Source organism: Silene latifolia, chromosome 1 (assembly GCF_048544455.1).
Source record: "Silene latifolia isolate original U9 population chromosome 1, ASM4854445v1, whole genome shotgun sequence".
NCBI lineage: Eukaryota > Viridiplantae > Streptophyta > Magnoliopsida > Caryophyllales > Caryophyllaceae > Silene > Silene latifolia.
The window spans coordinates 183,696,970-183,769,058 of NC_133526.1; the positions used below are offsets into that span (position 1 = coordinate 183,696,970).

The 72,089-nt window shown below is 38.0% G+C and overlaps 2 protein-coding genes and 2 long non-coding RNA genes across 4 annotated transcripts; all 4 read left to right on the forward strand.

The window, feature by feature from the left end:
• Positions 1–23,520: 23,520 nt before the first annotated feature.
• LOC141613206 (DNA-dependent metalloprotease WSS1-like) lies at positions 23,521–27,081 on the forward strand. Its single transcript, XM_074431947.1, has 5 exons — positions 23,521–23,708; positions 24,653–24,836; positions 24,922–25,117; positions 25,392–25,880; positions 26,561–27,081. Exons 2-5 carry the CDS (start codon positions 24,676–24,678, stop codon positions 26,750–26,752), a joined length of 1,038 nt encoding a protein of 345 aa, XP_074288048.1. The 5' UTR covers positions 23,521–23,708; positions 24,653–24,675; the 3' UTR covers positions 26,753–27,081.
• A 287-nt stretch (positions 27,082–27,368) lies between these two features.
• On the forward strand, positions 27,369–28,394 carry LOC141614112 (uncharacterized). Its single transcript, XR_012529313.1, has 2 exons — positions 27,369–27,714; positions 28,086–28,394. It is a non-coding gene; the product is annotated as an uncharacterized LOC141614112 (long non-coding RNA).
• Positions 28,395–35,124: 6,730 nt separating this feature from the next.
• Positions 35,125–38,055, forward strand: LOC141613212 (uncharacterized). The gene is made up of 2 exons (XR_012529231.1): positions 35,125–35,561; positions 37,852–38,055. It is a non-coding gene; the product is annotated as an uncharacterized LOC141613212 (long non-coding RNA).
• A 5,950-nt stretch (positions 38,056–44,005) lies between these two features.
• LOC141614144 (expansin-A23-like) lies at positions 44,006–45,714 on the forward strand. The gene is made up of 2 exons (XM_074432920.1): positions 44,006–44,306; positions 45,094–45,714. The coding sequence occupies exons 1-2, from the start codon at positions 44,162–44,164 to the stop codon at positions 45,711–45,713; spliced, it is 765 nt and encodes a 254-aa protein (XP_074289021.1). The 5' UTR covers positions 44,006–44,161; the 3' UTR covers position 45,714.
• Positions 45,715–72,089: the final 26,375 nt, after the last annotated feature.

Sequence of the window (72,089 nt, forward strand, 5' to 3'; positions counted from 1 at the left end):
TATTGCCTTGCAATATTGGGAGAACTTGTTGTGTGTTTTTCTCGAGATGTGAGATCTCGGTTTCAGAGAAAGCTTGATCTCCAAAACCCTAGAATTTTTACAAAATCTTTTGATTCGGTTAGAAGGGAGGAGAAACCCTCCCTTTTGTTCCCTCTCACTCGGCCGGCCATGGGCTACCTAGGGAAGTGGGCTTCCACTTCCTTTTAGTCTTGGCTCATGGTCTGGTTCGCAAAATCGCTAAAATGTATATGACGCGGTCTGATTATAAACTGTTATCGGTTATCGGAGATTAAGGCATCAGCTAATAATACGGGTTAGCTGAATTATTAATACGTGTCCGACAAAAACAGTATTGTATAATTTATTCAATATACATTAATTAAATATAAAACGCTTATATTTAATTTTATTTAATTAATCAAGTTAATTCGCCTTAGCTCATGATATTTAATCCGTATTAAATATAATATCTCAACATCACATATTTGACTAATTACTAATCAAATAACTCGGACTAATCGGTTAGTCAATTTTGGCATCTACATGACAAGTATTTCCATCTTGTCACGTCTCTCGAACGTATCCTATAGGTGTGACTTTTAGGGACCAGTTGATCACCGCCATCTGTATGACAATAACGTCAAACTTATCTAGCAAGCCAACCGTTATTGATAAACGTGGATCAACTGATAATAATACCAAAGTATGCCCTTTGATCCTTTTAGAGGTTTAAAAGTCCTTGCACTAACTGTTAAGGACACCAACCCCAACAAGCTCCCACTTGTCCGTACAAGTGCATGTGCAATGACGTTATCCGCACTAACTGGAGGACACAAGCTCCAACAATCTCCCACTTGTCCGAACAAGTGTATGTGCGATAACCGATTCTCATATTCATTTAAAATCTCTCCCACTCAATGTAAAACAATTTGCAGATCCGGATCCGCAAAGGTCGTATTTTACAATCGATCTGTATCATGAGTGGTTTCCCCTACTAGAAAGTAACTTAACTGATAAAACGAATCCGTATCCGAGCATGGCCATGCATTTCGATTCTGACTCCTCGAGTGGCCCCGAGAAATATCGAGTACGATAAAGGCTGAATATTTCCTTCAACTCGACTCCTTCCGATCTAAGCACAGCATGAAATGACCCAGAAAAAATCTACTTGGCCCCCTGTTACGGATGACCGTGAGAAAGAAACCAAAGTCACCCAAAATCTGCCGTAGTCTCAAGAGACAGTCGATAGTCAAGAGATTCGACTCTAAGGATCACCATGGAAGTCCTATCCACGACCGGGCAGCGAATGTTATGAAACATTTAGGACTCCACGTCGATGTCACAATAGTGTCCTACGAAATATCCGTATAAATCGCCTCTGTGATTGGTCAGTCAACCGGTTGACTTATGGCTCGTTGAACCCACCATCAACCAACGTCACAAAATAATTGCCAGAGTTATCAGCTCATGTGGGCAATTAAGGACTGAAAAAGATATGATGTTTGTTCAGTTCACTTTGTGGTGTTCAAAATTGTCGTACAATTCCACATGAAAAACAAAATATATATAAAAATTATCAAAACGATGATGTCATATAGAGTACAAAGGAGAATGAATCTGATCCATAAAAGAGTACTACAACTTAGGAACACGTTTAATTCCCATGGAATTAACATGCCCTTCATGCTTATCTTGTCGTAATGGTTTAGTGAGAGGATCTGCTATGTTATCATCAGTAGCAATCTTTTCTATCACTACTTCCTTTTGCTCCACGTAATCCCGGATTAGATGAGCTTTCCGTTGTACATGTCTAGATTTGTTGCTAGACTTTGGCTCCTTAGCCTGGAAGATGGCACCACTATTGTCGCAATAGATGGTGATCGGGTCATTCGAACTAGGCACTACAGAGAGCCCATGTAAGAATTGACGCATCCATATCGCTTCCTTTGTTGCTTCAGACGCGGCATAGTACTCGGACTCAGTCGTAGAATCTGCTGTAACAGTTTGTTTCGAACTCTTCCGGTGATCGCAGCGCCATTAAGAGTAAAAACGAATCCATCGAGATTTCGAGTCATCTCGATCCGTTTGGAAGCTAGCATCTCACAGAATCGGTTGCGCATAGCGTTTGAGAGCCTCCATAAGTCAATGCCCAATCTTTAGTCCTCCGTAGGTACTTAAGAATGTTCTTGACATGCCACCAATGTGGTTCACCTGGATCTTTGTTGGAATCGACTTGTCATACTCAATGCATATGCCACGTCCGGACGTGTGCATATCATGGCATACATGATTGATCCTATAGCCGAAGCATAAGGAATCCGTGTCATGCGCTCTTTCTCTTCCGGTGTCTCTGGTGCCCGAGACTCGGCTCAAATGCACCCCCGGAGCCATAGGAAGGAACCCCTTCTTGGAGTTAGTCATACTGAATCTCTCTAGGACTTTGTCTATGTAAGACTCGATCGAGAGATAACATCCGTCGTGATCTATCTCGATAGATGCGGATGCCTAGAATTCTTTGTGCCTCTCCCAGATCTTTCATCTGGAAGTGGTTTTTCAACCATACTTTCACCGAAGTTAAGAGAGGTATGTCATTCCCAATCAGGAGTATGTCGTCAACATACAATATTAGGAAGACAATCTTGCTCCCACTCGACTTGATATATAGACATGGTTCCTCGACCGATCGAGTGAATCCATTGTCTTTTATCACTTGGTCGAAGCGATGATTCCAACTCCTTGATGCTTGCTTAAGTCCATAAATGGAACGCTTAAGCTTGCACACTTTCTTAGGTTGTACTGGGTCGATGAAACCTTCGGGTTGTACCATGTACAACTCTTCCTCCAAAAAACCATTTAAGAAGGCGGTTTTCACGTCCATTTGCCAAATTTCATAGTCATGAAAAGCGGCGATCGCTAAGATAATCCGAATGGAACGCAGCATGACTACGGGTGCAAAAATCTCATCGTAGTGCAAACCTGGCACTTGGGTGAAACCTTTAGCAACTAGTCGTGCTTTGTAGATATCTTGCTGACCTTCCACAGAATGCTTTATCTTGTAAAGCCATTTGCATTGAAGGGGACGAACCTTAGCAGGTAAGTCAACAAGATCCCACACGTTGTTCTCATACATGGAGTCCATCTCGGATTGCATGGCCTCAAGCCATAGCTTTGAGTCAGAACTTGTCATGGCACCTTTATAGGTTGCGGGTTCACTACTCGTTAAGAGTAGAACGTCATCTATGTCATGTTCCTCGACCATACCAATGTATCTGTCCGGAGGAATAGAGACTCTTCCCGACCTCCTAGGTTCCTCAGGAATATTCACCGCAGCCGGGATTGAAGGAACAGGTTCCTCCAATGGTTGCTCGGTGTTTGGTTCTGGAATCTCCGACAGGTCGAAGGTTCTATCACTCTTTGCATTCTCGAGAAATTTCTTCTCTAAGAATGTCGCACTAGCCGCAACAAAAACACGTTGTTCGGTTGGCGAATAGAAGTAATGACCACGTGATCCTTTAGGATAACCTATAAAGTATGTCTTGACCGATCGCGGGCCGAGCTTATCTTCAGGTCTCCACTTGACATAAGCTTCGCAGCCCCAAACCCGTATAAAGGACAAGTTAGGGACCGTTCCCTTCCATAGTTCATATGGAGTCTTGTCAATAGCTTTAGACGGACTTCGGTTAAGTATTAGAGCAGCTGACAAAAGAGCATAACCCCATAACGAATCAGGTAAAACCGTGTGACTCATCATGGATCGAACCATATCAAGTAGTGTTCGATTTCTCCGTTCGGACACACCATTCAACTGAGGTGTTCCAGGTGGAGTTAACTGTAGGGCAATCCCACAGTCCTTTAGGTGTTGATCAAACTCGTGAGAAAGATACTCGCCACCACGATCCGAACGCAGTGTTTTTATCTTTCTACCCAATAGGTTCTGACCTATTCTCGGTATTCTTTGAATTTCTCAAAGGATTCACTTTTGTGTTTCATTAAGTAGACATAGCCATATCTACTTAAATCGTCCGTGAAAGTGATGAAATACCTATAGCCTTCTCGTGCGGTGATTGACATAGGACCACATACATCCGTGTGTATGAGCCCTAATAGGTCAGCAGCGCGCATTCCAACACCTTTGAAGGAAATCCGAGTCATCTTACCGATGAGACATGATTCACACGTGCCAAATGATTGAAAATCAAAGGCCGAGATAGCTCCATGTTTGATGAGCTGTTTTACGCGTTTCTCATTAATGTGTCCCATACGGCAGTGCCATAGATACGTTTGATCTTTGTTACCCACCTTTAACCTTTTATTCATTACGTGTAATATTTCCGTGGTCTGATCTAAAACATAAATTCCGTTCATGGAGACGCCTTGTCAGTAAATCATATCGTGTAATGAGAAAATGCAAGCATTGTTTTCTATTACAAATGAAAAACCAAGTTTATCAAGCGCAGAAACCGAAATAATGTTTTTCGAAAGACTAGGAACATAATAGCGATCAAATAAAGACAACTCAAATCCGCTAGGAAGCTGGATCACATATGTCCCCTTGGAGATGGCAGCTACTCTTGCTCCATTCCCAACACGCAGGTCCACCTCACCCTTTACGAGGGGTTCGATGTTTCGGAGCCCCTGCACATGATTACACAGATGAGAACCACAACCAGTATCAAGTACCCAAGTTCCGTAACTTGCGTGGTTAATCTCAATCATATGAATAAAAGTAGAAGAGAGAGAAGACATACCAACAGGTTTAACACGACCTGCCTTTAAGTCCTCATGATAAACAGGACATGTGCGTCTCCAATGCCCAGTCTTGTGGCAATGATGGCATTCCATGTTTTCACTCTTGCTCTTTGTCATGCCTCGATGAGTTGCTCGCCTCACCAGGACCACTCTTACCCGAACCCGACTTCTTGAACTTCGCCTTACCTCTTTGTTAGGTTTGCCGGAGCTTTGCCCTTACCTTTCCCTTTGTTTGACACAACGAGAACATCCTGTTTCGAGCTCCCACTGAACTTCATGTCCTTCTCGGTCTGTACGAGGAGGGAGTGCAATTCATGGGGAGTTTTCTTCAAATCATTCATATAGTAATTCGCTCTGAATTGCGAATAACCATCGTGGAGTGAATGAAGAATACGGTCGATAACAATATTCTCGCTGATGTTACAGTTAAAGGTCTCCAGTTTCTCGACATTCTCAATCATGCTGAGAATGTGTGGGCTAACCGGTTGGCCCTTCTGGAGTCTCGCATCAAAGAAGCGAGTGGTATGCTCATAGGTCACGATTCTCGGTGCTTTCGAGAATTCCTTGGTGAGCGTGGTGAAAATCTTGTTTGCACCATGGGCTATGAAGCGTTTCTGCAAATTGGGTTCCATTGCAAAAATGAGTACGTTTTTAATCGCACCCGCTTCCATACAGAAATCATTAAACTTGGTGACTTCAGCAGCTCTAGCCGTGGGACCTGGGTTTGCCGGGATGGGCTCCAAGAGATATTTGAGCTTCCCGTCAGCAGCGGCAGCATTCCGTAATGCCGCCTCCCAGTCCGCGAAGTTGGATCCATCATTCTTCAGTCGAGTAGACTGATTCATCTGATTCATGAAGATCCTAAGCCAGGACTCACGGTCCAATGTGGCACTTGGCATTGGGTTATCACTTGAACCAGCCATTTGATGTTTAGCAGTTTAAAATCGTGATCTACACTGAAAAAGAAAGAAAAACAAAACGAAATAAGCAACTCATCGAGGTGATTTAAGTCTATTTTAAAATTCATTTTAAACATGTAGACTCTCGCACTTGCATAATTGATCTCCCTCAAGAAAGATACAAGTGATCCCAAGACTCAATTTCTGTAAATTGATAAGCCAACTGTTTAGCTAATTCTTCCGGAAGAACTCTTGGTCGATAGATTTCCGTAAATCCTATCTATAGTCCACCATGATCACAGGATCGTACGAGTGACCATAGTGTTGAGATAAAATAGGTCAATCGGTTCCAACTTACCCGACGTAGAAGGGGTCATAGTATGCCTACCGACGAAGAAGGGACTCATTGGAGTTTGACCTATAAAGACCGTTCTCAATTTTAGTTTATACGAGGAAGATCCCATCAACAAAATTATAATTCATTTTAAGTGAACGAATAACTAGCGTTTGTCGTGAATGAATTTATTTGGATGATGGCTTAAAACGTGTGACATGAGAATGTCAATGAAAACTAACTCGTGACCTCTATATGTGTCAGTTTTCATGCAATAAATTATAGGTGGTTTGGTTTTTAGGCGGAAAATGATGCAAATAATCGTTGCGAAAAATAAATGAAGGAATGCAAAAACGTAAATAAAAATTCCCTAGTGTGGCCTATCCTAGTATAAGAACATAATACAACTTTGGAATCCACCGTTGGACCCGAAAAGCTTGTCTTGATGTTCCATCTTGATCCAAGTAGCGGGAGTGAGCATCTGGTCTCCATCTTTGGTCTTCTCAAAAATTACAATTAAAATTACAAAATATAAACCTATTTACATTCTAATTAAAACTGTAATTACAAGTGAAAAATCCAAAACGGAGATGCGAGATCTCAAAATACAACCAAGACCGTGTTCCATCATTACGGTAACACGTTCTACTAAGGCCACACTAAGTTACAATTAATTGTAAAAATTAAATACGTAATAAAAAGGCATTCACGGCATTCATAATTTACGATAAATAAAATGCATCAACTAAAAAACAAATTCATTCGTGACATAATTCCGTAATTATGTTAAAATTATCCAAACCACCTTTTAATGATTAAAATTCATGTGATAAAACCGCTTCTATCATTTAATTTTAATCCATTACAATCCGTCATTTTAAAGATGCTTTAAAACAACTATATGGTACGTGAGTGAACCGATTCACTATTAAGCGAGTGTACTATATCCGTATAAAGTACATATAGAAGCCAAAAGAAAATTTAAATCAAAAGAAACAAATTTTCAAAGTGTTAAAAAGACGAAATCCTTCGATCCAGGGACATAAGTGCTCGATCGAGGACAAAGGGCTCGATCGATCGAACCGCAAGTCGATCGAGAGGTATAACTAACCAGAGGTGCTCGATCGACAACACCGATGGTCGATCGAGTACCTATATCAACAAATCTGCTCGATCGAGTACGAGGACAACTCGATCGAGCAGAGAGGGTTTTGAAAGGTGTCGATCGAGTACAAAGCAAGGACTCGATCGAGCAAAAGGTTTTGAACAGGGTCGATCGAGTACAAAGCAGGACTCGATCGAGCAAAAATTATACAGAAAAGCCACTCGATCGATTGAAAACTTGGTCGATCGAGTGCAAAAGTCTCTGGAAAATTCAAAACCCTCGTGAAAACATATTTCGAGACAAAATCAATTGCAAATTCGATCAAAAAAGCATTAAAACAAATTTGACAATTGACAAAACATGACATATTGTTATAATCTCTGTATAAAACAACAATATGCATAAAACAAATCGAAAAAGATGAAATTACCGTGTAATACATGACACGGTTTCATAAAAAAATTTCTGCCGTGTATACTAGGCACGGTTTTCGATACAAAAGCAAAGTCGATTCAAGATCGTTTTATGAAAAACACATATAAAAATTTACGTGGCCTCGCTCTGATACCACTTGTGGGTTAATATCCGTATACTACCCCTTTAATTGTAGGACTATAACGTAAAATTTACATGTGAATATTGTCATAAAACATAAAACCGATAAGGAACAAGAAATCAACCTCGGGTCCTTGATGAACGGCGTAAAGAACAGAAATCAAACCAGATTCCCTCCTAATTGTTGCACCCAAGACCTTGTCCGAGATATGCCCTTGTGCTAGAACAGTGTTCTCCGATTGCCTTGCAATATTGGGAGAACTTGTTGTGTGTTTTTCTCGAGATGTGAGATCTCGGTTTCAGAGAAAGCTTGATCTCCAAAACCCTAGAATTTTTACAAAATCTTTTGATTCGGTTAGAAGGGAGGAGAAACCCTCCCTTTTGTTCCCTCTCACTCGGCCGGCCATGGGCTACCTAGGGAAGTGGGCTTCCACTTCCTTTTAGTCTTGGCTCATGGTCTGGTTCGCAAAATCGCTAAAATGTATATGACGCGGTCTGATTATAAACTGTTATCGGTTATCGGAGATTAAGGCATCAGCTAATAATACGGGTTAGCTGAATTATTAATACGTGTCCGACAAAAACAGTATTGTATAATTTATTCAATATACATTAATTAAATATAAAACGCTTATATTTAATTTTACGAATTAACTGGTTAATTCGCCTTAGCTCATGATATTTAATCCGTATTAAATATAATATCTCAACATCACATATTTGACTAATTACTAATCAAATAACTCGGACTAACTGGTTAGTCAATTTTGGCATCTACATGACAGTATTTCCATACTGTCACGTCTCTCGAACGTATCCTATAGGTGTGACTTTTAGGGACCAGTTGATCACCGCCATCTGTATGACAATAACGTCAAACTTATCTAGCAAGCCAACCGTTATTGATAAACGTGGATCAACTGATAATAATACCAAAGTATGCCCTTTGATCCTTTTAGAGGTTTAAAAGTCCTTGCACTAACTGTTAAGGACACCAACCCCAACATAAAATCACTTCTACATCTCCATAATCACCACCTAAAAACACTATTAAACCAGTCTATGAAACATTAAAACCCCTCTCCACCCCTCAAAACACCAAATCTGGTGGTTTTTGGTGGGTCGTTGGTATAAAACGCGACGCCGACAAGGAGCATGACTGGGACGCGTCACTAGAAAGGGGCGGTAGAGTAGTGTCGGTTGTTGTGGTGTGAGTGACAGGTGTCATCGGTTGTTCCGGTGGTAGTGGTGACAGATACAATGGTGGTTCTGGTGGCATTCAAGTTATGAGGAGGTAAGATAAGGAATGAAATCTCATACCCTAGGGGGGTAGGTGAATGGAATTAAAAAGATGTGGAGGTATAGGGAGGAATGGAGGGGGGAATGGAAATGGACAAAATGCTCAAACAAACAACTACAAAGGGAATGAGGGATTTTCATTCCCTTTCCCTTTCTTTTCTACACCTAACCAAACGCCCCCTAAATGTATTACTCAACTTTCCATACTCGAAAACCTTGTCCAATTACGTCAACATGCCAATTGTCTCCAGCATAACACACCTCTTTTATTTTTCTATCACGTAACTTGACCTGTTTAATCTATTTATATATAAACCGTTCATTTTCAACCCACTTTAACCCGTTTTGCCTATTAAACATCTTAATCTAACTAAGTTGTCGAAGTAATTAACCCAAAAATGGTCAATGATGTTTGAGTCTATGGAGCCGGTACTTCAGAGCGGGAAGGATGAATTAAGTACCCTTTAAAACTTTAAGCGAAAAACACGTTTATTAACGATTCTGAATCAGCACACAAACAATTTAAACACTTCTAACAACTGTTCAATCAACGATGATTATGCAGTACTGATATAAATGAACTCGTGAATAACAAACTTGATGAATAATGAAACGAAAATGCGAGAAATAAAAGCAAGAACACAATAATTTTTGAAGTGGTTCGACCTACTCTTTAATTGTCTACGTCCACTATCTCTCTTATAATTATTTCCTTTATAACCCTACCCGATTACAAAGAAAATCTCCACGATCAACCCGATCGTGCAACTCGTGTATAACCCTATACCCCAAAAGCACTCTCTCACAAAATTGAGAATTACAACTCTTTTGTCTCCTTATATGATTCACAACTTAGAACGATGGAGAACAATTATTACCTAAAGATGAAAATTTAAGTACTTGAACGATGGAGAACAATTATTACCTGGAGATGAAAACTTTAGTACTTAGAGATGAAAACTTAAGTACTTGAACGATGGAGAACAATTATTACTTAGAGATGAAAACTTAAGTACTTGAAATTGATTTAACTAGGCACGATTGGAACAACTTTTGCAAAGACTTAGGCCCTGTTCTTTTGGACTTAATTTTAGTTCTTATAAGTTCAGTTCAGCTCTATAAAGTTCAGTTCAGTTCAGCTCCATTCAGTTCAATTCAGTTTAGTTCAGTTCAGTTTGGTTCAGATCAGTTCAGTTCAGTTTATTTCAACATTAATAATACTATTCTTATTTTATATTCTTATTCTTATCATTATTATTATATAATTATATTAATATGTTTAATATTTTTATTATTATATTAATATATTAATATATATTTTATATATTTTATATATTACTATTGTTTTTATTATTATTTTATTTATATTTAATATACTTATTATTATATTATTATGATTAATGGCAATATTAGTAGTATAAAGTATTAATATTTATTATTATTATTATTATTATTATTTTTACTATTATTACTATTATTACTTTTATTATTATTATTATTATTATTATTATTATTATTATTTTTATTATTTATTAATATATTCATTTTGGTTAATATTATTAAAAACATATTTATTATTACTATATATTATTATATTATATTTATTATTATATTACTATTTTTTATATATATTATTAGATTATTATTATAATATATTAATAATAATAATAATAATAATGAATAATATTTTTATAATATTTATTATTATTATTGGTATTAATTTTATTATTATTATTATCTTTTATTTTTATTTCAGTTCTGTTCAGTTCAGTTCTGTTCAGTTCAGTTCAGCTCCATTAAGTTCAATTCAGACAATTTCAATCCAAAAGAACAGGGCCTTAGTGTGTGTTTGGCCTGCTTTTCAAGGTGTTTTTGAACTTACAAATACGTTTTGGCCAAATATATCATAAATTTAAAAGCTAATAGTAGATTCCCAAAAGCTCAAATACCATGTTTTTGCCCATAAAAATAGAAGCATTAATTTGATATTTCTGTTTCTTAAAAACTACTTTTGAAAAATTTTGTTTGAAAAATATAAACTCATTTTAAGCAAACTAGGCCAAACATGCTCTTAAAAATGAACTTTTTAAAACTGATTTGCTAAATCGTTGGAAATGTTTTGCAATGGGTGAATAATTCTGAAATCTGTTACTCCAATTTATTATAGGAGAAAATCTTGGTATATCAAATCTCTAAAAATCAAGTAAAGAAAATATATATTCCAAAAATAAGATTATAAGTATATGTAACATCCCGTTTGATGTCTATGAGTGTCTTAGTATTGGATTTGATAGTTGATGATATTATGGAGCTAGCAGCATTAGAGGATGGTGGTTGGTTATGTATGGAGTTGGTATCGTGAGAGATATATATGTGGTAGATACGGTATAGTAAGTCATGTTGTGGAAGTAAACATAGTTGGTGGAGTGGGTGTTAAGAGTTCATGTTCTATGTTCGGTCGAGTTCTTGAGTCCTTAGCTAAGTTGTTGTGTCTTGGTCGAGTCTGTATGGTTGTTTTTAGGTATGGGTTGAACTTCGGGGACGAAGTTCCTTTTAAGGAGGGAAGACTGTAATACTCCGTATTTATAAGTCTTGGGGTACTCTATCGAGTAGCCCTTACTCTACTGTAATACTCCGTATTTATAAGTCTTGGGGTACTCTATCGAGTAGCCCTTACTCTGTCGAGTAAGGGTAGGTTGCGAGATAAAATAGTTTCTGACCTGTTGGGTACTCGATCGAGTATCTGGGGTACTCGATCGAGTAGGGGGGTACTCGATCGAGTGCCTTGGGTACTCGATCGAGTGTCCGGTTTTGCGGGGGAGTTTTCTCGGGTTTTGTTAATTACGCGATTAAGGTATTTAAACATATTCGTAATTGTTTTAAATCACTTTTTACAAAACCTAAAACCTGTTTAAGAGAGAAAGCAACTAGTTCTTCTTCCTAATCGCGTTCTTGACAATTCCCGGAGTTCAGACGGTTAGTTCGTATCGTAGTTCGTGTCGTTGGATTCCTTGCGTCGAGGGTAAGCTTTTAATATAATTTCTATAATGTTTTGTTAAGATTGTTGAAACCCTAATTTAGGAATTGGGGGTTTTTATGAGTAGTATTTGAATGGTAGCGTCTATGTGTTGTATGGTAGGAGGAGAATTCGTAGAGGAGCCGTTTTGATACAAATTGTGAGATACCGTCTGCGTGTTGTGCTTTCCGGGTAGGATTTCTACTCGTATTAGTCCCATAATGGGATATTGGTGATGTCTTTGTAGTTAGTTATTTAATATGATGATTGTGATTGTGATTGTGATTGTGATTGTGATTGTGATTGGTTTCTATGGCTCTCGAGATGCGTTTCTCGTGAGTGGGGTCACTTGCGGGAGTGATCTCACGCCCTAGTTTCGCCCTTCGTGGAACCCGCCACGAAAGGGGATGTGCACATTAATGGGACGGGGTTATCGCTCGTACGATGAGCGGGGCTTAGGTGGGAACGGGCTGCGGTCCCCCATCGGGCGTGGGGTCCAGTGGACGGTCAGTATTGAGACGATGGGAGTTGGTGGTGTGTGTGTGTGTGTGTGTGTGATTCAGTTCATTGTCTGTTTATCTTATTGTTGATATATGTATTGAATTGTGTGATTAGTATTGACCCCGTTTAAATATTTTAAAATCGTGGTGATCCATTCGGGGTGGTGAGCGATTATTGAGCGGTGTGTGATATGACGCGTATGGGATAGCCGGGATGAGTCATTACGTGGCGGTTAGAAGTCTTCCATTGTGTCGATGAAGTCTAGTAGCTTTGATAGTTTTAGTTGTAGACCGTATGAGAACCTTGTAATTCCTTTTATTAGTTTTGGTTTGAACATGTAATCACCTAATCTATAATTACTTTAAAAGTACGTTTCTTTATTGTCTAATGATATTCGACTACCTGGCAACCGAGATGGTAGTATCCTTATACCCGAGTGGTCCTGGTAAGGCACTTGGAGTATGGGGGTGTTACAAATGGTATCAGAGCGACGATTTTGGAACCTGTAACAAATGAACATAATGAACATAGGGAGTCTAATAAAATGAACCTGGTGTATGTGTAATGGGAGCCCCGGCTCATGCTAGGTTTTGGGTGAGTAGGCGCCCTCACTTCAAAATCTTGGCCCCATGATACTTAAGCCAGTCACATGGTATGGGAACGTGGAGTCCGTGTGTATATGTGCGACGTGTATGTTAATTGTGCTGTATATGGTTTGTCAAAAGCATGTTGCATGATAGTTGGTTTACATGTTAGTTGGAATCGTTGGAAAGGTATATGAGAATGATGAATGATGTGGCAGGAAAAGAAAGTAGTTCGTATATGATGATGTGTGATGAAGTGGATTTGTAATGTTGTTGTATTAGCAACATGGAAATAGGATTTGTAGTGTATGGGTGTGGTTTGTGTTATGAAAAGTTATGAAAATTTAAAACATGCGGGTAATACATGATTGAAAGTTGAATGTTATATGAGCATGATAGATGGTAATGTTTGACTTTTGGTAAGTAGCAACATGAAGAATAGAGGTTCAATGATATGTGTTTTATATAACGAATTGGATGAAAAGCATGATGGTTGTTTATAACGTGGCACTTGATAACACGAAGTAGATTATTTTGTTAATTGTATGAGGAGTCACGCAGATTTGAGTGCGTAGTTGTAATCATAATGTTGAAATAATAATGAATGCATAGTACGTTAGGGTATGTGAGATAACATTCGGGTAGTATTCACGAGTCTGCATGACTCGATCGAGTGGGGTTGATTCGATCGAGTGGGTACTTGTCGTTATTTTGACCAGAATCGTGCTTTTGGGCACTCGATCGAGTACCTCGGGCACTCGATCGAGTATGGGGTCACTCGATCGAGTAGCCGGGCTACTCGGTCGAGTAAGTCAGAGATCAGAAGGTTTGTTTGGGTTCTGGAGTCGGGGCACTCGATCGAGCATGTTGGGCACTCGATCGAGTAGCCTCAACTCGGTCGAGTAGGTTCTGGTACTCGATCGAGTGGGGTCTGTGCAGATCATATGCGTGTTTCGGGTCATATGTTTGTCTTTTGACATTCGTTGCATATTATGTTTAATTCAAAGGTCTTGTATTACTTCTTTATGCATTGTTTTACGTATGTGTTGGTCCTGAAGCGTAAGTTACCCAATCTTATGATGTAAAGAATGGCACTATGATGAGTATGAGTTCGGTGGGGAGGACATGAGTTATATGTGATTATGATAGATGGTGGAAAAAAAAAAAAAGAAAAAAAAAAAGAAAAGGAAGATTGGTATAGTTTATTGAGGCATGGCGCACGTTTTGCGAGACGGGATGAGTGATATGATTGTGTGTTGAGTAATGTAAAAATAAGTGAATATAGACAAGGGATGATGTGAGTATAATGAACGTGAGAATGAAAAGATTGAAAGTAAGAATGTGGATAGTGGCAGCTTGAGATGTGTAAAGAGTTAAGGAGGGAAATGGTTAGGAGTCGTGTGGGTTATGGATTTATGTAGTGAAAGTTCGTTTAAAGGAGTTGAGAAGAGTAATATATAGTGAACTTTGTGGAGACATGTCGCGAGGTGTATTTGTAGACAGTGAGTGAGTTTGGGAGGTTTGGTTTATTAAAAGATGAAACTACTGTGTGATTTCCTTGGGTAATTAACGGTATTAAATGAATTCTGATTTCTAGAGATGTAAAAAGGGGGATGCAATTGTTTGAACATTAAATGTTGGTTCTATGGATAGATTAGTGGCAAGTATGAGTGATAGCACAATAAGAGAAGATCCATGGTAAGAAAGAGTGAGATGATGTCGGTAGAAAATAATGGAATTAAGTTTTGGAGCAACGAAGGGGTAACCAGATTGCTAAAGAGTTAGCTAGAAGGGATAAAGAGTTGAACTATTAATTGGTATTATTGAGTGTAAAGAGAAAAGAAGGATAAAAGTAAGCTGAGGAAAATGTTCACCGGAGCTATGTGATATAAAGATAAGGAATCATCGAAATGTGTGATGGTATCACGAGGATGTTAGCTAAAGGTTATATATAGGAGTTTCAGGGCAACATGATTGATAATGAGTTTCGAGGAATTAAGGGAGCAAGAAGTTGGTGGAGTATTGGCACGATACGAGGTATTTGGTGGAGAGTTGGATGACAACACAAATAAGATAATATTGGGAATAATGTTGAGGTAATTTTGTTGATGAGTTTGATGTTCGTTATTTGGAATGATAACCAAAGATAGGAGAAAAACCGTGTTATTTTGATATGAGTGTAAGAGATTTGATATACGAGCAGTGGTGGTATTGTGGTGTTGTCACTAGTGGTTAAGAGTGATGGTATATTAGAAAGGTAGCAATCCTAAAGAGGTTGATTTGGTAGGGACCTGATTGTTGTGTATGATTGTGAGAGGGTATAAGATGTGGTTAGATGAGGCGGACGCTATTAGTTGAATAGTGAAGGTATGGTTATATTTGGCAGGAAGTGATGGTTGTGCGAATGGGGGAATATGTTATGAGGGGCATATGAGTTAAACTCGGGCGACAGGTAACCTTTATCGAGTGGTAACTTACGTGGTCAGGATTGACTAGTTGGTTGTGATTACGGGTCTATGATATGTGTAAATGTTTGTGTGAGGTTCTGATCTCACAAGAAGTGGTATGGTGTGATAATTATAAAGTTGTTTTATGAATGTTCTGTAATATATATGTTGGACACGGTAATTTAATTTAATGATATCCAAAAAGGTAATAATTTGATTAATTTGACATAGCTAGTTATAATTTTATGTGTATTGATAACACATGTGTATTCCGGGAAATGGCAGAGAGGATGTTCATGAGATGCTTATCTGTTTATCCATATAATATGTTGCGTGGTGATTTAATAAAGTGGATTTGAGTAAGTTTTTCTTGTCTGAGAAGTTATGCTAAGTCAGGATTTATGGGAATTGTATGCAGTTGTGATGTCTATCGGTGTGGTTGTGGTGCCTCGGGTGGTGATCCGGGCACGGTACATAGTGCTGTGATGCGGGTATTTTCGCACTACGGTGTGGCTGTTGGTGGCGGTGTTGTGATGCCGTCACCGGTTGTGGTGGAGTAGGCGGGATGATTATGATTCGGGTTTCGAAAGTACATACCAGTTATACATAGATTGTTGTTTTGTTTGATGTTGCTCTCTGCGAGTGTCAGTTTGTGCTGATAGACATTTGTCTTGCTTATTCATGTTTTCTCTACCAGGTTAAGTTGGGAATGAGGTAGAGTATGATGTGAAATAGAGTTGTATATGTTTCGTTGTTGTCATGGGATAGTGATAATCTGTTGATGGGACACGGTTGCGAGAGGTTGTTACGGTAATTTTGATCTTGTTTTCAGATGAGACATCGGTAGACATGGTAATGGAAAATGATTCGTGGAACATGTGTTGTAATGATCTGAAAGCGGCAGGTAGTTCATAATCTTTTGTTGGGACAGTGAGTGTAGGGTGTTGGGGGAATTAGTGTCATTTTAAGTTATGTATAAGTTTTGCGGTAATGAAGGAAAGAACTTGAGGATCTGGAATGAGTGCACGTAACAAGTGTGGATCGTGAGTTATGCTTTTGATGATGGGAGTTTCATATAGTTTATATAGAAAGGTATGTCATGTTGCGGTAATGTGGAAAAGTTGAAGTTTTGGGTTAAGATAAAGATTTTGAGGTATAGGTTAGGTGGTATGACGAGTGAATTGAAGTATGAGAATTGTTTAAGTAAGAGAGCCTTGGATACATGCATGGCGAGTGTTTAGAGTATAGGTGGTTATCTATGACATGTGATGATGATGAGAATAATGAGAAGATATAACTAAGGATATAGTATTAGTAGGTTACGAGGACGTAACATTTATCTTAAGAGGAGTAGGGTGCGATAAAAGAGATTTTGATGGTTGTTCATATGGTAGTATATTTGGAAGTAGAGTGTTGGTGTAGCATAAGATATGGATTTGTATATGTTGTGGTTGATAGTGTTAAAGGTCACGGACGTGCTTGTAGTAGTTTGATGTTAGGAGTGTGAGAATATCCCGCTAGTGTTGACAGTTGGATGATGAGGTTACGAGTGTGAGTAAACTTCGAGGACGAAGTTCCTTTTAAGGGTGGTAGAATGTAACATCCCGTTTGATGTCTATGAGTGTCTTAGTATTGGATTTGATAGTTGATGATATTATGGAGCTAGCAGCATTAGAGGATGGTGGTTGGTTATGTATGGAGTTGGTATCGTGAGAGATATATATGTGGTAGATACGGTATAGTAAGTCATGTTGTGGAAGTAAACATAGTTGGTGGAGTGGGTGTTTAGAGTTCATGTTCTATGTTCGGTCGAGTTCTTGAGTCCTTAGCTAAGTTGTTGTGTCTTGGTCGAGTCTGTATGGTTGTTTTTAGGTATGGGTTGAACTTCGGGGACGAAGTTCCTTTTAAGGAGGGAAGACTGTAATACTCCGTATTTATAAGTCTTGGGGTACTCTATCGAGTAGCCCTTACTCTGTCGAGTAAGGGTAGGTTGCGAGATAAAATAGTTTCTGACCTGTTGGGTACTCGATCGAGTATCTGGGGTACTCGATCGAGTAGGGGGGTACTCGATCGAGTGCCTTGGGTACTCGATCGAGTGTCCGGTTTTATGGGGAGTTTTCTCGGGTTTTGTTAATTACGCGATTAAGGTATTTAAACATATTCGTAATTGTTTTAAATCACTTTTTACAAAACCTAAAACCTGTTTAAGAGAGAAAGCAACTAGTTCTTCTTCCTAATCGCGTTCTTGACAATTCCCGGAGTTCAGACGGTCAGTTCGTATCGTAGTTCGTGTCGTTGGATTCCTTGCGTCGAGGGTAAGCTTTTAATATAATTTCTATAATGTTTTGTTAAGATTGTTGAAACCCTAATTTAGGAATTGGGGGTTTTTATGAGTAGTATTTGAATGGTAGCGTCTATGTGTTGTATGGTAGGAGGAGAATTCGTAGAGGAGCCGTTTTGATACAGCTGTAGATACCGTCTGCGTGTCGTGCTTTCCGGTAGGATTTCTACTCAGTATTAGTCCCATAATGGGATATTGGTGATGTGCTGTAGTTAGTTATTTAATATGATGATTGTGATTGTGATTGTGATTGTGATTGTGATTGTGATTGGTTTCTATGGCTCTCGAGATGCGTTCTCGGCTGAGTGGGGTCACTTGCGGGAGTGATCTCACGCCCTAGTTTCGCCCTTCGTGGAACCCGCCACGAAAGGGGATGTGCACATTAATGGGACAGGGTTATCGCTCGTACGATGAGCGGGGCTTAGGTGGGAACGGCTGCGGTCCCCCACTGGCGTGGCTGGTCCGGTGGACGATCGAGATTGAGACGATGGGAGTTGGTGGTGTGTGTGTGTGTGTGTGTGTGTGATTCAATTTGTCTGTTTATCTTATTGTTGATATATGTATTGAATTGTGTGATTAGTACTGACCCCGTTTAAATGTTTTAAAAACTGTGGTGATCCATTCGGGGGTGGTGAGCAGTTATTGAGCAGGTGTGATATGACGCGTATGGGATAGCTGGGATGAGTCATCACGTGGCAGTTAGAAGTCTTCCGCTGTGTCAGATGAAGTCTAGTAGCTTTGATAGTTTTAGCTGTAGACCGTATGAGAACCTTGTAATTCCTTTTATTAGTTTTGGTTTGAACATGTAATCACCTAATCTATAATTACTTTAAAAGTACGTTTCTTTATTGTCTAATGATATTCAGTACCTCGGGCAACCGAGATGGTAGTATCCTTATACCTGAGTGGTCCTGGTAAGGCACTTGGAGTATGGGGGTGTTACAGTATATTTCTCAACAAATAAGAAGGACTATTCTACAAGAATATCTTGTTTAAAACTGTTATTGCTCGAAAAGATACTTTCAAAGATATTCAGAAATATAATTTTATCATGCCTTATAAATTGTTTTGAACTAAACAGTTTCAGATAGATCAAGTCATACTTAAGTTCCACAACTTTGTATTTGCTAGACTTGATCGAAGAAGGACTTGTCATCATCAGCTTTGGAGAGCTCCTGTTCTATCAAGGATTAAAGTGTTTTTCTGGCAACTTTGTAATGAGGCCATTACTACTAGAGGAAATATTACGACGCAAATGAGTTCAGTTGGGAATGAGTGTCTATGGTGTGGGGATTGTGTGGATACTTGTTTACATGTTATTCGGGAGTGCGGGTGGGTTGGTGGTGTCTAGGATGTGCTGGAGCTTGATTTACCGTCATGTTCTGGCTTTGCGAGGGTTCGGGATTGGGCGGAAGTAGCCCTGAGAGAGATGAGGATACAACTAGGGCTGAACAAAATTATACAATACGGTTTTATTATACATATCCGATACGCTATACGAATTTAATTATACGGATTTCCGGATATCTGATACGAATTTCCGGATATCCGATACGGTTCTTTAAAAACCGTATCGGATAAGGATCGGCAAAATATGAAACCGGATATACGGTATCCGATACGGTTGCCTTTTTTCTAGAATAAAATATTAAAATATATACTTAAATCACAAAATATCCAATATGTTGGTAATTAAACCTTATTAGTATTAAACTTTATAAATTACTTACACTTATAACTTTTTAAAACACTTTAAAGTTACTAAAAAAACTATCAATAACACATAAAAAAGATTTTTTTTATTAAATTACATAAGTTAGGCTGAAAACCGGATATCGGATATACGATTTCCGGATATACGGTTTCTGTATATACGGGAAAACCGTATCAGATAAGGATACTAGAAAATGAGATTTAAAAAACCGGATATCCGATACGGTTTCCAAAACCATATCGGATATCCAGTTTTGCTCACCCCTAAATACAAGAGCGAGTGAAGTTCATGACTGGTTGCTGGGCTATTTGGTAAAGGAAGAACAAGGCTATTTTTGAAGATGGAGAATGGAGGGCGAATTTAGTAGTAAAAAAGGTGAGGGATTTAGTATGCGAAATGGCAGAGAGTGGGAGTTTGACTGATGTTGGGATGGTCTGTGGGGTGGTGAATGAAGGCGGGGGCTGAAGGAGGTCGGAGAGAGAGGTGATGAAGGTGAATGTTGACGCTGCTGTAATAGCCGGAGTGGGAGTCGGGATGGGTGCGATGTGTCGAAATGATAGGGGACAGATTGAATGGTGTGCGGTGGAGCAGGGGTCGGTAGAGATGGAGCCAGCAGAAGCTGAAGCGGCTGCAATATTGCATGGACTAAAAGAGACACGACGGGTGAATAACTTAAGAGTTATCTTGGAAGGTAATTGTTTGAATGTTATCCATGATCTATAGCAGCAATGAAGGAGCGTAATAGTATTTATTTAATTTATAATGACATTTATGCTATTTGTAATTTTTTCGACAGTGTTACTTTTACTTGGGTTCGTAGAAACTCTAATAAGGTCGCTCATGAGCTTGCTTATTTGAGACCATGGTCGCTAGGTACTCGTAGATGGTTGGAGTCCGTTCCATTGGAAATCTCTGATGTAGTTCGTGCTGTTTCTGATAATATTATTTCTTAAACCCCTTTGGGTCGTTTAATTAAAAAAAAAAAAAATTCGTGCCCTATCCATATGAACCCAATTACATGAACGAATCACAAATCGAAATCATAACTCAACTTTGGCCCTGTTCTTTTTGACTTATTTTCAGCTTATTTAAGTTCAACTTAGCTCTATTCAGTTTAGTTTAGTTTAGTTTAGTTCAGCTCAATTCAGCTCAGCTCAGCTCAATTCAACTCAACTCAACTTCATTCAGTTCAGTTCAGCTCCATTAAGTTCAACCCATTTCAATTATATTCATCTTAAACATAATAGTTTTATTAATACAATTACTATTTATTAATATTATTATATTAATATTTTTAATATTGATTTATTATTAATTAATCATCCTTATTATTGTTATTATAATGAATATTATGATTGTTAAAATCAATAATATTGATATTAATATAATTACTAATATTATTATTAACATGAAAATTAATATTAATTAATAATAATATTATTAATAACATTGTTACTATTACTTTAATACTATTATTCTTAATAATATTACTATTGTTAATCTTATTATTTTACTATTAATACATAATTTTTTTTTCATATACGAACTTTACTTTTGCCCACACATTTTCATAAACGTTCCATTTTGTACCCTTTTCACCCAAAGTCAGACCAAATGAACTCTTAAATCAACATTTTTCCTAAAACTTAATCTAATTGCTCAAATTACTTAAAAGATGGATACCTATAAAGTAATATAATTGTTTATCAATTATTAATATTATTTGTTGAGTTTAATTAATCAATCAAATTTTATTTGTTTGTTAAAGATGAAATTTGGGTTTATTGATTTTTATTTATTTAATTAATTAAATTAGGATTGATGGTGGTTCGTGGTGGTTACCTAATCACTCAAATTAGAATGATACACAAGCTAGGCTTTGAACAACAATATAGCAAAATTGGTGCTCCATTCTTGCACCTAATTACGATTTATGGTTTGTGGTGGCTACCTAGCGAATAAGTCAAATTAGTATATTTAATAGTTTTGATCTCGCTCAATGAATGCGCGGTATTTATAGAGTTTTTATTTTTATATTATACTTAATCATGCTAAATTAACACTTTATTAATTTTTTTATTTCACATCATTATTGAACTGTAAGTTATTCAAGAAAAATGAGTAAAATTAAACTCCGAGTAAAATTGAACTGTAAAATAATAGTGTTATCTTATTAATTGTTCATTTTTCTCGTCATTGTATTTTGTTTTGAGAAAAAAACAATTAAAACTGAAAATTTAATCTAAGATTGTTGAGTAATGTGCTGAAATGTATTTTTTTAAAAGTATTTTTTATATCACAAAACTAATGATTCCAATTTTTTTTTTGTGATGAAAGTAATCAAAACGATTTATAGTTTTGTTTTATACATGGTATGAGTCAAGTCATTCTCAAATAATAGCATCAATAAAATATTTAAAAGTTTATAATTTTATATTATTTATATTTTAATTAAAATACTATAATTTAGAGTTTAATGAAAATTATAAATTTGATGAAAAGATAATTTTTAATGAAAAAAATTATATATTAAAATACATTATTATTATTATTATTATTAATAATTTTCTTATTTAATGAATACAATTAAATTATCAATAGCTTCCTTATTTTAAAAATACTTTTTGGAGGAAAAATTTGCGAGTTCACATATTCTCTTATTAGATAGGGTATAAAATAATTTAATTATAGCAATGATTGATGATTGTGTGGGTTAATTTTGGTAATGATTTTTTACATTATATTTTTTATGCTATATTTTTTGAGCTTGCAGATTTGGCCTGGTGTGTTTAGTAGAATGTAAAATTAAAGGCCCAATTAGAAGTTAATATAGTTAGGCGGAAAAAAACGTAGAATCACCTATTCATTTAGTAAATAGGGGATTATTAATAATATTATTATTACTAATGTTCTTCTTCTTCTTATACTAACAATATAGTAGTCATTCTTATTATTACTACCATTATTATAATTATTTATATTAATATTATTACTTTCAATATTATTATATTACAATTATAATTAATTATTTTTTATAATATTAATTATTATTATTAATTTTTTAAAATTATTATTATTATTATTATTATTATTATTATTATTATTATAGTTCAATTTAACTCCATTAAATTATGTAATTCAATTTAACTTTAATCAATTCAATTCAGTTCAGTTCATTTCCATTCTAAAAAGTTAGAAAGAATGGTGTCTTACTGTCTTTGTCTACATAGTACATATAGACGACAATTATAGTATTTCTAGGTCCAGTCAATTATTGTCATCAGGGGCGGCCGGTGAATTCGGGAGGCCTTGTTCCGATTCTTAGGGTGAGGCCCCAAAACAATTAATTGTCATTTACTTGAGATCCTAAACGAAAACTATTAAAAATAAAAATTTGAGAAAAAAAGGAAAGGTTAATATATATGAAAAAAAAATGCTATGATTTATTTTAGGTATATACTTAAAACACAAATTATATAAATAAGACCGTTTCATAATTCATATCATGAGACGATTCACTTTTATAAAATATACAATACTTTATATTTGTTTATTTGTAATAAATATCTTGTCTTTTATAGAATAAAAATGTCTCACACAATAATTAATAATTTAATATAAAGAGTAATATACATAAAAGAAATTAAAAGATGGAGATATAACAATAGAACCGAGAACTGAGAAAGGTAAAAAATTATACTTTTCTGTGACCCACTTAAATAAATAAATTTAAAAAAAAATATGCCTATTGATGGGAAATGGGGATGCACGTGTGTTTTGGGTAAACAAAGATGTGTTGAGTGTAGAGTAGTGACTTTACAGGAGTAGTCCACAAGAAGGATAAAGGCTAAAATCATTTTCATTTAATGTTATAAATTGGGCTTAGATTTTGGGGTCCTATTTTCCCTTGAAGTCTTGAACCCCTCTGCTGTGAACCTAATTACACAGCCTTTAGGTCGCCTGATTGTCATTTGTCACCTCAAGAATTCAAGAATTTGCTCCCCCTTTCGAGGTCCAATGTTGGAGTTGGTAGTTACTTGCTGTGCAAGGCTCGGTAAAAGAGTCCACATAATACACTCCAGAGTTCTCTTACTCTTTTTCCTTGTTTGAATTCTCTTACACTTGCTGTCTTCTCTCTAATTTTACCCTTTTTGCATAATTCAGGTATGTTTCCCCTCTTTCTATCTTCAAAATTGAATTGGGTTTTGATTAATTATTATTTTTCTGCAATTGACATACATGATTTCTCCTATTTGTTATTACTTCAACAAATTTGTTGGGTTATTTAATTTCATCTAAAAAGGATGAATTGATTATCTAATTTAACCAAGATTGATCAAATATACTTCCTCTGTTTCAGTGATATGTTTACACCTCTTTTATTTTGTGAGGGGTAAATAAAGGAAATGTAAACATATCACTGGAACGGAGGGAGTAATAATTATTTGGTATAAAGTACTGTATAAAGTTTGTTCCTTTTTTTTTAAAAAAAAGTGAATTTTTTTGATGAAATGGGCATATCAGTTGATTTTGATTTGGGAATTTAAGAATGTTATGACTTAATTTGTGCTGTGATTTTATCATAATTAGCTTCACTGCTGAATGTGTTAGCAGGGTTATTGGTTATGGAGTTTTGATATGAGTTTACTTTGTTGTAATGTCTTAGCAGGGTTATTGGTTAGGGCAAATCTAGTATGAGACGGTTTCACGTTTAAGACTTACTTCATTCCTCGTGTAATTTTATTGCGTTAATAGGTTGGTATCAGTATAACATGTAAAACCGTCTCATAAAAGTTTTTGTGACCGAGAAAGATGACATATTCTAGTAGAGGTTTTGTTGCTTTGTGTTGTCAACTTGTCATTGTCAATGTTATTGTCATGGTGTTGCTTCTAAAGAGGTTGCCTTACCAAGCAATGTAAGAGTGTAGAGACATGTCACATACGATCTTTAACCGCTAATGGGACGCTATTTAATACTTCTGAACAAGGTGTTGGGAAGCCATTTTGATTAAGGCTAATTTTTCTTTGTATTGTGATATGATTGAGAATACATAGATGTATTATATCGAATTGGTTATGCTTAACAAATCTAGTCACTTACATGCTAGACTCTTTTATCACCATCAAAGCCATGCATAAAGACTTGAGTGATCTTAACAAAGTATGGGCAATAAAGCCTCTCAAGATGGCCGGAGAAAAAGAGGCTCGGAAAATTTTGGAGGATGTGGCAAAGCAGGTGCAGCCAATCATGTACAAGCATAAATGGAAAGTCCAGCTCCTCTCTGAGTTTTGGTAGGATTATGGGCTTAATTTTTTTTCAATTTAGGTTTACTCTTGGAAAGTTCTCCTAATCAGGCTGTTAATGTGCCTATAACAGCCCTTCAAATCCAGCTCTCATGGGACTGAATATAGATGGAGGCGCCGAGATTAAGCTAAGATTGCGAAGGCAAGAAAGGCAATGGGATTTCTTTACCTATGAGCAAATTCTCGATACTATGCTTCATGAACTGTGTCACAATGAACATGGTCCACATAACACTGATTTCTACAAACTCTTAGATGAGCTTAGATTGGTTAGTGACCTGCTACTTATTGTTCTTTTCTACATTTTACTATATAATCTGCTGTCAAGATACCTACCGTCTGGACTGTTCCTGAACAGCTGAAATCCTATGAACTCCGTTCATTACAGTCGTTGAAAGTGCTGTCCTTTTTTATTTCTCATTTGCTCACATGTGTCGTTGAAAGCTTGACTTTTTGAGTTACTGGGACATTGTGACTACAAAGGATGCCTTTTTTATAATCCATAGAATGGCTAATACCGAATTTTTTCATGTACATTTGTAGGAATGTGAAGAACTAATGGCAAAGGGAATTACAGGTGCCGGTAGAGGGTTTGATATACCAGGAAGGCGGTTAGGTGGGTTCTCACAGCCACCACCTTTGCCACTTCTCCGCCAACATGCATTGGCAGCTGCTGAAAGAAGAGCACAACGTGGAACTTTGCTGCCGTCAGGGCCTAGGCGCCTTGGTGGTGACAGTAGTATTAAGGCTGCTCTAAGTCCAAATCAAGCTGCTGCCATGGCTGCAGAAAGAAGATTACATGATGACATGTGGTGTGGGTCTAAATCTGTGGGAGGTACCCAAAACCAATCAGATAATGCATCATCTTCAACCAATTCTTGGCAAACACAAGATTTTACTTGGCCTGGTAACGCATCTTCCCCTATTGGCAACCCATCTTCTCCTGTTTCGAGTTTGCCATCTTGGGAAAGCCATGAAAATACAGGAACTCAAGAGACTTGGCAATGTGATGCCTGTACTTTGATCAATAAGGTAAACTTCTCACGTTTGTATCTTTCTCAAATATTTTATGAATCAACAATTATTATGTATTTCTTTGCCCATTAGTAAGTTCAAACTTCAAAGATATATTATTCTTTGACTTTGAGATGTAATCGACTTAATGAAAATGGCTCGTACAACCCTCACACGCTTTTTTCCCGTGAAGTAGTAAATGTTAATCTTGTCTTCGTTTATAGGTCACTCGGAAACAAACTCTTTGTTATTGTAAAGAGAAGAGTGTATGTGCCTGACCCCTCATCCCGCTTTGAGCGGGAGCCTCTTTATAGGCATTGGGGCAATGATTTACATATTTGAGTAATTTGACCCATTGATCGGTTAGAAGCTCTTTCATCCTTCATTAGTAGAGCTTAATCTCTTCAGTATTATTGTGTAAAACCTCCTGCATTGATAGTAAAAAATGAGAGTGTAACCAATCAAAGGGCCGTAGACGGTCTTATTCAATAAAATTTGTAATGTCTTACTGACCTTGGCCAAAGTGGGATTTAGACTCTTAGGAAACTAATTTGACTTGGCCTTGAAATTTGTGTAGTTTCACGTTTCATATGAGTGTGTGATCTTTGCATTGTGATTGAAGCTTAAAGTTCATCAGTCATATTTCAGCTTTCAACTATACATGTACTCATCCAAGTATTCTTTTGAACCATTGACAGCCATTAGCTTTAACATGTGAAGCATGTGAAACACCAAGAATCGAGAAAGTCGAACTGCAGCTCAGAAACTGGTCATGTAGATTCTGCACCCTGATCAACAGCAATGGGTCAGAAAAATGTTCAGCTTGTGGGGAATGGAGATATTCATATGGTCCTCCTACTACTGGTTATACGCCACACGTCGGGACTTGATTCAAGGATCCCTTGTGTATGGATTCCTATTTTGTGCAAAGATACGTGTTGATAGGTTGGTTCTATAATATGTGTAATGCTGTGATCGATAGACAAAAGACCAAAGAAAGGCGACTTTTATTTTGAGGAGATATCTGTTACTGAGCGCTGTAGATTTTGTACCAGAAGTAATGTAAATACTGTATTTGTATTATTGTATATGACCAAAGCTGTATTTTTTTCAACATTTTGTTATCCAATTTGTAATGCAATCTGCATGACTTTTCTTATATGTGAAATTTGTGAAGGCAATGCATCTAACTGGAGGAAATAATTCAGTCAATTTCTAAGTTGCTACAGGTCCTTAGAATTTTAACCGTCTCCCTGTTCCCTTGTTTCACCAACCGAACTTATGTTCGACATAAGTAGAAGAAACCCACATCACCACCAACAGAAAAGCAAAGAAATATTAATTTCTCATGCTGTTGTTTTTTCCGTCTTTATTATTATTCCAGAGAAATACTGATGTAACTGTACTTGCAGAGACTGTTAGGTACAGAGCTACTACTCAAAACTACCAAGTACTTTATGTCATCATCTGACCAAGTATATAAGCTTCAAAATTTAGACAAGGGCAGGGAGGTGATAGCTGAGAGAGGGGAGTCAGTTATGAATGCCGAGGAAGCAGAAGGATCAGAATCACCGCCAACGCCACTGCGACGGCTGCCACGGCATCACCCATCGCCACTTCCTATCAGCAGAGGGCCTGATAATGAGAATTACTCTTTCTCTCAATCACCATCGCTATCACCCCCGGTCTCACCATCTGGTTCCTCCCACTCGTCAGCTGAGAGCCTCTCTCTGATGCATGCTTACAAGTTCTCTGACCGAAGAAGTCTATCCGCCCCATCAAGCTTCTCCCTGGATCGGATTCAGCCTGCATATGATTCGGATTTTGAACGCACTTCTTGTCTTAAAGAACTGTAAGTTCGTTACTTCTGATCTCTTCCTATAAGTCTAGATTTCAGTTTGCAGACAATAGATAAACCAAGTTTGACTGGTAGGTTATAAATGGAGTGGAGAACCATGATCCCTGGTAGTTTAAGAAACTCAGTTAGACAACTAACAGTCAAACTGCTTATCAAATGGCTTTATAGTGCTGCAATGATATTCACAACATGATATGTAGCTTAAACTAGACGTCAAATCATATATAGGAAGCGTAAGCAGTTTAAGGAGTCATTTTGTTTCGTCATCCATAAAAGCTGTATTGACTAACGTCTAACTCCTAATTAATATGTCGGCTTATAGATTACATCAACTGACAGTATACGTATCAATGTTGACATTGCAGGCTGGAGTGGTTTGTACTCAAATGCTGTATTTGCTACTCCTGGAACATCAACTCTACATCTAAACTCCATCAAAGCTAGAGCCTAGATCACTCATTGTTTTAACTCTTTGATTATGTTTACCATGCCAATGCTCGTGAAGTCGTGGGTCAAAAGTCATTAAAATTATCGAAAAAAGGTGGATAAATAATTGCGATTTTACCTGTTGAATAGGGTTGTTTTCAAATGGATGTTCCATTCCGGATGAATAGTTAGTTATGTAGTTACAAATTTTAGAGTGTAAATGATGAGACGTTAGAGGTGATTAATGTTGGAAATATTACTTAGTTCTGCTTCAAAAGAATCCCACATTGATAAAATATGTTGGAGTGTTATAGTTTATAAGTGATCTTTTGTATTGAACTACTAGATATGTAGTGGTAAAGGGCCCATACAGCCACACATGCGTGTGCGCGCCACGCCGCGCCGGGCACGGGCACGGCACCTGCGGTGCGAGCCGTAGGCCGTTTTTGGAAATACGATCACTTATTATACTCTATAATATTTTTGCACAATTTCCGAAACTGATTACTCAGTCTTTTAGAGAAATGTTGCGTTTTCCGTAGACTGAAAGTGCAGTCTTCTATACTGATTTTGTGTTTTACAAAACTGATTTTACAGTCTTCTAAAACCTATTTACGAGACAATTTATGATGGTTTCTGTTCTCTACCTTTCAGAACACACAACACAACACTACATTTCTCTCTTCTCTCTATCTGTCTCTCTCTACACTATAATTCCATAGCTGATTTTGGGCAACGTTCTGTTACTACTCCTCAATCCGAGTCTTTGTCGTACACCTTAGGCTCGGAAGTCGTGTAACCCTGGGGGTTGGTTGCCAAGAGGCCGTGTGTATCGAGCGGGGCAAATTCAACTTTAGGGCAGTGATTCTTATCACGCCACGACTTCTATCTCTGCTGGTTCTGTAAGTTTTACCGTTCATTGTTTTCGTAATAGTGATACCGCGCTACAGTCTAAAGTTGAATTTTAAAAAAAAAAAAATTTACTTGCTCGTTAAAAATTTTATCGTAGGCGATATGGCTATGCCAATTTCTGCAGCTTCTTTTAATCCGACTCTTATGCCTACAGTTTTTATCCCTGATATGTCAAAATTGGATTTACTTGATGGTAAAAACTATAGGATTTGGTCAGAAAAACTTGATTTTCTTTTAAGCCAGTTAAAGATAGATTATACTTTAACCAAAACTGAAGCACCAGAAAACAGTGAACGGGATTTTCCTGCAGATAGTAAAACTTGTCGTGGCATTTTACTGCACTATATGACGGAACCTTTATTTTTAATATATAGCAAGCTTGAAACCGCTAAAGATATCTGGGACGCTCATAAAACAAAATATGGAACAGATGATTTTGGCACTAAAAAATACGCTTGCAATAGATGGTTAAATTTCCGTATAACTGATGATAAACCTGTGTTAGATCAAATTCATGAGTATGAGACTTTATGTGCTGATATTATCGCGGAGGGTATGAAAATATGTGAAACTTTTCAAGCTAATTGTCTACTCGAGAAACTTCCTTTGTCTTGGCAGAATTATGTGCACTCTATGAAACACAAACAAAAGGATTTCACTCTTCTTGAGTTAGTGTCACACATCAAGATTGAAGAGCAAAATCGAATCCAGTTAAGAGGTAAACAAGTTGATCATTCCTCTTCCAATGCCAATCTTGTTGAGACAAAAAATCGCAACAAGGGTCCTAGACGTAATAACAACAACAACCACAACAACAAGGGACCAAACCAGATCCACGGAGTGAAAAAGCAAACAGATTTTAAACCCAAAAGGCCGTTCAAAGGAGAATGCTTCACTTGTGGTGAAACGGGTCATTCCGCAAAATTCATCGCAAGGATCCCAAGGAAAGTCAAAAAACAAGCATCAAGTTCATCTCACCGAAACAGGATGAAGTCATTTTTGCCGTTGTATCCGAGGTAAATCTGCGGTAAGCAACATCACGAGAATGGGTTTTGGACACGGAGCTACGAGTCACATATGTTGTGACAAAGAAGCGTTCAAAGAATATGTGCCAGAAACTAACGGACAATGCGTGTTCATGGGCAATTCTAGCACTACACGCGTTATTGGTAAGGGAAAGGTACAAATGAAGCTAACTTTAGGTAAAATTCTTGAACTTAATAATGTTCTTCACGTTCCGAAATTCGTAGGAACCTTATTTGTGGTCTTTACTTAACAAGGCCGGTATAAAACTCACTTTTGAATCCGACAAACTTGTACTCACTAGAAACAATAATTTTGTTGGAAAAGGTTTTTGTAATGGCGGGCTTTTTGTGCTCGATGTGGTGACTATTAATAAAAACTCCACCACTTGTTTATCTTTCACGAGTCTATTACTTTATGGCATGCTAGATTAGGTCATATAAATGTTGATTATGTTAAAAAATTGAAACATCTTGACCTTATACATGGCTTTAGTAATACGGCTTTTGACAAATGTGAGATATGTGTAGAGGCTAAACATTCCAGGACACCGTTTAATAAACAAGTCCATCGTGCCTCGACTCTTCTTGAATTAATCCATTCGGACTTGGGGATTTTAAACACAATGAGCCGAGGAGGTAAGCGTTACTATATCACCTTTGTAGATGATTTTTCTAGATATACAAAAGTGTATTTGTTAAGTACAAAAGATGAAGCAGAGCAAAAATTCATGATCTATAAAGCTGAAGTTGAGAATCAATTAGACCTTAAAATCAAACGTGTTAGGTCTGATAGGGGCGGTGAATATGAGGGTTATCCACTTAAAAAATATTGTGAAGAAAATGGCATTATCCATGAGATCACCGCCCCATTCACACCTCAACAAAACGGAATAGCCGAAAGAAAAAATCGATCTTTGAAAGACATGATGAATGCTATGCTTATTAGTTCTGGTATGCCTACTAACATGTGGGGCGAGGCCATTCTTTGTGCTTGTTTTGTACTTAACAGAGTTCCACACAAAAAATTGGAAACTACTCCTTATGAGCTCTGGAAAGGCCACAAGCTTAATCTTAACTACCTCAAAGTGTGGGGGTGCTTGGGAAAAATTGGAATACCTGCATGCCAAAGAAGCAAAATTGGACCAAAAACAATCGACGGTATATTCATTGGTTATGCTTTTAACAGCGCGGCCTACAGGTTTATTCTAAAGGATGGTTCAGGTTTTGGTTCTATTAAAGAATCTAGAGATGTTGTATTTTTTGAGAATATTTTTCCGATGAAAACTAACCTTGAACCTTGTTTACCACTTGTTTCCAATAATGTTGATAATGCTTCTACTAGTGCAAGTAACTAATGCGGATCGATGGTGAACCTAGAAGAAGCAAGAGGGCTAGAATAGCAAAAGATTTTGGCCCAGACTTCTGAGACAAGTTTGGCAGAAAAAGAATTTCTTGATGAGGAGGACATTCGTGCCTATGTTCTAGAAAATGATCCGAGAACTTACAAGGAGGCCATGAACTCCATCGATTCTACTTTGGCCGGAAGCTATCAACAAAGTGAGATAGATTCCATCAAAGGTAATAACACTTGGATTCTCACCGATCTGCCTAGAGGGTGTAAACCTCTAAGCAACAAATGGGTGTTCAAGAAGAAACTCAACCCCGATGGATCTATCGACAAATATAAAGCTAGATTGGTTGTATGTGGTAATCGACAAACCAAAGGTTTGGACTTCTTTGACACTTACTCTCTTGTTACTAAAGTTGCTACTATTAGGGCTTTAATTGCACTAGCTTCTATACATGATCTATTTGTGCATCAAATGGACGTTAAGACAACTTTTTTGAACGGAGACTTGAACGAAGAAATATACATGAAGCAACCAGAGGGTTGTGTAATTTCAGGACAAGAAGACAAGGTATGTAAACTGGTTAGATCATTATATGGTCTAAAGCAAGCTCCGAAGCAATGGTATGACAAATTTCATCAAACTATTACATCTTATGGTTTTCATGTAAATGATTCGGATGCCTGCGTATATGCTAAAAGTGACAAAGATGGTTGTGTCATTGTGTGTCTGTATGTTGATGACATGCTCATTTTTGGGACTAATATGAAAGTTATCAATGACACCAAAGCCTTCTTAAGCTCTCGTTTTGACATGAAAGACCTAGGTGAAGCCAATGTTATTCTTGGTATAAAAATTTCTAGGACCAAATGGGGTTTGAGTCTGGATCAGTCACATTATGTTGAGAAAATTCTTAAAAGATTTGACTGTTTTGATTGTGCACCAGTCAAAACCCCATATGATCCTAGTATACACCTAAAAAAGAATGAGGGTGTTAGTGTGAACCAAGAAGAATATGCTAAGATAATTGGCAGTGTCATGTTTTTAATGAATTATACAAGACCAGACATTGCTTATACGGTAAGTCGTCTTAGCAGGTATACACATAGTCCAAATCAGTCACACGAGAATGCTTTATATCGACTTCTAAAATATCTTAGGGGAACAATGGATTGGGGTTTGCACTATTCCAAATCACCATATGTTTTAGAAGGATATTGTGATACTAATTGGGTGTCTGATAATGATGAGATTCATTCTACTAGTGGATATGTGTTTACTTTGGCTAGTGGTGCTATCTCTTGGAAATCTTCTAAACAGAGTTGTATTGCAAAATCAACAATGGAATCTGAGTTTATTGCTTTAGAATTGGCAGGTCAGGAAGCCGAGTGGCTAAGGAACCTGTTAGCAGACATTCCATTGTGGGGGAGACCAGCTCCATCAGTTTCAATGCATTGCGATTCTCAAGCAGCCATTGGTGTGGCAGGCAATCAAGCTTACAACGGAAAGAGGAGGCATATACGCTTGAGACATGCTATAGTGAGGAATCTGATCAAAAATAATGTGATATCACTGGATTATGTAAAATCGGAGAGGAATATTGCGGATCCTCTCACGAAAGGCCTCTGCAGAAAATTAGTGCTGGAGTCAGCACGAAGAATGGGTTTAAAGCCTATTGGGAGTGAATCGTGACGGGGCTCCCCCACTTGGGTTTACGAAGTTCAATGGGTCAAACGAAGTCACGAGGATCTCATGTTTTAATACTACTACCATTCCATTTTAATAAAAGTGATGTAGTATTCTTTTATATTGTGTTATTTTTGTCAAGTGAGGAAGGTTGAGCTAAGCTCTTAATAAGTCCATAGTCCTTGTTTAAGGATGGTTTGTGACAGTCAAATCTGATGGACTTACCTATGTGAATGTGGGGGAAATGTCCTACCCCCTATGAGGTCTTTAGGCTTTAAGACCTATAGAGCGTTCACGAGAACCCAGGCATGTGAGGGGCACCTTTTATGACATTTCGCGATGACGAACACAGATTTGAATGCAGGTTTGTGCGCAGTTATCCGTTACAAACCACCGTGGAGAGTCCAATGCCGAGAGCAACTCAATACGGTACATAGCGAGGGTAATTGTATGCACTGGGTGACAATTCAATTCCTCAGGAACATTGTCATCTTAAGACTTACGTTCCGTTGCCCTAATCAACTATTTCTCTTCTTCTTCTTCTTTTGAATCATGTGGGGGATTGTTGGAAATATTACTTAGTTCTGCTTCAAAAGAATCCCACATTGATAAAATATGTTGGAGTGTTATAGTTTATAAGTGATCTTTTGTATTGGACTACTAGATATGTAGTGGTAAAGGGCCCGTACAGCCACACACACGCGCGCGCCACGCCACGCCGGGCCGGGCACGGGCACGGGCTCTGGGCTCTGGGCTATCTGTCTCTCTCTACACTATAATTCCATAGCTGATTTTGGGCAACGTTCTGTTACTACTCCTCAATCCGAGTCTTTGTCGTACACCTTAGTCTCGGAAGTCGTGTAACCCCTCAATCCGAGTCTTTGTCGTACACCTTAGTCTCGGAAGTCGTGTAACCCTGGGGGTTGGTTGCCAAGAGGCCGTGTGTATCGAGCGGGGCAAATTCAACTTTAGGGCAGTGATTCTTATCACGCCACGACTTCTATCTCTGCTGGTTCTGTAAGTTTTACCGTTCATTGTTTTCGTAATAGTGATACCGCCTACAATTAAATGCGGTCTTGAGCTGCTCAAGAACTCCATGGATAGGAGGGTCTTGAGCAGCTACGTGGGAACTTAATTGTACCATAGGCTTGTAATCTCCGATAATGGTCCCCCTTTTTTTTAGTAGAAAGAAAAGTTTTAGTGTGAATTATGCACAATGAAGTGGGAGATTTCCTAAAGCTTACTTTGGATGTGGCAATTGTAGGTCAAACAAATTTGTCCGAATTAATGAGTTTGGTTAAAGAACATTTCTTCTTTTTTAAGGGAATCCGAAAAAGAATTTCATGGATAACGATTTCTTTGATTTCTTTGATGTAGCGTATGCCCTTAAAATATATAGAGTAGAGTTTACACTTTAATTTCTCCTTAGATAATCTGTGAATCCTTCTTTATAATGAGTTTTAAAGTATGCGTCAAATTTAAAGTCGCAGTTTAGAAAAACCGAGTACGGAGTTTTAAAGTATGTGTCAAATTTAAAGTCGCACACTAGAAAAACCGGGTACGGATATGGAAAAAAAAAAACGGATAATTCACACGGTGCCCCTAAGGTTTGCCATTTTGCACAAAATACCCAAATTTTTGATCCAGAAATCTTAAAGAGGTCATAACTCGTGTTTACGAGTTCCAAAAGTGACGAATTTTTTTTTCTAAATCGCTCATCTTTCCGAAAACTACATTTTGAAAAAAAAAATTGTCGCATTTGGATTCCGCTACTAGGAGTTATTGTGCGTCAAAGTTTTTTCGACCGAACAAACTTTGAGTGGTCACGAATTCCAAACACGTCAAACTTTTTTTTTTCAAATCGTAGTACTCGGAAAGATGATCGATTTGAAAAAAAAAATCTTCACTTTCTTGAGTTCGTAAACACAAGTTATGACCTCTTTAAGTTTTTCGGATCAAAAATTTGGGTATTTTGTGTAAACGGGAGGGTACAGCGTGAATTATCGAAAAAAAAAAAAAGCCACAACGACGTCGTCGGGTGTTCCCACTGCAGAACATCACCAAACTCAAAAACACACAACGATCATCCCTCTTTCAAAATCAAAACCTAGGGTTTCAGACCTCGTAAAATCCCCAAATCTATCGAAAATGGCGATGAGAACAATAATCAACGAATTGAAAGGCGTAAGGGTGAAGGACATCCCTACAAAAGTGAAGCCATATCTAACCCTAACCTTCTTGAAGGAGTCCATGGCGAAAGGTATTGACAATTACCACGCTAAATACATCGTCACTAATTCTCCGCAACCTTTATTTCATGTCTGCTATGGCGGTATGATCTTCTCTTACCTCGTCGCTCTTCCTGAAGAACGTCGTCATCTTGCTCACCAGCAACACGCCGCTGCCGGTCATTGATCGTTCTTCCTTTTTCCGCCGCTGTCGGGTAATTTTATACTTCCGTCTTAATCATTTGTTTATTTTATTTTTTCCTTATTTCGCGGTATTTTAATCGGAAAGGGAATTTTGTACTTCCGTCTTAATCATTTGTTTAGTTATTTATTCCGGTGTATTTTAATCAAAGGTAAACAAATGATTGGGGTTGGATAATGTGATGCGATCGAGACAAGAACGGATAGAAAAAGGTTAGACAATGCAACTGTTCAATTACGAGAATTGATATGCGACCTTAATAAATAAATGAAATGTTCTATTAGACAAATTAGAGAAATGTGGTGCTTTCATTCATAAATTTCTGGATGATTACACTATTAGGGGAACGGACAGATAACAGGAGATGAGAGTAAAGGCAATAAGTGAGGAAAGTTACTAAAGTACCCGTTTTGATACTTTCGGTGTTTATCGAATTGCTCCTCAAATTGTCAACGATAACAATCACAGTACCTAGTTGTGGGCTGAGGGGCTCCAGAAATTGTGGGGTAAAGGTAGGATGTACGCAGCTATACACCGTGTTAACAACGTGGAGCATATAAGTGGTTTCCAGATAATTTGAAATGATCTAAAATGAAATTTGCATCGAGAATTGTATTGGATTATTGTTACTTCATCTGTTGCAGTTGATTTTATATGTTCTTCAAAATATAGGAGGAAGACTTTCAAAAGTATATATAATCGGATGAAACATAGGAAATTCTTCAAAATATATTGAACCACAGCTATTGGTTTTACTTTAGTTCGTCGTAGCCAGAATAATACTCCCTTCGTCCCGTTCATTTGTTTACCTTTTTTATTCTCTGTGAGAGTTATTTTAATCAAAGGTAAATAAATGATTGGTGGGAGGGAGTAAATTTTTGGCTACATGGGAAAAGGAAAAGAAATGGTGATTGTAATAAAAAAAACTCTTTGTTCCCACAATTTTCATGGTGCTTTATTGTATGGTTGCATCTTGATATTACTGATATTTTTCTTTGAATCTTTGTATTTCTATAAGATTGTAAGTTGGTTAATTTTGTTTTGATTAGTTACTGCATTCAATTTTAAAATTGTTTGTTTGAAATAATAACATCGTGTATGTCTATGGTTGTGTGTGACTGTGAGATCAAACACGTTTTGTTGCTTTGTTGGTCCGGTTCTTGTTCAAGCTGATCATATACAGAGTATAGCTTTGATTCATGACCATTCTTAGTGAGAATGAGTAACACACTAACACGTTGGGATATAGAGGCTTTCCGAATACGTGTTTATCGAGAAGTAAAAAGGAGGGGAAAGTCCTAAATCTCTTCAGCTCTTGTTTGGATTGCTGTTTGATAGGGGTAGGGAAGGAAACAAGCCCAATGCTTTTAGAGTTGGAATGTTTTGGGAGGAAATCGGTGACCTTTTGCTAGTCATACTTTCATCTTCACCTCTTTCTCTCCTCTCCTTGCTCGCCTCGTACTCTTCCCTCCCCTACTTTGTCCCTTCTCTGTTGGGTCATAAATTTCTTCTATCTTCCAACAAGCTTTAATCCTTTCAGATTTGGGGTAATTTTTTTGGCAAAATGTTTACTTTTTACTGTCTCTAATTGTACACTACTTCCCTCATCTCACACCCTTTAGTTCTTCTCTTTCCCCTTATCTATATTTTCCTGGTGTTCCTCCCTTATATTTGCTATCCAAACTCTTCAGAGATTATCCCCTCTCCTTTTCTTCATGTCTCCTCCCTCTTAGAGTCTTAGATTCGTTCCTCTCTTCTCTTCTGTTCTAAATTGTTGTCCAAATACAGTGTAAGCTTGAAAGCCAATTTCCTTCCGACTTATTTGTTTGTGTGGAAAATACTACTCCATAAGGAGTCTCAACTTTATACTACTGTCTTAATCAGTAGTCGTGATTTCATATGCATGTCGCAATTGTGCAGTGTGGTAGGCTGTTGTGTTTGAGTCTTAGTTGGCACATAAGGGTTTGTGGTTCTTACTTCATATGTTGAACAATGAACATTATGTTATCTCTATTTTGGGTCGCATTATTAAAGTTTTCGGTGCTTTGCTGTATGTAAATGGTTCACTCATTACAAGTAGACATTCTTTTCCAGTTGAGATGGTAAACCCACTTGCATTGTCTCTGATTGTGCCAAGGAAGTTTTCTTGGCGGACTTTGCATATAACATCTACGGACTATGGTAGTTTATCCACCCAGAAGTTCCTGTGTTTTGAGTCTGTTCGGAATTCAGTTTGTCCATGAAATAGCGTGACTATGTTAGATATGGACCTTACCAGTTTTACTACTGTTTTATGGATGCAGGTTGAAGTTTGCAAAGTTGTATGAGATGCCGACACTGGTTTTTTCATTTACTCTCGGATTTGAATTAATGGATGTACTATCTGCTATCTCATACATTATGAACCAAATAATCTCTTGAGATTTCTGTTGATTGTAACAATTGTGTAAAAATTCGAATTATCATTTGAATCTCTCTCTACTGTTGCTCGGATTTTCCTATTCTAACATACGAGGCATCATAGACACAGCGTAACCATACCAAAATATGGAATTCACCTTATAAAGCGAATCACTCCTGTCCGGTTGTCCCATACAATATGGTGTGACGATGTATTACAGATGGTTGATCCCGTAGAATAGACAGTGTAACCTATCAATATAACGTACTTTTTACTTGCGTTGTCGACCTTTTTTCATCTCTTTTACCAACCCTTCTCTGCCATTAGGGATGTCAATGGGGCAGGGTGGGTGCGGAGGAGGGGTAACCCGCACCCGCGAGTCTATAATGCGTACCCACACCCGCCCCGCGACCCGCGGCGGGTTGAACTTTTTAAACCCGTCCCCGTCCTGCGGGGACCCGTTGACCCGCCAAATTACCTATCTCCTCATAAACAATTTTTAAAAATATAAATCTAAAATCTAAAATATACTAGTCGTACTACTTATACAAATAAGTTTTCGCAAAATATACATTCAATTAAGGGTTATTTCATAACAATAATCCATCTTATTGGTGGTCTGCAAGAATCACTCCATTCTATAAATAATCCCAATTAAATCCAACCTAAACACCATACCTTCTAATAATGAACCAGCTGATATTTTGTGATGTTTATGTGTATCAAATAAACCAAGTTCTTGATTCATCACTTGAAAATATTACACATAAACTTCACATATACCAGCTAGGTTGTCCAAAAACTATCAAATCTTCCAACATAAACTTCAAAAAAATATCATCTGGTTCGTTATTAGAAGGTATGGTGCTTAGGTTGGATTTAATTGGGATTATTGATAGGATAGAGTAATTATTGCAAAACACCAATAGGATGGATTATTGTTATGAAATAACCCTTCAATTAACTAGTACACAAGTTTTTCAAACCATGAAAGAGTTTTACAAACAATGAAACGCATGTCCAAAGTAAACAAAGCTGCTTGATCAAATTAACAGAGCTTCACTCATTGTTCCCTCAAATCATCTAAAGCTCCGTTAGCATTCTTACCAAGTATCATTAGTTTGGGCTTTTTATCCTCTTGTTATAATTTTCTTTTATTATTATAGTATAATTACTACTACTTATTATAGGTGGGTTGGTGATTTGGAGATGAGTGAGGCGGGTATAAGCGGAGCGGGGACATGCGGAGCGGGGCGGGCGGGGTGAGTGTGGGGCGGGGTGGGTATGGGGCGGGTTTCATGTGATACCCATCCCTGCCCCAAGACCGCGACGAATGATACTTTTGAAACCCATCCCCGCCCCATGACCCGTCAAATCATTACCCGCGCCCGCTCCAAGTGGGGCGGGTGCGGGGCGAGACCCGCCAAAATCCGCCCCACTGACATCCCTATCTGCCATTCTATCTTCTCTCTTTATCTTTAACTTCTTTATCATTGCTCATTCATGTACAAGTTTTACTCTTTTATTGATTTTTTGCCACAACTTTTCCATACCTTACCCTTGAACAAACAACAAATTCTCTATTTTTCTCTTTCTAAAAATTAATCAAATCTCCATCAAATTACTCAACATTTCTGTCTAAAAAATCTCCCTCTCTCTCTAACATTTCTCTCTAAAAAAACCCTAAAAATCAACCTACTGCTCCGCCGCCATCACCTTCCCACATCGCCAACCCTTCTTCCTCTACCTAATCGCCGGAGATGGGTCCTCCCAATGGCCTATTTCCGGCGATTCATTTCTTCTCGTCCCTCGGATAATGCTCCTCCGGTTAGATCTCACTCCCTCGTCGGTTTATTGAGCGGATCAGCCCGTGGCCCTTGCTGTGGGTTCCATCGACAATCAGATGGATCGCTCCGGGCAGGCTCGCAGCAGCTTTTGTTTTTTTGGGACCCGTGTTCATGTTCGGGTTGAGACTGTCGCTTGACGGCCTGTCCCTCCGGATCCTTGTCCTGTCACCGTTTTTGTTGCATGCAACTCAGGTGTGATCCCCCCACACCTAGTTCGTGTCTTTTAGTTTTGGTTGTGGTCGGTCTGTTTTAACCCAGGGGTGATCCCCCCATTCCCCCCATCCCTGGGTCGGGTCTTTTCGTTTTTGTTGTCGGTCGGTTTGGTTTCGATGGGTTTTGTTTTCGTTCCTGTTTCTGTCTGTTGTGTTGGTCTTGGTAGAATTTGTTTTGGTCCTGTTGCATGTATAGCAGTGGTCCTGGGAGGTTTCGTTAGGTGAAATGGGTGTCTTTGGTTTGGGCTGCTGCGTTTTTGTGAAGTCACGATTGTCTCCGCCGCTGTTTTCGTTTGGAGTGAGGTCTGATTGTGAGGGTTGCAATGTCTTTGTTGGGACTGGTAGGGGAAGTTATGGTCTCGTGGTGATGGTGGTTGTGTCGGTTGCGGTGGTTCCTCTTTTTTCTAATGTTTAATCAATGTCTTTGTCTTTAATTTATTCAAATAATAACCTTCTTTTGGCTGAGGGTGTCCTGTCCCTTAGCCATTCGGGGACTAGTTTGTCATCTTATTAGGGAGTCAATAACAACAAATGTAATTTTGCATCCGGCTGGTGTTGTGTCCATCTCTTTCTGGCTTTTTGAGATGGTTTTGGTTAGGGGTCTGTACAAGTTGCTTACTTTATCGCTGGTTACATACTTTCTCGCTTTTCCAGGCTACGAGTTTCTTGTCTATAGGGATTGTCCTCTAAAGTGCAGGAGTTTTTGCTCCTTTGGAGACAGATTTTGGTTTACTTTCCGCCTCTTCCTTCTACGTCCTAGTGACGTAAGTGCACTTTGTGCTTTCTTGATAGTTCAAGCTTCTCGTTGGTCTTCAGATGCCCTTTTTCATAGCCAAGAGGATGAATCTCCAAGACACATTTTTGTGTCTTGTTGCAGGTATTTCTCCGAAACTTTGTCTGTTAAGATGAGTAAAGGTATGATTGACCATTTGGCCAGCTCTAGCTGCCCCTTCATGGATGATGGGGATGTTGAAGATAATCTTTGTGTGCAGTCAGCCGTACGCCATCAACACTCTTATATTAGCGGATGTAGCTACTTTGTTGTTTTTGCTTATGGTGGTATTCCTAAAATAAGTGCATTTGACCAAATGAGTCAAATGCCATCTGTATAAACCTAGTTAGGTATATCTTTATTTACAGCTGCCAAAAAAAAAAAATACTCAATTTTAATCTTAATTTTCACAATCAAGTATTGATTCCTATTCATTCATACTTCATTCTTTAATCAAATTGTAACTAATCATTTAATTGTTAAATTGGGGTTAAATAAAATCAAAATTTGTGAAATTAGGTTTATTAGAAAGAGAGGTTGCAGGGTACAGTGTCGATGGCGGCGGTAGGAACGTCGTCTGGTCGGCGTGCAAGGGATCGGGATCTCAAATAGTTGGAGGCATGTAGTTGGGTAAGTCGTCTGGTCGATGGTGGTCATCGTGCGTCGACATTGGTTAGAATCTGAGGTGGTCGATGACATTGGTGAATGGTGTTCGGCAGCGAGCCATCGACTATAGGCTAGGTGGTGGTATGGGCATCGTTGGTCGAGGAAGGGGTTGTCATCGACAGAGAGCATAGGGTGGGTGTAGGAGGGGTAAAGGGGTGGTTGAATTTTTTTTTTATAATTTTTATCTTTAGAGGGTGTGGGCAGCGAGTCTTGCAAAGGAGGACTGGTGTTTTCGGCCGGCGAGTGGGGCAGGGGAGGGGCGGTGGGGGAAGGTGGTTGGGTCACTGAGTGGTGGTTGAAAGAAAGGCCAGTAATAATTAGAATGAGAATTGAAAGAGATGGGTTGAAATGGTAGGGGTATATTGATAAATTATGTCCATAATTGAGTAAATCATGTACATGAATGAGCATCACCTTTTAAATAATGAAATTAACATCCAAATCTACATAGTATAAAAGCCAAGTTTTTTCTTGACTTTTGATTGACTCCTGAAATTAAGGGATGAAAAAATATATTGGTCCCACCATAATTTCTTTCTTCTAATTAATTACCCTCTCTCCTGTTCCTCCTTTTTTTTTTTCTAAATCTAATTTAATTTTTTTTTTCTCTTTGGAACCCCTAACAGTTTTACAACATCATTTCCACCTCTCTCAAAATCGCTTTTTCTTTTCTGTGAAATAAAATAGTTACTCCAACTCCAACAATTGATACTCCGTATAAAATATACTCCAGTTTATATATTTTGAGTTAACCATAATTGCATAGTATAAAAGCTAAGTTTTTTCTTGGCTTCTGATTGACCGCTGAGTTCTTACATGTGGGTTCCCCCATGTTTTCTTATTCTATTTAATTATCATCTCTACTCAACACAATTCCTATTCCTATCTCATATTCCTATTTTAATTACTTATATTAAAACATAAGTTAAAATGTCACAATTTACATAAAATATTGCAATTTACATACATTTAACGGGTCTAATATGTCAAATATCTTTAATATAATTCTAGTAAAATACGGTTGTATATTATCTAATATTTATCAAATATTCGAATCTACAAATATGGACTATTTATATTGTCACGGTATAGAACACTTAATCACGCTCAATTATATGTTCATGTATCTAATAATAGCGCCTACAAACACGGTTAAATTTTTATGCTAAGTTGGAGTTTTGCTTTTGCATCCCCTTAAATATGCTAAATCCTACATTAAAATGGGGTATGACTGATTTTATTTCTATTTTTTTGTGAAAAAAAAAACAGATAAGTACGCTCGACATGAAACCACAAAATCTCATTGAAGACGGCGATATTCGTCACAAGCTTGTGACGGATACCATTTCCTCTCACAAAATACCTATGAGAGGTGAGTGAGGAAGCACATGGGAGGTGCTCCACCTTGTCCCATCTCTCTTTTTGTGAGAGGTCTTCAGCTTGTGACGTGCAGCTTGTGACGGGATTAGCCCGTCACAAGCAAGACGCTTTGGCATGAAACCATCACACGTTAGCCGACTTCCTCCTAATTCATGTGAAATGTATAACTAGACCTGACAAAATGGGTTAACGGGTCGGGTTCGAGTCGGGTCAGTTCGGGTTTCTCATTGATTTCGGGTTAACTCGGGTCGGGACGGGTCATTTTGGGTTTCGGGTCGGTTTCAGGTTTGTTGGTCGGGTCAGTTTCGGGTCAAGCTGGTAGGGTTGTTTCGGTTCAGGTCAATGAATAATAGAGAAATTGTTATTTCAAGTCTTTTCGGTTCAACTAGAGTTATATCTTGTTCGGTCATTTTCGGGTTTGGTGGTTTCGGATCGGGTCATTTTCGGGTCAGGCCAGTTCGGGTCAAGAAAGCTCGGGTCATGTTCGGATCGGGTCGGGTCAATTCGGGTCACATTCGGGTGATGTAGTTCGGGTTACTTCGGGTCTCGGATCAACCTTTTCGGGTCGGGTCATTCAGATCGGGTTGCTTTTACCAGGTCTATGTATAACCCTAGGAATTTCCTCTTCCCGGAAACTGCAATTTCTCTGACGCCAAAAAACCTTTATAATAAAGGCAGTTATTTTACGAGAAAAATGAAAGTCCCTACTTAGATAGTTACACAACTCATTTCGAAAACCCATCTTAAAGGAAAAAAAACTCAAATAAGAGATTGCACAATACAAGTGATTGGGTTTTATGCACTTAATCATCATTTAATGATACTTGTAAGTAACCTCAAATTATATATTCAATGAACTTAATATGATACTATTAATATCCATTAGAAGAAAAATACAATAAGCATTACTATAAACCTTTTGGAAAATGAAGATGTCACAAATCAAAGTTAACAAAACGTATAATAAATAGAAAAACATCATTACAGATTATGATACATTGCGTAAACTATTTCTTACAAGATTTTTCTTCCATTATTTCACAATTCTAATGCTTAATACTTAATTGCTTAAATCATCTTAATTTAGTTTTGAGTATTATTTCAATCTCCTTATTATTGTTAATAATCAAATTCAATGTATTATATTGCTTTCAAAAAAAATTCAATGTATTATTCCAAAATTTTATCACCTAAATTTTCAAAGAATGAAATTATTTGTTTGCTTAAGTGTAAATGCAAAACAATATAAATATAAATGCTTGCAAGCAATAACAATCATATTTTCATTTTTCATAAATCTTGTGTTTAAGAAATATAAACCATTGAAATTATAATATGGGTAGGGTTTCGTTATGCATAACCTATGGTTTACTAATTACATTAGTAACTCTTTTGGTGTCTTGCAAAGGTGCTAATGATGGTTGGGATTCTGATGCACATGCTACATTTTATGGTGATATACATGGGGGCGATACTATGTGTAAGTCTTTCTCACTTTTCTTATTCCTAAATTCTCATATAAGACAATCTTACACAAAAAATTGCGAAAATAAGCTTCGATTTTATATAGTTTTTGTACAATTTATAGACTATATCACTATTGTAGTGCACGTAGTGATTTAGATTCCGAGCTTTTAATAAAGTTTTCTCCTTCCTAAATTCTCGTGTAAGACGGTCTAACATAAAAAAATTGCGAAAAAGAGCTTTTCGATAACCTATTTTTATATAGTTTTTGTACAATGTATAGATTATATCACTATTATTGTATTATAAGTGGTGATTTAGATTCTGAGCTTTTAATGAAGTTTTCGAATTTTGTTTTGTTTTAAAGATTATGAGACTTATTGTAAAGTTTATCAGCTCATCCAATTAATATTTTAAAAAAAAATCAAAGCTAAGAGAAAAATACACATAAACTCGGTTAGATTTAGGTTGGTTGTAGGTTTATTTATATATGTGGTTCTTATAACCTTCTTTTGTGTTTGTGGATCCCGGTTTTTATTCTAGAGGTGATCGGTTGTTTCTTATATTTATTTTTTCTCTTAAAGAGACCATTTTATATGTAAGAATATCAAAACATTAATGATTGGTTGAAGTTATCTTATAGTGAGACATTATTGTGCACGCGGGAACAATTAGAATGCTTGTACAAGATTAATAAGTTGCAATAAACACGATAGAATACCATGATTGTAACCCGTTTAAGACATTAGGGTAATATTGTTGTTGTTTCCATATAAACCTAATAACTTTACTTGAATGTTCAGTTGGTGCTTGCGGATACAAAAACCTATTCGAACAAGGATATGGACTTGAAACAGCAGCATTAAGCACAACATTATTCAACAATGGGAGTACTTGTGGAGCATGCTTTGAATTAGCATGTATTAATTCCCCTAATTGCAAGCCTAACGCTGGAACAATTAAGATCACAGCGACAAACTTTTGCCCACCTAATTACACAAAAACTCACGATATTTGGTGCAATCCTCCTCAAAAACACTTCGATTTAGCCGAAGTCATGTTTCTCAAGCTTGCTGAATACAAGGCCGGAGTAGTCCCAGTGAAATTCAGACGTGTCCCTTGTGTCAAGCGCGGTGGTCTCAAGTTCCAAATCCAAGGGAACAAGTTTTGGGTGTACGTGTTAGTTTTCAACGTTGGAGGAGTCGGAGATGTGGCTAATATGAAGGTTAAGGGTTCAAGTTCGACCAATTGGGTACAAATGACACGTAGTTGGGGACAAAATTGGCATATTCCGATGGATTTATCAGGACAAAGTTTGTCATTTGAAGTTACTACTAGTGATGGTCGGACGTTACAAGCTCTTGGTGTTGCTGCACATAATTGGCAATTGGGTCAAACCTTTGAAGCTAAAGTCAACTTTTAGAAATTATTTTATCACATGTTCAATTGGTGGCTAATAGCCTAATATATATACTTAAGTATTTATACTTTATACTATGAAATACATAAACGTGTTTTTATTTAAGCATTTTAAGGTTTTTTTTAAAGGGATCATATGAACGGTTTTGATACTAATTGGATTCGAATTCAGATCATGAGTAGTGAGTACTATCTCTCATGACATCTTTCGGGAGACATATTGGCTATTGCTTCCATATTATGATCACAAAATCTCATTATAGACGGCACATATCCGTTTATAACTAAAGACGCGCCAAATACAATACCACTTTCCTAATAGGACAAACAAGGGTGTTGGGGGTAAAAAATGTCATCACTTTCAAGCTATTTGACCCGTCTTTAGCTATACACGAATATATCCGTCTATAACAAGACTAGCTGTATATGATAGTGTCTTGTGTTTAAAAGATTTTGAATAACGAATCATCTTTTATAGTAAACTAGTCTTAAATTTATCTCACTTATGCACAAGTTCACCACGAGTGTTTTGTAAGATTATTGTGACCAGATCTCACCTAGTCATCTTCTGACTAACGACTATTTAAAGTTGAGCGGTACGGTATCTACACGTAGTCGATCCGTTAAGACCACTTCCATGATTACGAAAAACTAATATGATAAAACAGTTAATAAAACTAGTCATTTTGTGGTATATAGAAGGAATAAAAGGAGTATGATCTATAGAAGGAATAAAAGGAGTATTGCATTAGATACGTGTTTCCTTTTTCCTGCATGCAAACCCCAATCTTTTTTTTTCCTCTTCTTTACAAATCCACTTATTGCTTGTCCTATTAAGAATTTGATATTATATTTGACCCGTCTTTAGTTATAGACGAATATATGCCGTCTATAATAAGATTTTGGGTTAATTCTTTAACATCATATTTATCCCCGTGATTTCTCTTTATGATGCATATAATATAATTGTGTTTATAAATTAATCACACTTAGCTTTGCGAGTGAAATATTGATTATCTAACACGACAGGTTTTTACATGATTACTTGTTGTACATTAACTAGCCGTTAAAAACAGATCATATTACCTGTTAGGGTACAAACAACAAACTCTTGTTCTACATCGGTAAATTAAAGATAAAAGCTCATCTTTATAAGTGTCTAGAAAATATAATAGTACGAGACCTTTTGGGAAGGAGCCCAAGAGTAAATCCGTGAGGGCTTGGCCCAAAGCGGACAATATCATACTATTATGGACAGTGAACACCGACGCAGCAGAGGCCCGACACGGGATATTCACGCTTCCGCACAAGTGGTATCGTACTATTATTGCTGTAACGGAGGCGTCCCGTTACCTAATAGTTAATTGATTAGGGCGATAAGAACAAAATATAGCGAATGTAAATAAAGATGACATACAGATATATGTGGTTCACCAGTCAAATAACTGGCTACGTCCACCTTGAAGGAGAGCAATTTTACTATTGTGGAGATAATAGTACAACAGTAGATCGGTACGCACGCGCTCAATAAGAACCAAAAGTATACCCTATTCTACCAACAAAATAGTAATCTCAAAGAGACTACCCAAATGAGATGAAGGACAAACGATCTTGTGGCCACCAAGATCCGAACAGACTTCTTCGATCTCCAAATTCAGACGAACGCCAATCTACTTGAGTCCGGAACAAACTGAAACTTCCTCCCGGATGGAATCTCACAAATCGACTCTCATAAGATTATTCTCACAAATATTATCTCCCTCTCCTTAATTAACCTAGACTAATAAAAGGGTCTTTATATAGATTTATTCCACCCTAAATAATAGATCTAAACTAATTAGGAAATAAAGATTATTAGAAAATTAAATAATTAATTCTCTAAAAAAACCGAACTACCGAAACTTACCAAAGAACCCAAACCTGCATGAAAGACTACTATTAACATGGAAGATTAGGAAAATGCACGTGGGGCCCACAACGACCACTAACTTCCAAGATAACAAATCATGTAGCAATTCACGCATACATGCACTGAGGCAGCTCCAAGGTCGACTCGCACCACACACGTACCCGTCTTCCTTTGTTCTTTGATTCGTTTCTTCGTCCCGTCTTAGCTTAATCCGTCCCCGACACAAATTCAAGGCAGAAATTCCTAACAATCTCCAACTTGACTTGAATTATCCGAAAACGAACCAAACCCAAACCAGCTTCAATTGAGTCGATTCTCAAGTCACAACTTGTCCCGATAGTCTCCACATTGACTTGAACACAATCCACAAAATGAACAAACGAATCAAGTGTGCAACAAACATGACCAAATATATAAAGTACCCAATGTAGTAAGCTGAAACTACCAATTGTACTAAGTACCGAACATATCTTCATACCAACGGGAAGGCCAAAAAAGTAGCAAACTCCGAAGAGGACAAAAGCTACCAACACCAGTACAAATATATGTGTAATACCCGCTAGGTTTAAGGACACTTTGACCAACCTTTTGACCACGGAAGACCCTAAGAGGGGATAGGTGAGAGGATAAGTGAGGATACGTGACTTATGCGGTTGTTTACTCGACCTAGTATGGACTACTCGGCCCAGTGCTGGTAACACTCGACCGAGTAGGGCTTAATCGGCCGAGTATGAGAGTACTCGACCGAGTATAGCCGTTGTTGGCGCGTTATTATAAAACGCAAGTTCGCAAGTCTTATTTCATTTTCGACGACTCCATTCCCTCTAAGCGTAATATATCTCTCTCTCACCTATCACCCACCTTTCCCTACACTCTCATCTAGCCTAGACACTAACCATGGAAGGGGATTGGGTTACATAGGAAGGATGCTAGGGAGGATGGCGTCGTTGTTGCCGTCGGTTCGCATCGCTAGGTAAGTCGTTGTTTCGTTGTCGTCTTTCAGTAGGTTTCTGGGGTAGTCTTGTAATAGGATGTGGTTATCGTTTGTAGGAATGCGTCTCGGGGTCTTGCTTGGCTAATTGTTGGATGAATTTTCATGGATTGGCGATAAGGTTGGGTTTCCCTACTCAGTTACCGTTAATTTATTTAAGATTATGTTTGTATTATGTACGATTGATTGTCTGCTGGTCATTGTTGGAGTTGGTGTGGTTGTTGTGGTGGTTGTTGAGTCGAGTCACTGTGGGAAATATCGGTATATTTCATCAAGAAAATTCGGATTATAACGAAATTATGAAATATGAAATTACGAGTCATAAACGAAATTGCATAAACAAAATAATAGAGATTAGAATTAACCTCCGGTCCTAGCAATTTGGCCTAAGAACAAATATCGAGATCGACATTCTCCTAATCGTTGCACCCAAGATGCTCCGAGAAATGCCTCTTTCTTGGTAGAAAGAAAATCCTAATTTCTAATAAGTTTAGAGTAGTTTTTAGGGTTTTTGATGAGAGTGTTTTGTGAAAAATCAAGTGAGAAAAATAATCCTCCCCTCTCTCCTCTTAAACCGTCCAAAAGGAGAGAAAATAGGGAAGATCTTTTTTCTTCTTTTTCTCTTCCTTAAACCGAGTAACCAACAACCAAAATAAGGAGAAAATCTTCTTATTTTAGGTTGTTGTCAAATTGTATAATATGTGTATATTTATCAATTGTCATTTATGTCGTCACGTATTTAATAAGTCCACACACAACAGTTTGTAGTCGATTTATTAATATCGGTCTGACATCATTTATTATGACAATTTCGTATAATATATACATTAACTATAAATATCGCATATTTATAATTTGCTAATTAAATATAACCGTTTAAGTTTAATTACGAATTAACATCTTAATTCGTTTAAGCTAACATTATATACATTAATTAAATATAACGGTTTATATTCAATTTATGAATTAACAATTAATTCGTCTCAGCTGATATTATTTAATTGTATTAAATAATCGACTCATCATCACATTGACTAACTTTTTAGTCAAATATATGGACTAACCTTTTAGTCATATAAGGCATCAATGTGATTATATTTTCATATAATCACATCTCTCAAACACATCCTTTAGGTGTGACTTTTAGGGACCAGTTGATCACCACCATCAGTATGATAATAACGTCAAACTTCTAGCAAGCCAACCGTTATTAGTGAACGTTAATCAACTGATAAAATACTAAGTATACCCTGTGAACCTATAAGACATTTATACACGTTATCACACTAACTGTGGAGGGCACTAGCTCCAACAATCTCCCACTTGTCCTCACAAGTGTATGTGCGATAACCGATTCTCATATCCTTAATTTCTCCCACTCAATGTAAAACAATTTGCAAAATCCGTGTTCACAAAGGTCGTATTTTACAAGTGATCAATATCAAGAGTGGTTTTCCCGACTAGAGAGTAACTTAACTGATAAACAAATCATCATTCGAGCATGGCCATGCATTTCAGTCACAACTCCTCGAGCGGCCCTGAGAAATGACTAAACCTGATAAAGGTTGGATATTTTCTTCAACTCGAATCCTGCAGATACAAGCACAGTATGAAATGACCCAGTAAAAATCTGCTTAGCCTCCTGTTACGGTCGACCATGAGAAAGAAACCAAAGTCACCCAAAAACTGCCTTAATCTCTAGAGACAGTCGATAGTCAAAAGAATCGACTCTAGGAACACAATGGAAGTCCAATCCACGACCTGGCACCGAATGTTTTTAAACATTTAGGACTCCATTATGTTGTCACAATGTCCTACGAGGTATCGTTATAACTCACATATGTGATCGATCAGCCAACCGTTTGACTTATGGCTCGTTGAACCCACCATCAACCAACTTCACAATATAATAGCCAGAGTTATCAGCTCATGTAGGCGATTACAGACCAAAAGAAATATAATGTAATTCAGTTCACTTTGTGGCGTTCAATGTTGTCGTACAATCCACATGAAAAACAAAATATGAAATAAAACGATGAAGTTATAAATAGCATATGAAAAGGAAAATGTATCTAATCCATAAGCAACTACTACAACTCAGGAACACGTTTAATTCCCATGGAAATAACGTGCCCTTCATGCTTATCATATTTCAATGGTTTAGTGAGAGGGTTCGCGATGTTGTCATCTGAAGCAATCTTGTCAATCACTATCTCCTCTTGCTCCACGTAATCACGGATCAGGTGAGCCTTCCGATGTACATGTCTAGATTTGTTGCTAGACTTAGGCTGTTTGGCCTGGAAGATGACACCTCTATTGTCACAATAGATGGTGATTAGGTCATTCGAACTAGGAACTATGGTTAGTCCTTGTAAGAATTGACGCATCCATATAGCTTCCTTTGCTGCTTCTGAAGCGGCATAATACTCGGATTCAGTGGTAGAATCTGCTACAACTTCCTGTTTGGAACTTTTCCAGCTGACCGCAGCACCATTAAGAGTAAAGATGAATCCAGACTGAGATTTCAAATCATCTCGATCCGTTTGGAAGCTAGCATATGCATAACCGATTGCACATAGCTTAGTATCTTCTCCATAAGTCAATGCCCAATCCTTAGTTCTCCGTAGGTACTTAAGGATGTTTTTAACAGCCATCCAGTGTGTTTCACCTGGATTGCCTTGGTACCGACTCGTCATACTCAATGCATATGCCACGTCTGGACGTGTGCATGTCATGACATACATGATTGATCCTATGGTTGATGCATAAGGAACACGACTCATGCGTTCAACCCCTTCAGGTGTCTTGGGTAACTGAGACTTGCTCAAATGCATCCCAGAAGTCATTGGAAGGTTCCCCTTCTTGGAGTTGGTCATCCTGAACCTTTCAAGAATCTTATCTAAATAAGACTCCTGACTCAGTGAACATTCGTCGTGATCTATCTCGATAGATACGGATTCCCAATATGCGTTGTGCCTCACCCAGATCTTTCATCTGGAAATGGTTCTTCAACCATCCTTTTACCAAAGATAAGAGAAGAATGTCATTCCCAATCAAGAGTATGTCATCGACATACAATATCAAGAAAACAATCTTGCTCCCACTCTACTTGACGTATAAGCATGCTTCCTCGATCGATCGAGTGAAACCATACTCTTTTATCACCTGGTCGAAACGATGATTCCAACTCCGAGAAGCTTGCTTAAGTCCATAAATGAAACGTTTAAGCTTGCACACTTTCTTAGGATTTTCAGGATCTATGAAACCTTCGGGTTGTACCATGTACAATTCCTCCTCCAAATAACCGTTTAAGAAGGCGGTTTTCACATCCATCTGCCAAATTTCATAGTCATGAAAAGCGGCAATCGCTAAGATTATCCGAATGGAACGCGGCATAATTACGGGTGCAAAAATTTCATCGTAATGCAATCCGTGCACTTGAGTGAAACCTTTTGCCACTTGTCGTGCCTTATAGGTATCTGGTTGCCCTTCTATAGAATGCTTTATTTTGTAAAACCATTTGCACTGAAGAGGTCGTACCTTGTTAGGTAAATCAACAAGATCCCATACGACATTCTCATACATGGAGTCCATCTCGGATCGCATGGCCTCAAGCCATAGCTTAGAGTCGGAACAGGTCATGGCACCTTTATAGGTAGCGGGTTCATTACTCTCTAGGAGCAAAACGTCATTTTCCTCGACCATACCAATGTATCTGTCTGGAGGATTAGAGACTCTACCCGACCTCCTAGATTCCTGAGGAATATTAACCGTATCATTAGTTGAAGGAACATCTTCCTCCATCTGTTCCTCGATTGTTGGTTCTTGAATCTCCGACAGCTCGAAGATTCTATTACTTGACTTGTTCTCGAGAAATTCTTTCTCTAAGAACTTTGCACTAGCCGCAACAAAAACTGGATGTTCGGTAGGCGAATATAAGTAATGACCAAACATTCCTTTTGGATAACCAATAAAGTATGTCTTGACCGATCGCGGGCCGAGCTTATCCTCGTGTCTCCACTTGACATAAGCCTCGCAACCCCAAACCCGAATAAAGGACAAGTTAGGGACCGTCCCCTTCCATATTTCATACGGAGTCTTGTCGACAGCTTTAGACGGACTTCGATTAAGTATAAGAGCAGCTGACAAAAGAGCAAAACCCCATAATGAATCAGGTACTACCGTGTGACTCATCATGGATCGAATCACATCAAGTAGTGTTCGATTTCTCCGTTCGGACACACCATTTAATTGAGGTGTTCCAGGTGGAGTTAACTGTAAAACTATTCCACAGTCTTTAAGGTGTTGATCAAACTCATTTGAAAGATATTCGCCACCACGATTTGAACGGAGTGCTTTAACCTTTCTTCCCAGTTGGGTCTCAACCTTATTCTGGTATTCCTTGAATTTTTCAAAAGACTCACTTTTATGCTTCATTAAGTAGACATATCCGTATCTACTCAAATCATCCGTGAAAGTGATAAAATATCTATGGCCGTCTCTTGCGGTGATTGACATAGGTCCACATACATCCGTATGTATGAGTCCTAATAGGTCATTAGCACGCATTCCAACACCTTTGAAGGAAATTCGAGTCATTTTGCCGATAAGACATGATTCACTCATGCCAAATGATGAGAAATCAAATGTGGAGATAGTCCCATTCTCATTGAGTTTCTTTACACGTTTTTCATTTATGTGTCCCATTCGACAATGCCATAGATAAGTTTGATCATTGTCACCAACCTTTAATTTCTTATTATTCACATGTAATATATCTATGGTTTGATCTAAGATATAAATTCCATTCATGGAAACTGATTTGCTATAAACCATTTCATTAAAAGAGAAAATACAGCTATTGTCCTTTATTGAAAATGAAAAATCGTCTTTATCAAGTACGGAAACAGAAATAATATTCTTAGATAAACTGGGTACATAGTAACAGTTATATAAATATAACTCAAAACCACTCGGGAGCTGGATTACGTATGTTCCCATTGAGACTGCAACAACTCTTGCTCCATTCCCGACTCGCAGGTCCACATCACCCTTTGCGAGGGGTGTGATGTTTTTTAGGCCCTGCAAATGATTACACAGATGAGAACCACAACCAGTATCAAGTACCCAAGTTCCAAAATTTGCATGGTTAATCTCAATCATATGAATATAAGATGACATACCAACAGGAGTGACGCGGCCTGCTTTTATGTCCTCACGGTACACGGGACAGTTCCTCCTCCAATGCCTAGTCTTGTGACAATGGTGGCACTCAACGTTACCGCCCTTGCTCTTTTCCTTGCCTTGTGAGCCACTAGTCTCACCAGGTCCACTCTTACTATTTCCTGACTTCTTAAACTTTGGCTTTCCTACAGTTAGGTCACCGTGAGCTTTGCCCTTACCCTTATTCTTGTTGGAAATCATGAGAACATCTTGCTTCATGCTCCCACTCAATTTCATATCCTTATCGGTCTGTACGAGAAGTGAGTGTAGCTCATGAGGACTTTGCCCTTAAAAGGGCAAAACCATGTCATTCATGTAGTAATTTGCCCTTAAAAGGGCAAAACCATCAGGAAGTGAATGAAGCATATGGTCAATGACTATGCTCTCACTGATTTTGTAATCAAGTGCCTCCAGTTTCTCGACATTATCAATCATGTCAAGAATGTGTGGGCTAACCGGTTGGCCCTTCTGGAGTTTCGCCTCAAAGAAGCGACAAGTATGCTCATAAGTAACGATTCTCGGTGCTTTTGAGAACTCATTAGTGAGCGTGTTGAAAATCTTGTTTGCACCTTGGGCAATGAAGCGTCTTTGCAAATTGGTTTCCATTGCAAAAATGAGTACGTTCTTTATCGCACCCGCTTCCATGACGAAGTCACTATAAGCAAGTGACTCGTTAGCTCTTGCATTGGGGCCTGGGTTTGGCGGTATTGGCTCAGTCAAGTACTTGAGCTTACCGTCAGCAATGGCAGCATTCCGTAATGATGCCTCCCAGTCCGCAAAGTTGGACCCGTCATTCTTCAGTCGTGTGGACTGATTCATGTGGTCCATGAAAGTTTTGAGTCAGGACTCGCGTGCAAGTGTGGCACTTGGCATAAGGATATCATTATTTCCAGCCATTTGTTGTAAGCAGTATTATCAATATAAAACGAATTCTACACTGCGAAAATAAGAAGAAGAACATAATAAGCATACTCATCATTATGATTTAAGTCTAATGCAAAAACTGTTATAATGCGAAGACTCAAGCATTTATACAATTGACCTCCCTCAAGAATTATATAAATGATCCCAAGACTCAATTATCTGTAAATTGATAAGCCAACCTCTTGGCTAATTCTACTATTAGAATTCTTGGTTGATAAATTTCTGTAAATTCTATCTATAGTCCATCATAATCACGAGAAACTCTTCGGATTATAATGTTGAGGTAAAATAAGTCAACACAAACTACTTACCCAACGTAGAAGGGGTCACATGGAGAGTAAGGTCCTATATGCCTACCGACGAAGAAGGGATTTATAGTTGTTTGGCCTATAAAGACTAGTCTCAATTTTAGTTTTAGAGGAAGATCCCATCAACTTTACTTTAATACATTTTAAGTGAACTAATATCTAGCATTCGAGAATGAATAAACTAAGATGATGACTTAAAATAGTGTGACATCTTTATGTCCATGATAACTAACATCCAAACTATATGAGTCAATTTTCATGCATATAAGTAAGTGGTTTGGTTTAGGCGGAATATGATGCACTAATTATCACGCGAAGAAAAGCAACAAGAATGGAAAAACGTAAAACAAAAATAAAGTCCTAGTGTGGCCTATCTACCAAAATGAACATAAATACAACTTTGGAATCCTTCCTAGGACCCGAGAAGCTTGTCTTGATGTTCCATCTTGGTCCATGTAGCAGGAGTGAGCAATCCAATCTCCATCTTTAGTCTTCTCAAAATTACAATTAAAAATTACAAAATAAACCTATTTACATTCTAATTTCAAAAACATAATACTAAAGAAAACCAAAGGAGATTCGAGATCTCAAAATTACATCAAGATTATGTTTCCATCATTACGAAAACATAATCAACTAAGGCCACACTAGGTAATACAAATTACAACCGATTGCAAAAATACGTAAATAAACCATTCAACAATTCATACAACTAAATAAAATGCATCAACAATAAATTAACATTTAAGACATAATTCCTTAATTATGTAGAGTAATTTATCCAAACCACCTATTTTAAAATGATCAAAATTATGTGACAATTCCTCAATTACTCACAATAATTCCAATCTTAATACACATTAACTTGTAATATGAATTAATCTAATATTATTTTAAACCACTTTAAAATAATTAGGTATCTAAAATTTGTGAACTTTTTCACAACAAACAATCATACATTATAGATATAATGTATAATAATTATTGGCCAAAACAAAAAAGAAAAAACGAATTTTTTTTAATTGCTCTCGGCTCCTCTCGGCATTTGCCCTAAAAATCGAAAAAAAAAAGATTTTTTTTTTTTTTCGAAAACAACCCTTTTAATATGAACAAATTTGTTTAATGTTGCTACTAGAACAAGATTGGCATAATCAACAACATTTAATTTAAACATAGATCCAAACTAGATGATTCAATTTAACCTCTTAAAAAGAATATCTAAATTATGATTAAATCGATTATCTGAATATTTGATTCATCACAATTGATTTGAACATTATTAAATTAATTAATCATGATTCTTTAAACAACAATTTAACATCATGTATGCCAAAACTATATAGCAAAACCAAATGAACATCATAAATCAAAAACAATTTCCATTTACATTTCAATTTAATTTTTATTAAATCAAAACATCTACAAATTTATCATATTATCATCTTAACATATTAAAACAACAATATCAATAAATCAAAATGGAAATAAGGCATCAAAAAAATAAAAAACTCTCAGCAAAAAAAAATTTGAAACGGCCGAAACCCTTTTTTTGTCTTTTGTTTTGATCCATTTATGAAAATCATATAAAATAATTTTGTGGCCTACGCTCTGATACCACTTGTGGGAAATATCGGTATATTTCATCAAGAAAATTCGGATTATAACGAAATTATGAAATATGAAATTACGAGTCATAAACGAAATTGCATAAACAAAAGAATAGAGATTAGAATTAACCTCCGGTCCGAGCAATTTGGCCTAAGAACAAATATCGAGATCGACATTCTCCTAATCGTTGCACCCAAGATGCTCCGAGAAATGCCTCTTTCTTGCTAGAAAGAAAACCCTAATTTCTAATAAATTTAGAGTAGTTTTTAGGGTTTTTGTGAAAAATCAAGTGAGAAAAATAATCCTCCCCTCTCTCCTCTTAAACCGTCCAAAAGGAGAGAAAATAGGGAAGATGTTTTTTCTTCTTTTTCTCTTCCTTAAACCGAGTAACCAACAACCAAAATAAGGAGAAAATATTCTTATTTTAGGTTGTTGTCAAATTGTATAATATGTGTATATTTATCAATTGTCATTTATGTCGTCACGTATTTAATAAGTCCACACACAACAGTTTGTAGTCGATTTATTAATATCGGTCTGACATCATTTATTATGACAATTTCGTATAATATATACATTAACTATAAATATCGCATATTTATAATTTGCTAATTAAATATAACCGTTTACGTTTAATTACGAATTAACATCTTAATTCGTTTAAGCTAACATTATATACATTAATTAAATATAACGGTTTATATTCAATTTATGAATTAACAATTAATTCGTCTCAGCTGATATTATTTAATTGTATTAAATAATCGACTCATCATCACATTGACTAACTTTTTAGTCAAATACATGGACTAACCTTTTAATCATATAAGGCATCAATGTGATTATATTTTCATATAATCACATCTCTCAAACACATCCTTAGGTGTGACTTTTAGGGACCAGTTGATCACCGCCATCAGTATGATAATAACGTCAAACTTCTAGCAAACCAACCGTTATTAGTGAACGTTAATCAACTGATAAAATACTAAGTATACCCTATGAACCTATAAGAGATTTATACACGTTATCACACTAACTGTGGAGGACACTAGCTCCAACAGTCACTTGCGGGAGTGACTTCACGCCCTACGTTCGTCCTCTGTGGAACCCGCCACAGAAGGAGATGTGCACATTAATGAACAAGGTTATCGCTCATTGATGAGCGGGGCTTAGTTGGGGATTGGCTGCGGCTCCCACTGGCGATGGGTAATCTGGCAGGGCGACACATTTTGGTGTGTAGTCGGTTACTATGTAACACTCCCATACTCCAAGTGCCTTACCAGGACCACTTAAGGTATGAGAACGTCACCATCTCGGTTACCCGAGGCAATGATAACCAAATGACAATAACGAAACGTACTTTATTAAATAAGTTTAAGTGATTACATAACAAAACCAACTGTAAAGTAAAAATACAACTATCTCAAACCGTAAACCAACTGAAAGAAACTGTCTTAACAAACACAGCGGAAGACTAAAGACTCTGATATGTGATGACTCTATCCCCAGCTAGATCCCTCGCGTATCCAAGATATACCTGTCAAACAATTGCTCACCACTCCCGAATGGATCACCACAGTTTTGAAAACATTTAAACGGGGTCAGTACTAATTACACGATACAAACCAATATGGAGCAAATACCAAGAAGCTCAATAAACACATCAATCCCCAGTCTCCATCATCAATCTCCACGCAACAGACTACACACTGAAGTGTGTTGCCCCGCCGCAGTACCCATCACGGGTACTCCACACCGATGGGGGACCGGCCGTTCCCACCTAAGCCCCGCTCATCTCATCGAGCGATAAACCTATGTTCCTTAATGTGCACATCCCTTATGTGGCGGGTTCCACAGAAGGCGAATCAAGGGCGTGAAGTCACTCCCACAAGTGACTCCACTCAGCCAGGGACGCACCCCGAAAATCACAGACAGTTAAACAGTAATCACAACACAACCTCAACAACCGTCTGAAACATTCAACAATACAATATCACAACCGTCTTAAACAATCAACAATACAATATCACAACCGTCTGAAACAATCAACAATTACTATCTACAACACAATCACCACACACATCATGTAACTAATACTGAGTAGGGAAACCCTACCTGGAATGCAACACAAACAACAGACGATCTAGCAGCTGTCTCAAAACCTTTCCTCTACGAACCCTCCTCCTATACACACAATCATACAATCACAATCTAATATCAACAAAACATAGAAAACCCCCAATCCCAAAATTAGGGTTTAACCAACTTTAACAAAACAGTATAAAAATTATATGTAAAGCTTATCCTCGACACAAGGATCACAACGGTGTAAAGAACGATGAAATTCGACACCTCTAGCTCCGGGATTTGCTAATGATGCGATGACAGACAAACTACGTAACTCCTTTTCTCCTCACTTATGTTTTAGAATAGATAAAAGAAACTAAGAAAAGTGACGGACAACCTTTTATACTTATCTCGCATCATTAACAAAACCCGTCAAACTATTACCCGATAACCAACTTACTCGATCGAGTAAGTAACATACTCGATCGAGTGCCGCTTACTCGATCGAGTGCCAAGGCTACTCGATCGAGTACCCTACAGGCAGAACACTGTTTCGTAACTCAAAACATACTTACTCGACAGAGTAAGCCCCACTCGATAGAGTACTCATAGACTCATAAAACCGTAGTATTACAGTCTTCCATCCTTAAAAAGAACTTCGTGCCCGAAGTTCAACCCATACATAAAAACAAACCTACCAACTCGATTAAGACACAACAACGCAACTAAGAACTCAAAACAAAACCTCACCCTATAACACATGAACTCTTAACACCAACTCCACCAACTATACTTACCTCCACAACATGTCTCACGATATCGTATCAACTACATTATATCTCTCTCGACACTAATTACATACATTACCAACACAAACGCTGCTAGCTCCGTAACATATCATCCACTATAAAATCCAATATCAAGATACTCATAACATCAAACGGAATGTTACATTCTACCACCCTTAAATGGAACTTCGTCCTCGAAGTTTACTCACACTCATAACATCATCTTCCAACTGTCAAAACTATCGAACTCATAATCATCATCATTCAACTGTCAACACTATTGAAATATTCTTGCACTCCTAGACATCACACTACTACAAGCACGGTCATGACCTTTAACAAAATTAACCACAACAGAAAACCATCCTTTATTCTCCATTAAGATTCAAACTTCCAAATATACTACAACATCTACAACCATCAAACTCTCTTAGCCGCATCCTTCTGCTCTTAAGATAAATGTTACGTCCTTGTAACTCACTAATACTAAATCCTAGCTATATCTTCTCATTATCCTCATCACCACCGCATGTCAAAGATAACCACCTATAATCTAAACACTCGTCATGCATATATCTAAGGCTCTCTTACTTAAACAATTCTCATACTTCAATTCACTCGTCACACCACCTAACCTATACCTCAAAATCTTTAGCTTAACCAAAACTTCAATTGTTCCCTATTACTGCCAAAACGACATAATCCTCTATACCTGCACCTATCTCCATACTCATAACTCACGATCCACAATTATTACATACACTCACACTAGATCCTCAAGTTATTTTCTTTCATTACCGCAAAACTCGTACATAACTTAACATAACACTAATTCCCAACACCCTACACTCATTGTCTCAACGAAAGATTATGAACCACCTGCAGCTTTCATATCATTACCACACATGTTCTACGAATCACTTGCCATGACTATGTGCACCGATGCCTCATCTACAACAACATCAAATGTACTGTAACAACTTCTGACAACCGTGTCCCATCAACAAAATATCCCTATGCCATGACAACCACGGAAAAAAATACACTCTCTTTCATATCATACTCTACCCTCATTCCAAAACTTAACTGGTAAGAAACATCAATAAACAAAAATACTGTCTATCTGTACAAACTGAAACTCACAGGAAGCAACATCAAACAAAACAACAATTTATGTATAACTGGTATGTACTTTCGAAACTCGAATCATAATCATCCCACCTACTCCACTATAACCGGTGACGGCATCGCAACACCGTCACCAACAACCACACCGCAGTGCGAAAATACCCGCATCACAACACTAAGTACCGTGCCCAGATCACCACCCGAGGCACCACAACCACACCGATAGACATCACAACATACACAATCCCATAAACACTGGTTCAGAAATAACTTCTCGGACAAGAAAACTTACTCAAATCCACTTTACTAAATCACAACACAATATATTATACGGAATAACAGACAAGAATCTCACGAATTCCATCCATACCTTTTCACGGAATAAACATATATCATGAAAATACATGCAAGTATAACTAGCCATGCTAGATCACCCAAACTATCGCTTTTGAACATCATTCCATTAGTTTACCGTACCCAACATACATCACAAAACATTCATATAACAGCTTTATACTATCACACCATACCATCTCTCGTGAGGTCAGAACCTCACACAAACATTTATACATATCATAGACCCATAATCGCATCCAACTAGTCAATCCTGATCACGTAGGTTACCACTCAACAAAGGTTACCTGTCGCCCGAGCTTAACTCACATGCCCCTCATACCATATTTCCCCATTCGCATAACCATCACCTCCTGCCAAGAATAACCATTCAACTAATACTCAACTACTAGCAACCGCCTCCTAAGACCACACCTCATACTTCCTCATAACCGTACTCATCAATCGGGTCTCTATAAAATCAACCCTTTTAGAATGACCATTTTTCCTATTTATCATCACTCTTAACCATTAGTGACAAGCTCTCAACCCTACCATCGTTCGGACATCAAGCCTCTTACACTCATCTCTAAACATCACAGTTTCTTTCCTATCTTTGCTTATTATCCCAAATAACGAACATAAAATACATCAACAAAAATCACCTTAACACTATTTCCAATTCCATCCTTAATTATATCGTCACCCGACTCACCATCAAAATCTCATATCGTGCAAATTCTTTACCAAACTTTACTTTCTTTAATTTCTCGAAACTCATGATTATCATGTTGTCCTGGAACTTCTATATAACTGTAAACTCAAATCCTCATGATAGTATCATACATCTCGACGATTCCTTACTTTTATATCACCTAACCTCGGTGAACATGTTCCTAGTTTTACTCCCCTCATTCTTTTCTTTTACCCTCGACAAAATCCCTCAATAATTCAACTCTTCATTATTTCTATCTAACTCTCTAGTGCTCCGGTTACCTTCTCATTGCTCCAAAACTCACATCTCATTATTTTATATCGATATCATCTCCCTCTTTCTTACCATAGATATTCTCTTATTATGCTATCACTCACCCTTGCTACTAATCTGTCCATAGAATCAACGTTTAATGTTCAAACAATTACATCTCCCTTTTTACATCTCTAGAAATCAAAATTCATTTTATACCATTAATTGCCCAAGGAAATCACACATTAGTTTCACCTCTTGATAACACAAATTCCCAAACTCACTCACTATCTGCAAATCCATGTCATGACATGTCTCCATTAAGTTCACTATATAACACTCTTCTCAACCCCTCTTAAAACGACCTTTCGTTACATATATTCTTATCCAACACAATTCCTAATCATCTCCCTCCATAATTCTTTACACGTCTCAAGTTGCTACTATCCACATCCTTCCTTTCAACGTTTCCACTCTGACGTTCCTTAGACTTACATCATCCCTTGCCCACATTCACTTACCTTTTTCATTACTCAACACACAATCATATCACTCATCTCATCTCACAAAACATGCTCTATGTCTCAATTAAGCCATACCGATCTCATACTCACCACACGTGCCACTTCTTATCTCATAAGATTGGGTAACTTACGCATCAGGACCAACACATACGTAAAACAATGCATAAATAAACAAAAGAACACTTTTGAATCAAACATAATATGCAACGAAGTCAAAAGATAAGCATATGACCCAAAACAGGGGTCACTAGATTGAGTACAGGCCACTCGATCGAGTAAATGACTTACTCGATCGAGTAAATGACTTACTCGATCGAGTAGGTGAAAGTCAGAGACACGTATAACAAATTACCAGGGCTACTCAATCGAGTAAAAGGTACTCGATCGAGCACCAAGGTGCACTCGATCGAATGAGGACCACTCGATCGAGTACCCTACGCATTTCTCAGCACTGTCCAGTTTTCGTAAAACGGTCATAACTCACTCGTTTCTTGGTCGTTTTGGGCGTGTGACCTATCGTTAGAATCGTAAAAGAACAATCTATCACCTCCAATTGGAATAACATTAAAATCATTTATGAATCTCAAGTTATAATAGTTTAAAGACAACTTTGTTGTAATCAGACGACATAACTATTTGATTTTTTTCTTTCAAACAACTTAAACATCAATAAGGTGAACAAAAGCAACTCGATGCTCATAAAACTAGTATCCCTAACCACATGTTACTATCTTCAAAAGTCAAGCAACAATATCCATTATGCACATGCATCATTCAATTTTTCAAGCTTGTATTACCTACATGTTTTTATTCTATAACTTTACGTAAACAAAATCACAAATATATCACATCAAGTCTCCTATTCACATGTTACTAGCATAACAACATTATAAAATCTCTTCCATCATACAACATGCTTGATCAAAAATCATATTATCATGCAACAATTATCAACTTTTTCATCCAATTATTCATGCTCTTACTCAAACTTTCAGCTATATAAACTCGTACAACACTACCAACAACATATATCTATACATAACTCTATGTATAACTTAAACCAAACAAACTTTCTTTCCGTATTTCTATAATGCCATATCGTAAAACAACTATCATGCTTTCAATCAGTAATGTATAAAAACAATTCATTATCATCTTTCTCTACACATTCCCCATTCTCCCCATACATATATCCACCGATTCATACCACACTTTGCTACTAAGATACACAATTCACAAGATAAACACATAGCGATCCCAACTCATATCCCATGGTGACCGGTTCAAAATTGTAGGGCGAGTTTGCGACTTTAGGACGTCTCCCAAGTCTTTGCATTAGCTCCTACAACTTTTACCCCGGGTTCATTTTAATTAGACTCCCTAGGTTCATTAGATTCATTGGTTACAGGTTTCAGGATCGTCGCTCTGATACCATTTTATAACACCCCCATACTCCAAGTGCCTTACCAGGACCACTTAAGGTATGAGAACGTCACCATCTCGGTTACCCGAGGCAATGATAACCAAATGACAATAACGAAACGTACTTTATTAAATAAGTTTAAGTGATTACATAACAAAACCAACTGTAAAGTAAAAATACAACTATCTCAAACCGTAAACCAACTGAAAGAAACTGTCTTAACAAACACAGCGGAAGACTAAAGACTCTGATATGTGATGACTCTATCCCCAGCTAGATCCCTCGCGTATCCAAGATATACCTGTCAAACAATTGCTCACCACTCCCGAATGGATCACCACAGTTTTGAAAACATTTAAACGGGGTCAGTACTAATTACACGATACAAACCAATATGGAGCAAATACCAAGAAGCTCAATAAACACATCAATCCCCAGTCTCCATCATCAATCTCCACGCAACAGACTACACACTGAAGTGTGTTGCCCTGCCAGAGTACCCATCACAACAGGTACTCCACACCGCCAGTGGGGGACCGCAGCCGTTCCCACCTAAGCCCCGCTCATCTCATCGAGCGATAAACCTATGTTCCTTAATGTGCACATCCCTTATGTGGCGGGTTCCACAGAAGGCGAATCAAGGGCGTGAAGTCACTCCCGCAAGTGACTCCACTCAGCCAGGGACGCACCCCGAAAATCACAGACAGTTAAACAGTAATCACAACACAACCTCAACAACCGTCTGAAACATTCAACAATACAATATCACAACCGTCTTAAACAATCAACAATACAATATCACAACCGTCTGAAACAATCAACAATTACTATCTACAACACAATCACCACACACATCATGTAACTAATACTGAGTAGGGAAACCCTACCTGGAATGCAACACAAACAACAGACGATCTAGCAGCTGTCTCAAAACCTTTCCTCTACGAACCCTCCTCCTATACACACAATCATACAATCACAATCTAATATCAACAAAACATAGAAAACCCCCAATCCCAAAATTAGGGTTTAACCAACTTTAACAAAACAGTATAAAAATTATATGTAAAGCTTATCCTCGACACAAGGATCACAACGGTGTAAAGAACGATGAAATTCGACACCTCTAGCTCCGGGATTTGCTAATGATGCGATGACAGACAAACTACGTAACTCCTTTTCTCCTCACTTATGTTTTAGAATAGATAAAAGAAACTAAGAAAAGTGACGGACAACCTTTTATACTTATCTCGCATCATTAACAAAACCCGTCAAACTATTACCCGATAACCAACTTACTCGATCGAGTAAGTAACATACTCGATCGAGTGCCAAGGCTACTCGATCGAGTACCCTACAGGGCTAATACTGTTTCGTAACTCAAAACATACTTACTCGACAGAGTAAGCTCCACTCGATAGAGTACCCATAGACTCATAAAACCGTAGTATTACATACTATGTGAGATCAGGAGTTTGGAGGTGGATGATGATCAGCTGGTTGCCTCGTGACTTGTCTTACTTTGATTATACAGTAACTAACCCCGTCTTGTGTTTTCAAAAATGTGGTGATCCATTCGGGGATGCGGAGCAGTTGGTTTAGCAAATACAGTTGGTCTTGTTGCTTACCGGCTTGGAGGGGAATTGAGTCACCATGCTACCGGAGTAGATGTCCTGGACGCATGAGTTTAGTAGCTATCATAGTTATCTTTCTATACCTAGTTACACGGATGTATGTTGTAAAGACTTAAAAGTATTTTAATAAATGTTCTTCTATTGTTTATTTGATCTACTACCTTGGGCAACCGAGATGGTAACATCTTCTTAAATTGAAGTGGTCCTTGGTAAGGCACCTTGGTGTATGGAGGTATTACAAAGTGGTATCAGAGCGACGATTTTGGAATCTGAACCAATGAACCAAATGAACATAGGGTGTCAAATTAAAATGAACCTGGTGTATGTGTGTTGGGAGCCCCTTATGTTGGTTTTGGGTGAGAAGGCACCCTCATCTCAAAATCCCGGCCCCACTCATGCTTAAGCTAGCCGCCGTGGTAGGGTAGACGGTAGGAGTATTCTGTGTTAATAAGTGTGTGAGTCGTATGTGTGGTTAATACTATGGGTGTAATACTTGTGAATGGGTAAGTTTATGAATTGTTGGATGAATGAAAAGAAGGCGACATGATTTGAGGAAGGTAACATGTGACCATGAAACTTCGTAGATGAGTATGATAGACCTTGTATTTGAAAAGCGTTTGTAGGTGATCTTCCTAGGAGTAATGAAGTGTCGAATGTGTGTGGAATTGCATGATAAAATTTGTCAACGTAAGTTCATAGCTTAGACGTATCTATTGTGTAGTCAAGATTAACAGTATGCATTCTTGATGACTTGGATTGTTTACTACGGTTTTGTGCAAGCAACATGGATTACCCGTAAATAACTTAATAACGTTTATGATGCATGATGTATCTTGTTGTGATAGAATAAGGGTTTAACGGTGACGAGCTCGATTATATGGAAGTCCGAACGTCTTTATTTGTTTTGCAGGTTTGATAATTTGAAATTTCGCTCCTGTTCTGTTGAACTCGACCGAGTGGGCCACACTCGGCCGAGTAAAGTGGCATTCGACCGAGTACCCAGAAAGGCAGTTTATACGTGCTACTAACCTCTGGATACTCGACCGAGCAGACCGAATACTCGACCGAGTAGACCATACTCGGCCGAGTAAACCCAATACTCGACCGAGTGCCCGGTTATCGAGACTCAACTCGGTTACTCTAAAAACCTTATAACTCCTTCTTTCTTCTTATTGCCGCCCCATATCTCCTTATTTCCCTCATAAATCTTTAAAACTCTTTCTCTCTCAAGACTTTTGGGTGATTGTTGTTGGTAATTGCTTGTGGATTTTCACTCTTGTTTGCTTAAAACCTTAATCAATATAAAGAATCTTAACAATTTCTTCAATTTGTTATCAATTTATGATAGAACGTGTTCAAAATTTCGAATCCCCAGTTTGTAAAATCCTAATCTAGTGTTTCTATTTCGATATTTTGGGTCTTAATCACTCTCAAACATCGCTTATGCATTCCTTTCAACGATTGTATGCTTGAAATCGGTCAGCTTGAGTTGCCGAAAATTCTAGGGTTTGTTCTAAGTTTGATTTTGAGCCCTTAGATTATCTTAGGATGCTCCTTAAAGGATTACTTGATGATAAACATGCCTTCCTTGAATAGTATGATTTGTGTTTGCAAGAAAAATCCGTCTTAAAACTTCGTCTTAAAAGTGTATGGTTTGAAAAATAGTCCGCACTATGGTAATTTTTTTTGGAAATACCCTTGTTAAAATTCATCTTTTTGCAGCATGCCGAAAGGAAAACCCCAGCCAATAAGCGGACTCGTGCCAATGTTCTATTGGAAACGGGTCAATCTAGCCAAGAACCCGTGGTTCCTCCGGTGGAAGAATATCCATCGGTAATCTTTTCTAACTTCAAGCAGCGTAATGCCTTTGTAGCTCTGAGGAGTCGGACCATGAGACCAGCCCGGTGTGTGAACCCTGACATCTTGGAGACTTTGGGGGTTAAGCCGGATATAGTGCATATCTTTGAGACCTTGGGGATGGAAGGGCTTTACCACTTACGAAAGAAGTCCTATCCCTATTTGACCTTGGAATTCTTAAGCTCCTTTGTGTATGACGTGAAAGGGAAGATTGTTTCTTTCCGTCTTATGAATGAGGACCATGAGTTGACCCTTGACGAGTTTGCCGGCCACCTGGGCCTAGAGGCGGAGGAGGAGGGATACCTTAGTGATGTAGCAAAGAATAGTGGGGAACTTCTTTACCTACCTTACCTGACCGACCGACCTGCTCCTAGTGCTAGTGCCATGCTGATCAATGATATTTAGCATGTATCCCTCCGGATGTTTCTTAGGATGATAACCTGGCTTTTGTTCACGAGGGATGATGTGAGTAAGCTGAATTCTCATGAGGTCATGTTGTTGATTTCTTACCTTAACCTTCTTCCAGAGAAGCCTTTCTACTATAGTGCTACAGGGGTGGTATGCTCTAGTTTGGAACATATGGCACGGTCTCCGAACCGTCACATTTCATGTGGGGCCATAATGACCCGTTTAGTCTAGAGACTGACTGACTTTGAGGCTCCACCTCCATCGGGGGGATGAGCTATTTGAGACCGTACCTACCATGAACGCGAAGTATCGGTGTAACAACAAATGGCTTATGTAATACTACGGTTTTATGAGTCTTTGGGTACTCTATCGAGTGGACCTTACTCTGTCGAGTAAGGGTGTTTTGCGATTTAAAACAGTTTCTGACCTGTTGGTTACTCGATCGAGTAGCCTTGGTACTCGATCGAGTAGGCGACACTCGATCGAGTACGTCAGTTACTCAATCGAGTAGCCCGAATTGCGAGTAATGTTTTGTCGGGTTTTGTTAATAATGCGAATTAATATATAAACACTTCCGTCACTTTCATAATACGCTTTTACAAACATAATTACTTTCAAAAGAGATTTGTGAGACGGCGTTCCAAACATTAAAGGAGCGTTTGACCACAACTCCTATCTTAGCATTGCCTGAAGGGATTGAGAACTTTGAGGTTTATACAGATGCCTCAAATATTGGGTTGGGATGTGTGTTGATGCAGAACGGTAAAGTGATTGCCTATGCTTCTAGGCAATTGAAGCCTTATGAGGAGAACTATCCTACACACGATCTAGAGTTGGGTGCAGTGGTGTTTGCTCACAAGATTTGGAGACATTACCTTTATGGGGCGACCTTTAAGGTATTTTCTGATCACAAGAGTCTCAAGTATATCTTCACTCAAAAGGAGTTGAACATGAGACAAAGGAGGTGGATGGAGCTGATTGGCGATTATGACATGGATATTATCTACCATGAAGGGAAAGCCAATGTTGTTGCAGATGCTTTGAGTAGGAAGAGTGTACATTCTTTGTGTACAACTTTATCTTTGATGAGGTTGAGAGATGAGGTGGGGAAGTTTGGGATACATATGATGCAGAGAGGGGACGCCATGGGAGATTTGACAGTACAGCCTGATCTTTATGATGATATTCGAGGTAAACAGGCGTTGGATCCTAAGATGGTAGAGTGGAGGGCTGGAGTAGAGAAAGGGACAGTGTCTCGATTCTCTATTCATACAGATGGTAGTCTGAGGTTTGATGGGAGGTAGTGTGTCTCTAATGATGAGGAGCTGAAAAAGACAATCATGATAGAGGCACATTGTACACCATATTCAGTATATCCAGGTGGTGACAAGCTATAAAAGGATTTAAAGAACACGTTCTGGTGGCCGGGGATGAAGAAAGAAACAGCTGGGTTTGTGGCCCGTTGTTTGACATGCCAGAGAGTTAAAGGGGAACAGCGCTGACCACAAGGTAAGATTCAGTCTTTAGAGGTACCTGAGTGGAAGTGGTAATCCATTTGTATGGATTTTATCATAGGTTTGCCGAAGAGTCAACAAGGTAACAACATGATATGGGTAATAGTGGATCGACTGACCAAGTCAGCTCATTTTGTGCCAATGAAAGATACATGGACTAAGGCACAATTAGCTATGGCTTATCGGAAGAATGTGCTAAAGTTGCATGGAGTCCCTAAGGACATAGTATCTGACAGAGATGCGAGATTTATCTCAAAGTTTTGGAAAGAGTTGCAGGAATCATTGGGAATAACGTTGAAGATGAGTACAACATTTCATCCTGCGACAGACGGTCAGACTGAGAGAACAATCAAGACTCTTGAGGATATGTTACCAGCTTGTGTGATGGACTTTGGTGGTAGCTGGGAACAGAGGCTGGATTTGATAGAGTTTTCTTACAACAACAGCTATCACTCTAGTATTGGCATGGCACCGTTTGAGGCCTTATATGGGAGGAGATGTAGGAGTCCGATTTGTTGGGACGACAGTGCTGAGGTAGTGGTTCTAGGACCAGAGATGGTACATGAGATGGTTGAGCAGATTAAGATGATCGGGGAAAGGATGAGAGCGGCTCAGGATAGGCAAAAGAGTTATGCAGATCTACATCGCCGGGATATAGAGTTTCAGGTTGGGGACAAGGTTCTTCTGAAAGTGTCTCCTATGCTTGGGGTTATGAGATTTGGGAAGAAAGGCAAGCTGAGTCAGAAGTTCATCGGGCCTTATGAGATCTTAGAACGGGTTGGAGAGGTTGCTTATCGTTTGGCTTTACCAGCTGCGTTGGAGAGAGTACATAATGTGTTTCATGTATCCCAGTTGCGCAAGTATGTGAGTGATCCGTCATATGTGTTAGATGCAGAGAGCATAGAGCTAGATGAGTCCTTGTCTTATCTTGAGGTGACTAAGCAGTTTCTTGACCGGAAGGTTAGAAAGACTAGGAGTGGTGAGACAGTTTTGCTCAAAATCCTTTGGTCTAATCACGAGACTGAGGAAGCTACATGGGAGGCAGAGGAGGCCATGAGAGAGCGTCACCCTTTCCTTTTTGATCAGGTATATATGGTTACGGGGACGTAACCTTGTTTCTTTTAGGGGGTAGGAGATGATCGCTCAGAGTTTTTAAGAGTTTTTATACCCTTTTTGTGTTGTGTCCGTACGTTTTGTTGTGGTTGAGTCGGGTTGAGTTTGGTTAGTAACATGTTTTTTTATGTTGAGTTTTATATGGTAGTGCGTCTTTGTTTTGTTGTGGTTTGAACTTCGGGGACGAAGTTCTTTTTAAGAAGGGAAGACTGTAATACTACGGTTTTATGAGTCTCTGAGTACTCTATCGAGTGGACCTTACTCTGTCGAGTAAGGGTGTTTTGCGATTTAAAACAGTTTTTGACCCGTTGGGTACTCGATCGAGTAGCCTTGGTACTCGATCGAGTAGGCAACACTCGATCGAGTACGTCAGTTACTCGATCGAGTAGGCAGCACTCGATCGAGTACGTCAGTTACTCGATCGAGTAGCCCGGTTTGCGAGTAATGTTTTGTCGGGTTTTGTTAATAATGCAAATTAATATATAAACACTTCCGTCACTTTCATAATACGCTTTTACAAACCTAATTACTTTCAAAAGAGATTTCAACCTACGTACTTCGCACTCATCGCATTATTGACAAATCTCGGAGCTTGGAAGGTCGAAATTCATCTTTCTTTACATCTTTGTGATCCTTGCGTCGAGGGTAAGATCTACGTACCGAATTTGTTATATTTAATTAAGTCTTGTTAAACCCTAATTTTGGGAATTGGGGATTTGTGTTAGTTTTGTGTGGTTAGTGATATATGTGATGTTATGTTAGGAGGAGGATTCGTAGAGGATGATTTTTGATAACAGCTGTTGAGATCGTCTGACTGTATTGCATTCCAGGTAGGGTTTCCCTACTCAGTATTAGTCCCATAATGTGTTGGTGGTGATTTGTGATTGTTGATTGTTATCATACGAGTATTGTGACGGTTTTTGGTTTTGATTGCTGTTTAGTAGTTGTTATTGATTGTATCTATCTGTGTTCTTCGGGGTGCGTCCCTGGTTGAGTGGAGTCACTTGAGGGAGTGGCTTCACGCCCATTATTCGCCTTATGTGGAACCCGCCACAGAAGAGATGTGCACATTAATGGATTTGGGTTTATCGCTCGATGGAGATGAGCGGGGCTTAGGTGGGAACGGCTGTGGTCCCCAACTGGCGGCGAGGAGTAACCTGTTGCGATGGGTACTCTGGTAAGGCTATACACTTTAGTGTGTAGTCAGTATTGTGGAGTTGGTGATGGAGTTCGGAGTACATCTGTGATGATTGAGCTGTGTTGTCTGTTGTTTTGTTGAGTTATATACATTGTGTGATTAGTACTGACCCCGTTTATTATTTTAAAAACTGTGGTGATCATTCGGGGATGGTGAGCAGTTGTTGAGTAGGTATGAGTTGAGATACATGGGCTAGCTGGGATGTGTCACCTTCAGATGATAAAGTCTTCCGCTGTAGCTTTAGTAGTTCGTCATACAATTTTATTTAGTTGATTAGACAGTTGTTTTGAGAACATGTAACCCGTATTTTGGGCATTTGGTTTTGGATTGTATTCTTTCACTAAACTTATACTATTTAAATGTTGTTTCGTTATTGTCTTATGATTATCATTGCATCGAGGAACCGAGATGGTAACAGCTTTATACCTGAGTGGTCCTGGTAAGGCACTTGGAGTATGGG

Excerpts from the sequence above, each read along its gene's own strand:
- LOC141613206 (XM_074431947.1), top strand. The coding sequence starts at position 24,676 with ATGCATAAAGACTTGAGTGATCTTAACAAAGTATGGGCAATAAAGCCT. Across the intron at positions 24,837-24,921 it reads CAGCTCCTCTCTGAGTTTTG|CCCTTCAAATCCAGCTCTCA; the intron begins GTAGGATTATGG and ends TGCCTATAACAG. Across the intron at positions 25,881-26,560 it reads CCTGTACTTTGATCAATAAG|CCATTAGCTTTAACATGTGA; the intron begins GTAAACTTCTCA and ends AACCATTGACAG.
- LOC141614144 (XM_074432920.1), top strand. The coding sequence starts at position 44,162 with ATGGGTAGGGTTTCGTTATGCATAACCTATGGTTTACTAATTACATTA. Across the intron at positions 44,307-45,093 it reads ACATGGGGGCGATACTATGT|TTGGTGCTTGCGGATACAAA; the intron begins GTAAGTCTTTCT and ends TTGAATGTTCAG.